The 71317-nt window shown below is 33.2% G+C and overlaps 5 protein-coding genes, 2 long non-coding RNA genes and 1 pseudogene across 24 annotated transcripts; 2 read left to right on the forward strand and 6 right to left on the reverse strand.

Moving 5' to 3' along the window:
- Nucleotides 1–14905: 14905 nt before the first annotated feature.
- LOC107637000 (uncharacterized) lies at nt 14906–17742 on the reverse strand. The gene is made up of 10 exons (XM_021121659.2): nt 17555–17742; nt 17416–17466; nt 17222–17320; nt 17073–17132; nt 16782–16919; nt 16642–16692; nt 16457–16555; nt 16320–16379; nt 16099–16220; nt 14906–15976 (listed from the first exon to the last, which is right to left on the reverse strand). Exons 1-10 carry the CDS (start codon nt 17621–17623, stop codon nt 15397–15399), a joined length of 1329 nt encoding a protein of 442 aa, XP_020977318.1. The 5' UTR covers nt 17624–17742; the 3' UTR covers nt 14906–15396.
- Nucleotides 17743–18385: 643 nt separating this feature from the next.
- LOC107639776 (pentatricopeptide (PPR) repeat-containing protein) lies at nt 18386–25497 on the reverse strand. 3 transcript variants are annotated; one of them, XM_088485333.1, is made up of 7 exons: nt 22976–25484; nt 21862–22102; nt 21721–21771; nt 21532–21630; nt 20867–20926; nt 20588–20709; nt 18386–19787 (listed from the first exon to the last, which is right to left on the reverse strand). In XM_088485333.1, the coding sequence occupies exons 2-7, from the start codon at nt 21967–21969 to the stop codon at nt 18755–18757; spliced, it is 1473 nt and encodes a 490-aa protein (XP_088341459.1). In that variant the 5' UTR covers nt 21970–22102; nt 22976–25484; the 3' UTR covers nt 18386–18754. The 3 variants fall into 3 exon arrangements, with proteins under 3 accessions (XP_088341459.1, XP_088341458.1, XP_020977319.2); XM_088485332.1 differs by having other exon boundaries at nt 18386–19847; XM_021121660.2 differs by lacking the exons at nt 18386–19787; nt 20588–20709; nt 20867–20926; nt 21532–21630; nt 21721–21771 and having other exon boundaries at nt 22058–22102; nt 22976–25497.
- A 2313-nt stretch (nt 25498–27810) lies between these two features.
- On the reverse strand, nt 27811–31972 carry LOC107637002 (uncharacterized; annotated as a pseudogene). The gene is made up of 11 exons (XR_015881007.1): nt 31897–31972; nt 31573–31698; nt 30838–30941; nt 30648–30734; nt 30299–30501; nt 29757–29933; nt 29649–29667; nt 29428–29555; nt 29273–29332; nt 28842–28963; nt 27811–28185 (listed from the first exon to the last, which is right to left on the reverse strand). The product of XR_015881007.1 is annotated as an uncharacterized LOC107637002 (transcript).
- A 534-nt stretch (nt 31973–32506) lies between these two features.
- Nucleotides 32507–33724, forward strand: LOC148569167 (F-box/kelch-repeat protein At3g06240-like). Its single transcript, XM_088484912.1, has one exon. The coding sequence runs from the start codon at nt 32507–32509 to the stop codon at nt 33722–33724; it is 1218 nt and encodes a 405-aa protein (XP_088341038.1).
- An 813-nt stretch (nt 33725–34537) lies between these two features.
- LOC148569168 (uncharacterized) lies at nt 34538–36352 on the reverse strand. Its single transcript, XR_015881110.1, has 2 exons — nt 35528–36352; nt 34538–34934 (listed from the first exon to the last, which is right to left on the reverse strand). It is a non-coding gene; the product is annotated as an uncharacterized LOC148569168 (long non-coding RNA).
- Nucleotides 36353–38621: 2269 nt separating this feature from the next.
- Nucleotides 38622–45431, forward strand: LOC107639777 (uncharacterized). Of its 14 annotated transcripts, none has more exons than XR_015881107.1 (7): nt 38622–39530; nt 39624–39700; nt 40559–40682; nt 40872–41979; nt 42890–43012; nt 43954–44009; nt 45061–45431. XR_015881107.1 is itself a non-coding variant. In XM_088485337.1 (7 exons), the coding sequence occupies exons 4-7, from the start codon at nt 40597–40599 to the stop codon at nt 45080–45082; spliced, it is 306 nt and encodes a 101-aa protein (XP_088341463.1). In that variant the 5' UTR covers nt 38622–39530; nt 39624–39700; nt 39852–40011; nt 40559–40596; the 3' UTR covers nt 45083–45431. The 14 variants fall into 14 exon arrangements, 8 of the variants coding, with proteins under 8 accessions (XP_088341463.1, XP_088341460.1, XP_088341466.1 ...); XM_088485337.1 differs by lacking the exon at nt 43954–44009 and adding an exon at nt 39852–40011 and having other exon boundaries at nt 41905–41979; XM_088485334.1 differs by lacking the exon at nt 43954–44009 and adding an exon at nt 39852–39921 and having other exon boundaries at nt 41905–41979.
- A 472-nt stretch (nt 45432–45903) lies between these two features.
- Nucleotides 45904–51900, reverse strand: LOC107639774 (uncharacterized). 2 transcript variants are annotated; one of them, XM_016343378.3, is made up of 13 exons: nt 51482–51900; nt 50735–50907; nt 50534–50637; nt 50344–50424; nt 49874–49977; nt 49684–49770; nt 49335–49537; nt 48763–48964; nt 48623–48673; nt 48437–48535; nt 48282–48341; nt 47851–47972; nt 45904–47199 (listed from the first exon to the last, which is right to left on the reverse strand). In XM_016343378.3, exons 1-13 carry the CDS (start codon nt 51716–51718, stop codon nt 46080–46082), a joined length of 2643 nt encoding a protein of 880 aa, XP_016198864.1. In that variant the 5' UTR covers nt 51719–51900; the 3' UTR covers nt 45904–46079. The 2 variants fall into 2 exon arrangements, with proteins under 2 accessions (XP_016198864.1, XP_016198863.1); XM_016343377.3 differs by having other exon boundaries at nt 47851–47975.
- Nucleotides 51901–53956: 2056 nt separating this feature from the next.
- LOC110271216 (uncharacterized) lies at nt 53957–58352 on the reverse strand. The gene is made up of 2 exons (XR_002361683.2): nt 58135–58352; nt 53957–57939 (listed from the first exon to the last, which is right to left on the reverse strand). It is a non-coding gene; the product is annotated as an uncharacterized LOC110271216 (long non-coding RNA).
- Between the last annotated feature and the right edge of the window lie 12965 nt (nt 58353–71317).

Here is a 71317-nt window from a genome sequence, read left to right on the forward strand (position 1 = left end):
AGTAGCACTCCCTTGCCTTTCCCTCAAGAGAAAATGGGAAGGCGGTTAACAGGATAGAAGTTTCATCTGCACCATGATGCCTAACAGTAGAATAGGCTGTCTGGAAATCCGAAAGGTGCTTGATAGGCTCTTGAGTAGGTAAGCCATGAAACTTAGGCATCAAGTTGATTAGTGCAGTCTTCAGTTCAAAATCTGCAGCCAGATTTGGATGACGCACTTGATACGGCTGCAGTGTCAAGTCTGGGGCTCCTGCCTCCTGGAGAGTAATTTCCTAGGTTTTGCCATGTCACCTGCACGTGAATAAACTGAATTAGTAGTAAATGAGCTTGTCTTGTTCTCAGATGGCGGTTCAAATTCGCCCTCAGATGAGACTGGTGAATCGATAACAATCACTTCACCACCCTCAGAGGCTAACCGACGTCGAGTTCGTCTAATATGTGAAAGAGTTCTTTCAATTTCAGGGTCAAATGGGACTAAACTCGGATCAGGCAATGAACGCGTCATTCAATGAGAAAGACATGAAGCTCATGGTAACAAAATAAAAATAAAATATGCAATTAAAAATAAAATATGTACACTAATCAATAATTTAGCACACTATTGCAACTCTCCGGCAACGGCGCCAAAAATTGATGCGTGGCAGAAGTTAACCAATTAAGAGATTCCAAATAAGAGAATAGCGTTGCACGTATAGCTCTTAACCAGCTAAGATCTGCCTCACCAATTTAAAAAGGGTTGTCATAAATTTTAGAAATAAAAATACTGGGAGTATGAGTCCCAGGTCGTCTCCCAACGAGTTGCAGGAAAGAGTGCTAATTTATTAATCAGAAAATTCCCAGAAAGTTTGAGTTTTGATAGTGAGTAATTAAAATAATTGTGAATTAAAACAATAAAAATGAACTAAGAATAATTATTGATTTTCCAAATAAAAGGTCTTGACTGGGGGAATAATTAAATGGAAGTCCTATCCTTGTTGGAATCTTCTCAATTGCAGTGTAAAGAGGTTGCTGTTCTCACTTGGTTAACCCTTACTGAGTAAAGGAAAGTATAGTGATTGAACTAACTCTTACTCGCAATTCCTAGTCCTTTCCCTTAGGGAGGTCCAGTATTAGCAGGTACAGAATTAGCTTACAACGTCCAATTTAACTAATCACTTGAGCATTCCAACTCAAGTGTCTCCTCTTAATCAACCCCCATGTCAAGTGAAGAGTCTACTCCATTGACATGGAATTAATAATCATAAAAATATAAGAAGACATAATTAAATAAAATTAAATAGAGAATTAAAATTAATTAAAAATAAAAATAACTCTATATATTAATAAACTCAAAATGTAACATACTCAATTGAATAGAGTCAATAATCAACTGAAGGGAGTAAAGGATAAAGGAACAAACTAAAGTAGTGTCTTCACGGAGGTAATGGATCTTCAACATCCACAATCCAAAACAAAAGCATAAACTATCAATGCAACACTAATCTAGATTCAGATCTAAAACTAAGGTAATCCTAATATGTTGAATCTGAATGTGTGTGGATCCGTGTTGAGTCTCTGCATGTTCTCTCGCTTTATTCTATGTTTCTGGGTCAAAAATTAGGTTAAAACGCGGCCCAAAATTGCCCCCAGCGTATTCTGTAATTTCTGCAGATCGCGCAGGTCATGCGTACGCGTTGTCCATGCGTTCGTGTCATTCAGCGATTTTCCTTGTCACGCGTTCGCGTCAGGCACGCATTCGCGTCATTCGTGCAGATTCCAATCCATGCGTTTGCGTCAGGCACGCGTTCGCGTCACTACGATTTCTCCAATTCGCGCGAGCCATGCGCTCGCGTCATTGTTCGCTAGTAATCTCCTTGGTTTCTTGTGTTTCTTCCATTTTTGCAAGCTTTCTCTCCATTTTCTAAGCCATTCCTGTCCTATGAAGCCTGAAACACTCAACACACAGATCACGACATCGAATGGTATAAAGGAGGATAAAAAATACATAATTAAAAGATCTCTAGGAAGCAAGTTTTCACCTTTGGAACAATTTTGGGAAGGAATTGTAAATACATGCTAATCATGTGAATAAGTGGGTAAAGACTTGATAAAACGACACAATTAAACACAATATAAATCATAAAATAATGGTGTATCGGTGGAGCTCAATGCCAAGGCTATCAACTTTCTCAACTGTGCAATCAGTTTCGAGGAGTATCGATGGGTATCATGATGCACAACGGCAAAGGAAATCTGGGACAAACTTTAAGTCACTCATGAAGGAACCACCATAGTAAAGAAGACCAGGATAGACATGCTGAACAGAGAATATGAAATATTCTCAATGAAGGAAGGAGAATCCATAGATGAAATGTTTTAAAGATTCAACATTATCATTGTTAGCTTAGATGCTATGGGGATTAAGTATCCTGAATCTGTGCTTGTGAGAAGAGTCTTGAGGTGTCTCACAAAAGAGTGGAAAACAAAGGCATTGATAATATCTGAGAGTAGTGGTTTTGATTCCATGACATATGATGATTTGAGAGGAAATTTACTTGCATTTGAAAATACATATTTGAAAAAAGACACAAAAAAGAAAGAAATAGCTCTAACATCTGTTACTAACCCCCCGGATGATGAATCCAGTGATTATTCTTCTGAAAATGAATTTGTTTTGTTTGCCAAAAATTCAGAAAAATGGTGAAACTCAAGGAAAGAAGCAAAGGAAGCAGCTCAAGGAAGCAAAAGAAAGATTTTAGCAAAGTGATCTGTTATAACGGCAAAGAGTCTGGGCATTTCAAATCAGATTGCCCTAAGTTGAAGAAGGAGGAGAAGCCGAAGAAGGGAAAGAAGAAAGGACTGATGGCTTCTTGGGAGGACTTGGAAAATGACTCTGAAGATGATGAAGAATCAGAAACCAAGTCTCAACCATGTTTCATGGCAGATCACGTTGAACAGGTAGTCTTTTATAACCCTGACACTGAAGATCTTTATCTTATGATAAACCACCTTTTTGAAAAAATTAGATGCTTCTTGCTTGATAACCAAGATCTTGAATCACAAATCACCATTCTTAAAACAAAAAATGGTTTTCTCAAAGATAAATTAAGGGAGGCTGAAACTGCTATTAATCTTGTTGAAGAAAACAAGCAGTTAAAAGCTCAACTTAAAAGCTGTGAAAGCAATCATTCTGTGGTGGCATATGTAAATTGTTTTAAAGAAAATGAAGATTTGCTTAAAGAGGTCAAAAAGCTCAAAGAAGACTTAGCCAAGTTCACTCAAAGTTCTGAAAATTTAAATCAAATATTGGCTAGTCAAAAACCTCTTTATGATAAAGCTAGCTTGGGTTTTCACAAAACTTTTAAATCTGTTGAAGAACCTTCTTTTGAAAATATAGCTTCATCTTCTAATGATACAAGGTATCAAAATCCAACAAACTTTAACAAAATAGCAACTCCAAGATTTTGTAGACTATGTAACCGGAATGGTCACTTTCCCATTCAATGTTTCTTTAGTGAAAGAGTGATTGGTAACAAAGTTCACAAAGTTGTTTTTTACTACAATGGATTGGGACAAAGAAGATGGTTTAACATGAAAGGATCCAAGAAGATTTGGATACCTAAGGTCACTTGAGCTTATTTTGTAGGTATGCCTAGCATCCAAGCGGAAGGACAACATGTGGTACATGGATAGTGGATGCTATAGGCATATGACCGGAAAGGCAACCTTTTTCATTAAGCTTGATAAATATAATGGAGGATTTGTCACTTTCGGTAATAATGGCAAAGGGAAGATAGTAGCAATAGGCAAAGTTGGTAAAAGCTTTTCTTCTTTCATAAATGATGTTCTGCTTGTTGATGATTTGAAACACAATTTGCTAAGTATAAGCCAATTATGCGATCTTGGATATGAAGTCATCTCTAGGAAATTGGTTTGTTTAGTAATTTGTGAAAAATCTGGGAATATTTTGTTTGAAGCTAAGAGATGTAACAATGTGTATGGTTTAACTTTTGAAGATTTAAAAGATCAAAATGTAACATGCTTTACCTCTCTTGAATCTGAAAAATGGCTATGGCATAAGAAATTGGGTCATGCAAGCATGTACCAAATTTCTAAGCTTTCTAAGAAAAACTTAGTGAGAGGAATTCCAAACATTAAATTTGATAAGGATATTACTTGTGATGCTTGTTAATTAGGCAAACAAGTAAAAACCTCTTTTAAACCAAAAGATGGAATTTCTACCAAAAGGCCATTAGAAATGTTGCACATTGATCTTTTTGGTCCCACAAGAACTTAAAGCTTAGGAGGTAAACACTATGGCTTAGTAGTGGTAGATGATTACTCTAGATTCGGTTGGGTACTTTTCCTTACTCATAAGAATGATGCTTTCCATACTTTTTCAACCCTTTGCAAAAGAATTCAAAATGAAAAAGATTTGAAAATTGCCCACTTGAGAAGTGATCATGGAAAAGAATTTGAAAATCAAGACTTTGAAAAATTTTGTGATGATTTTGGAATTGTACATAACTTTTCATGTCCTAGAACTCCTCAACAAAATGGGGTAGTTGAAAGAAGGAATAGAAGCCTTCAAGATATGACTAGGGCTATGCTTTGTGAAAATAATGTTCCAAAATTTTTGTGGGCTGAAGCTGTAAATACAACTTGTTATATTTTGAATAGGACAATCATTAGGAAAGGTTTAAAGAAAACACCTTATGAGTTATGGAAAGGAACCCCACCAAATCTTAAGTACTTCCACATTTTTGGATGCAAATGCTTTGTACTTAATAATAAAGAGAATCTTGGTAAATTTGATCCAAAATCCTATGAAGGAATGTTTGTTGGATACTCTACCACTAGCAAAGCATATAGAATTTATCTCAAAGATCATAGGACCATAGAAGAATCCATACACGGTTCTTTTTGTAATACTAATGCAATTCTCAGTGCTTCTTTAGATGATGATACATGTAGTGAAGCAGATACAAGCCATCAACCAAGCAAAGAGAATCCCAATGCTGTCCCAAGTGAAGAATATGTCCGTCCAATTTTGTCTCATCAGGATGGAGGAGACATTTCTATTTTGTCTAAGAGAATCTGGAACAGAACCGCCTGCTGAAGCTCATCAAAACTTAACCTTACTCCGGAAACCAAGAGAATGGAAGTCTATGAGGGGTTATCCTTATGATTATATCATAGGTGACTCTTCCCAAGGAGTAACCACAAGATCCTCATCCAAGAAGTAAGCCGAGACCAGCAATGTTGCATTCTTGTCCCAAATGGAGCCTAATAATGTAAAGCAAGCTCTTGAAGATCCTTCTTGGGTCAAAGCCATGCAAGAAGAGCTAGCTCAATTTGACAAGAATGGGGTTTGAACACTAGTACCTCATCCGAATGGTAAGAAGGTAACGGGTACTAAGTGGGTTTTCAAAAATAAACTAGGTGAGGATGGTAAAGTTATTCGTAACAAGGCTAGATTAGTGGCCCAAAGTTACGATCAAGAAGAGGGTATTGATTTTGATGAGTCTTTTGCACCGGTAGCAAGAATATAAGCGATTAGATTGCTTCTTGCCTATGCTGCCCATAAAGGTTTTAAAATGTTCCAAATGGATGTCAAATGTGCTTTTCTTAATGGCTTTATAGATAGAGAAGTGTTTGTGGCACAACCCCGCAGTTTTGAAGATAAATAATTTTCAAATCATGTTTTCAAACTTTCAAAGGCCTTTTATGGCCTTAGGCAAGCTCCAAGAGCTTGGTATGAAAGGCTTAGTGCCTTCTTATTGGAAAATCACTTTCAAAGGGGTACCACCGATACTACTTTATTTATTAAAGTATCTAATGATGACATTCTTCTTGTTCAAGTTTATGTGGATGATATACTGTTTGGATCGGCCAATGAATCCTTGTGTGAAGAGTTTGGAAAACTCATAACTAGTGAGTTTGAAATGAGTTTAATAGGAGAACTAACTTTCTTCCTTGGTCTTCAAATCAAACAAACTCCTAGTGGCACTTTTATTCACCAAGGAAAGTATGCTAAAGAATTAATCAAGAAATATGGCCTAGAAAATTCCAAACCTATGGAAACTCCAATGCATCCAAATACTAAACTTGAAAAAGATGAAAACGGTAAAGATGTGGATGAAACACGGTATAGAGGAATGATTGGCTCACTCATGTATCTTACCTCCTCTAGACCGGACATTGTTCAAAGTGTGGGTGTATGTTCAAGATTTCAATCTCATCCAAAAGAATCCCATCTTTCAGCCGTAAAAAGAATCATTAGATACATTAAGGGAACAAGTGATTATGGCTTATGGTATCCTAGATCTAATGACTTTTGTGCAGTAGGATTTTGTGATGCAGATTATGCGGGAGACCGGGTAGATAGAAGGAGCACCTCCAAAATGTGTTGCATCCTTGGAAGCTCACTTAACATGTGGTCAAGGAAGAAACAAGCCACAGTTGCTCTATCCACAGCTGAAGCTGAATATATATCTGCCTCTGCATGTTGTTCTCAATTAATTTGGTTAAAAACCTAGTTAGAGGATTACAAATTAAAGATCAATAGTATACCTTTGTTTTGTGATAATATGAGTGCTATTAACATCTCTAAAAATTCTGTTCTGCACTGAAGAACTAAGCACATTGAAATTAAATATCATTTTATTAGAGAACATGTGCAAAAGGGTACTATTGATATTCAATTTGTGAAATCCGAAGATCAACGTGCGGATATTTTCACTAAACCTTTGTGTGAGGATAGATTCTGTTCATTAAGGAACAGCCTGGGAATGATAGATTTAAATTCTGTTGATAATTTGTAATTTTTGATGAATCTATTGGTTTTGTCTCGTAGGAAACCAGGAGACAAAAGTGAGGACGTGATGAATTGGCATTGATACAGGGGAGACTAATTCAGATATTAATAATCATGGGCCCCACCTAATCCTTTTTTACCTCAGTCACAACCCTGGCCCGTTTTGAGTTCCTCAGTTATTAATCAATTTTTTTTGGGAAGTTGTCATATCAAATCTTGTAGGAAGGAGTTGTTGTCAAATCAAATCTTTTCCCTTCCCTCATCCCTTGATTCTAGGAGCTAACCTTTCAGTTTTTAATTTTAAATTCTTTCCTTGTTGATAACTGCGCATAACCCTCTCTCTCCACTCAACTTAATGGTCATTAACCACCTAATCTTCTCTCTCTACTCAGCATTTAATGCTTCCATAACCTCCCACCTCTCTCCACTCTTCGGCCCCTCCTCATCGTCCCTCTCCCTTCTTCATCTTTCATAACATGAAAAAGAAGGTTGCTCCAAGAAAAAGTAGCCGAACCCATACACCAAAAAAATCCTCCATTCTCAACCCCTCAAATACACACACATACATTCATATACACTCCACATCTTCTTCATCCCCCTCACCTTCCTCTAAACAAATAGACACCATGAGAAGAAAGGTGACAGCAAAGAAAACTTCATCCAGAAGAAAGCTGGGAAAAGAAACAGATCCAATTAAAGAAGAAGAGGAGGAATCTCAGTCGTCCTTACCACACTCACCTCCAAAGAAATCTACTCCTCATGCTTCCGGAAGAAGTTCACAGCACACAAAAGGTTACGCTCTACGTGACACCAAGGAACCACCAAATTTGGAATCCCTTGATTTCAAAAACAAATACAACAAAGGTCACTCACATTTTGACCCAGCTAGATTCAATTCCTGTGCCTCTTACGAGTTTCATAAAGAAGTTCTGAAGAAACGTCACTTGTGTGCATCTCACATAGTGAACTTGGAATCTCTTTCTGCTAAAGGCATTAATATTGCTTCCCTCTTTGAAAATCTGAAATGGACTCCACTGTTCAATATTCAGAAACCGGTGTACCCAACTTTGGTTCGTGAATTCTATGCGAACATGAGGCTCATTGATGGTGTAATTCATTCTTATGTCAAACGGGTTCATATGTCTCTAAACAGAGAAACAATCAGTACTGCCCTTGGATATGTTGATGAAGGCGTAGCTGCTTACATGACTGAAAAATGGGACTCGCAAGTAGGGGTTACTTACCAAATTGCTGTGAATCAAACTTGCGAGAACTTCTCTGCTTTGGATGGAACTATTCTGACCCACAAGGCACTTGGCTCTGAGCGAGCACTCATTCACAGAATCATCACTCACATTCTGATGCCTCAAAGTGGTTCTTACCACAGAGTAACCGTTTTTGATACTTTAGTGCTTTTTGCTATTATTACTTCATCCCTTATTTCTTTTGCATATCTCATGGTGAGGCATATGTGGGATTGTGTTAGAAGTAACAAAAAGGCTAATCTTCCCTATGGCATCTTTCTTACATCTATTTTTGAATATTTTAATGTTGATCTAACTAATGAAAATGTAGAGAATAAAGTTTCCACAATAAAGGGAGGATGAGTTTCGGGCTCTAAGAAAAGCAAAGGGAAACGTTCTGTGCCAACTACATATTCTGATAGTGATCTAGAAAGTCGCCCTATCGAGCCAGCAAAGGTTGAGAATCCATTAAAGAGGTCCTCACTGAGTTCTCCAACATGTCAAAATTAATGGTGCAATCTTACAAGGCTACTCGAAAACAGGCATATGAGAATGAAAAGGCGTGGATCAAATGCGAAGAGAGAGTGAATCTAACGATTCAGAATCTTGAAGAGGAAATGGGGGCTGCCGATGCGGATGATGCATCCGGTTCTGAGTACAATTTGTCTGATGATTGATCTATTGGTTTCTTGTTGAACTCTGGTTACTTTTTGTTATTTTGGTATTCTGTATGCTGTTGGATACTCTGGACCACTGTTATTTTTGTTAAACTCTTGGATATTCTGGTTCTGGTTAAATTGCATATCATTGACATTTGTTCTTGCAGGTTCCCCTTTGATGACAAAAGGAGGAGAAAATTAAGAAAATTGAAAAACAGGGACTGAAATCATTTTTAATTCATGATCACCCCTGTGCATAAACTCTATATTCTAATGTTTATGTTTTGATTGAAATGCTTGCTGCTGTATTATGTTTCATTGATTATGATTTGTCTTGGTTAAAATATTTGATGTATTTGGAACTTAGTTAGGTAATGATAATTCTCCTAGACTCTGATATGTTGGATATTTTTGGTGCTCTAATATGATTCTGCTTAGGTGAAAATATTTTTTTTTTTGCTGTAAACTGATAATTTATGCACAGATATGATGGCTGGAAAATGTTGTTCATTTAATCAAATTATTTGGCAGAAAATTGTTTGAAATTATAATTTGTGTTTTTGGTTGCTATGTACTCTGTACTCAAGCATTTTGTTTGTATTGAGCAAAAAATCATTTATATGATAACAAATAAGTTTTGTTTATCACTCTACCTCTGCTCATAAATCAAGCCATTCAACATTTCAAAATACCATATGTTGAATACATGGTGGCTTTAGGCTTGATAAAACATGTTACAGAAAATACTTCCCTTGATAAAATGACATATATTTAGGGGGAGCTATGTAACAGTTGAAAAGGGGGAGGAGTTCAAATCTTCAAAGGGAGTACTCTAAACTCTAAACATTTTCCATTTCAATTTTTAATAATGTTTGTCATCAAAGGGGGAGATTGATGTGTTTGAAAAACTCCAAATTAATTTGATGATGATCAAACATTATTAAATTCATTACTTACAACATTATTAATTTGATTTTAATTAATATTTACTAATTAATAATTTTGTTACTTGCAGATTTTATAATTGGGCCGAAAGAAAGAAAAATTAGCAAGCCCAATATGAAGTCTAAAGTGCAGCCTTGGAACAAAATGATTCAATTATTGTGGCTGAAACAATATTTTGTTAGTTGGGCCAGTATATTGTTGAAACAAGCCCATTTAAATCTTTGCTACTAAGACCAAAGCTTGGTCCGAAACCAATATTGGAAGAAAGCAAAGTCTCATGCTCTCAACGGATCCCACTTTTAATTTGTGATGGATTCCAAATTCAATTAACTTGAATTAACTTGCATTGGAAACATGAGAGAGAAAATTTGAAATTGATGTGATTGCTATTATTTCTTCACACGCTATTATGAAAAAGAAAAGTGGTTTTTAATTAAGTGTAATTGATTCTATTTCCTTCTTTATTTCATTTGGAAGCTATTTTGCTCTCTTCTCTCTCATCTCTCTTCTTGCTTTTGGTCACTTCACAGAGAAAAATAGAAGCTAAGGCAAGTTATCAGAGAGTAGAAGAAGCTAGTAACAAAGCCATTGTGATGATGGCATCAAGAAAAAGTAAATCTGAAGTATGGTGTGGTTGAGATCTTTGCCACTTATGGTAAGAAGTGGTGAGGAAGTCTCAAGCTCTCCATAACCAGAAATGGAGAAGATCCATTCAGTCAAAGGAAGAAGATCCCTTGCAGGGATGGCTCGTCTCTACCTTTGCTCAACCACTACAGGAGGTAGCTACTGTAGCTATATGGAGGATGAGGCAGAAGTTAGAGCAGGAGGAGCTGTCATCATCAAGAACTCATCAAGGGCCAGGAATCCTTCTTGGAGTGCAAGTCAAGATGGAAGGCTCGGATTGATGAAGCTTGGTGTAAAGGGAAGACACAGAGGTAATTGCATGTTGGGTTTTACATTCGGTTTCCTCTCCTCTCTCTCTCTCTGGTCGAACCGATTTTGGTTTGAAGAAGAAGAAGTTTAGCTTGGTTCAACAGTTTCAACCGTGGAGGCTTCCCCTTCTATAAATAAGGGTGAACAGCCAGGGCTTGAAGCAAGGAGTGAGAGTGCAAGGCACAGAGTTCTCATAGCTACCTAAGTTAACAGAAGTTCTTCTCCTTCAATGTTCTTCATTTTGTAATTTTTTTGTTTAGTTTTGTCTGTCTTGAGTCTCATGGAAAAAGGCAAACAGTGAGGTTTGTATGAAAAAGCCATAGAGCGGAAAAAGGCAGAGTATACAAAATTAAAATAAAAAGCCATAGATGTCCTAGAAGTCCTTTGTACATCTGTGTTGTGTTTCATGATTCTGTGGGAATCCCCTTGCAAGTTGGGTTAGCACTTAGCAGTTGAAACCTTGGTAGGTGACCAAGTCAAGTTCAGGGTTGGGGATAGATTTTGGACTTATCCCGGATAGGAAGGGTAGTTCCTAGGGAGAATTGGTGTATGTAATCATGATGATTATAGTGAAATTCTATCATTGTTGTGATGGAGACTGGATGTAGGCTGCATTGCACTTGGTAGCTGAACCAAGATACTTTGTGGTGTGATTCTCTCTCTCTTCTACTCCATTTCTGTTTCTGCTGCATAGGAGATAAAACTGAAAAATATCTCTTGCCTGGTTACGAGATAAAAAGAAAAAGTCTCGTGGCTAGGTACGAGACAAAAAGCAAAAAATCTCCAGAAGTTATTTTAAAGGCCAGCAAGTGTTATTAAGCGAAAAAGGGGCTAAGATTCAACCCCCTTCTCTTAGCCACTGATAAACCATCAATTACTAGGTTCAAACCTATGATGCACGGACACTGACACGGACACGGGACACGACACGGTACGGGACACGTCGACACGCGAATTTTATAATTTTATAAGATACGAGGACACGTATACATATAAAAGATAAAATATTTTTTAGATAAATTGTAATGATATTTTGATATTTTATTGGTATTAAAATATAAATTAAATTTTAATATCTTATTTTAATTATATCAAATATTTAAAATATTTTTTTCTTTTAATAAATAATAGTATATACTACATATAAATTTATTTCAAAAATATATGTTAAGAATAAGACTGGACACGCTGACACGTGATGGTCCGGAGAAGAATTTTTTTATTTTCCATTAAGACATGGTTAGACAGAACAGACACGTATGTCAAACAAATATTAGTAAGTATCGTATTCAAAATATGTTTGACACGCAGACACAATAACTCAGCAAAATGTCCGTACTTTATAAGCTCAAACTAAGAAAGTAAAAAAATAGTTAGCCCATATTGCAACATCATAATACAACAGAAAAAAAATTTCCCAATAGCATCACATATTGCGTTAACAACTTTAATAATTTGTGTATTTTTCAATTAAAACAAACTTCTAATTTATATATTTTTTATTTTGGGTTCAACTAGGCCAGACCGAATAACCCAAATAACCTTGGCCATAACCTAATTGAATAATTTAGTCATGAATCTTCAAGCTGGACCGGCCATGAACAAACCCTACCAAATTTTAGGAGAAATGATTGATAACATTACATAATTTCTTTCATAATGCTATCAAATAACATTTTCTATATAACACACACACCATATATATATATATATATATATATATATATAGAGAGAGAGAGAGAGAGAGAGAGAGAGAGTTTTTGTAGTGTAGAAAAGTTTGTGGAATTGTGGTTAAGTCCTTACACTAATTAGAAGGTTCTATTGAATTGCTGGCTTATTAGGAACTTTAATCATCATTAGAATGAATGGATGAAGTAGTGGGACACAATGATACACAAAAAATAATATTTAGGAGTTACGGAAAAGAAAATTATTTAGCGAACGAATGAACAAATAGAAATATTTGAGGTCTTAAAAAAAATACTATAATTTAAAGTATAATGGAAAGAAGAATCATTATAATTTAAAGTTTAAATTAACGAGTCATATAATAAAATCACAAGAGTGGATGAGAATATTTGTATGAGTAAACGATCGATAAAATATTTTCGAATTAGTAAATGCTAATAGATGTATCATCCAAATTTATTAATGATAAAAATTAAATATCTTTAATAAATTTTAAAATAAATACGATAAAAATAGCAAAAAAAAGTATCATTTATTTTACAAATAATAAATGATTTTTATATTTGACAAACTAGTTATGATTTTGATTTAAAATTTTGTAAAAATATATGAATAATTATTTAAAAAATACATGCAAAAAAAGAATAAATTCGATCTCCAGATTTTCTTTTTATTTTTTAAAACTATTTTTGGTGATTTAAAAACTACAAAATATATCTAATTGTAAAATCACAAACTTTTAAAGATAAAAATGTTATCTTTTAATCCTAATTGTCAAAAATTATATCAAAATTTGACCTTTGAATTTTTTTCGAAAATATATATTAAACTGTTGGGTGCTTTTATTGAATTTTAAAATATTTTAGAAATAATATTTTTGTTGTGAACAAATTTAAATAATACTTTTATCAGTAATTTAATAAATTAAAGACATTTTTAATAGTTTGAATCTAATAATATATAATCTGGTGGTTTTGTTAATAAAACCATAAAAATCATCTACTATATATAAAAGCAAGTGATTTACCGCAATAAAGATTGTTGAGGTGAAAACTGAAAATAGAGCTATTAGCAAGATTTTCACATGGATTTTAATAAAAATAAAATAAAATAAAAACAATAAATAAAAACAAGTATAATTTAAAGTGTGAAAATTTCTAGTGGAGAAATAGCTCGTATATATTAAACATGTGTATGATGAGGTCGCCACTATAACCATAATAATAAGATTGCAAGTCAACTTTAATTTAAGTCCTCATTCTTTTAATTTTTATTTTATTCTTTTACTTTGATCGATCTTATTAGATGTACTTTTTGAACATATCCAAGAGGAGATGCCACAATTATAATAAGTGCCTTGTGTTACAATATCCAATATCGTTTCAATTTAGGAGGACAAACTAGAAGATAAATGAGAAGCCATAATTTTTAAAAATGAAGATTTGCATCAAATATATTCTTAACTATTAAATTTATGTCTATTTTGTTTGGATTCAAGATTCTTCTTATAAAATTATTGCTAAATTTATTTTAAATTAGTAGTAAATTTTTTAAAAATTAGTCGCTATGAATATATTTGATACAAATTAAAAATTTTTGAGACAAAATTAAAATAAAATAAAATTTAAGAATATTTTAAAAACTTTTAATAAATTTCAAGGACAAAAAATATATTTTATTCTAACAAATAATCATAGTCAGTTTTATTAATAGTTAATAGTTTAATACAACTATTTATACCAATAGTAATCTCAAAAAAGAAAAGTAAAGTTAATACAAGTGACTTTACAAATACAAATGATTAGACATAAGGATTACTTTAAAGTTTAAACGATAACAAGAATAAAAATAACGTTGAGTATTTGGAACATTCACTTCAATGAAAATTCTTCATGGCCATAAATCTGCCCCCCCCCCCCCCTCTCTCTATTTCTTCCTAACACTTTCCCTCTTATGTGCAATTTATTTGAATCATGTCCAAAAAACATAAGAGACATCTGTTTTTATAAGTAATGATTAAAAGAAAAACTTCTAATAGTCAACAGAAAAGTATTAAATATAAAGAAAATATAATGCATTTAAAAATTTATAACTACAAAAGTATTCAAGACATTTTGTATATAGTACCTGCAAGAATTATAAAAATTTAAAAGAATGCGTTAAGAGGATATGTAATATTAGCATTAGCATATAAAACCATTATGTCAGCTAAATCTTAGTTCAGATTCGGAATATACGTGACAATTCTAAATTTATATATTCATTTATAATAGTCAAAACATGATTGGAAACTGGAGCTACAAATGAAGTTTTTCCTTAACTTGTGTAATTTTGTTATTAACTAATCATTACACATTATTTGCTTTAAAAAAAATTAATAAAAAGAAACCATCAACAACATGCCAAGGAAAACATGGCATGAAGAACCATATGAATGATACTCCAACCAAAGGAAAAAAAAACATATGAATGATATATAGTATACTATTTAAATACCTTGAATATAATTTTGTTCATATCCTAACTACAATTTAGTCAGAACTAAAATAAATGAAGTCCATTCAATACTCTACAATATCAATGTTTAAATTTACATTACTATCTACTCGATTTCTGTGAGGTCGGACATAGCAACATGAACATATAACCCTATTTATTTAAATAGGCAACTAACCCTTACAATATCTCTTACTCATCTAAAAAGGAGATATCAATAATCTTCCTAACAAAAAGAAGCACAAACCCACCATCAAAAGTAAAATTACTCTAAAGATGATTATTGATTCTATATCTACACTTATAAATACCCTGATATCCTCAGATATTTTTCGAACTCTAATCTACATAAAACCAGCTTAAAATCCTTACTAACTTAAGTATCCACAAGTACCACCTGCATCTTTACTTACAAAGAACTCGAACAACTTCAACTCACCAGAAAAGATGTTGGATACACCCCAAAAAAGAGTTTTGACCTGACATTTAGGCCCAAAATACAATTTCAGAGAACCCATAAAAAATTCCATAGGGTGAGAATAGCAAGAGACTAATCAGAAAATATACATGACAATATCAAATACATTATACCGAGTTTTTTCATCATATATATGCAGACATTCCAAATTACTCCCTCAATTGAGAAGCAACAATACTTGCCGTTCATTGCCTTCGCCGGCAGCAGCACTAGAAGGATTTCTCTGACTCTCAATCTCCGAAACATTCGAATCATTCAATGCGCAGCCACAACCTTGAGAAAATAAAAGATCAGCCGTTCTGATTTTGCGTCCACATTGGCTATCCTCAACAGTTTTTTCGATGCTGCTATAAGATGGCAAGTGAGGTAAGGCTTCATGATCAGGTGTTTGAGCATACTCAGTTTCTTGTGTATTGACATCAATTTCATCATCAAACTGCCTATTGTCACAGTCCGGACAAGATATTTTCTCCAAATCAATATTCTCTTCGTCATGACTTGCGCAACACTCAATCTCAAGACCCTGCTCAGTACCTCTGCCATTTCCCTCCACCATAGCTTCCGCGCCAACATTATCAACTTCTTTTTCTTTGCATGATATTTCTCCATCCATATCTACAAAAGTACTCTCAAAGTTCTCTTCATCTTCAAGAGTACTCTGCATAGTCTTTAATTGATTAGTAAACAACATTTGTATCAACTCAGTAGTGGAATCAAGGGCTTGTAGTTGTGTTTCGCTGCACAAAAGTGAAAAATCTAGAACCTCAATAGAATATTATACAAATAATATTTTCAAATTCCAGATGCACTTTGATCATAATAATAATAATAAAAAAAGCTAATAATAATGAACTCTTACTGAAGCATAAGTCTTTCGTTGACTCCTCTTAACCTCTGCCTCTCAGAATCAAGATCTCTCATTGTCTCACCTTTCTCAAGCTCAAGAACAGAAGCTTTATTCCATACTTCTTCTCGCACTGCCTAGTTAAAATCCAGCACCAAATTTGTTTATAGTCAAATAATTAACATTTTAATGTAATGTAATCTTTGCATTCAATGACATTAACTTCTGATATCTACCTTTTCGCTCTCAAGCTCTTCCCTTAATATTCTTGCTTCATCTTCAAGTTCTTCTATTTTCTGTTCCATAAATTAGCTATATGTGCAGCTTCAGCTAAATATTAACAAAATAAGGTAATGTAAAATTATCTGATTACCTTCATTCCATTTTCTATGGTTAGTTTCTCTTCATGTATTTGCGTTTCCAACTGGCGAACCCTATTATTCGAAGCATCTAATATTTGTTTAGTATGATCCTGCAATCGAAAGAGACAAATGTTGTTACAAACTACATAATTTGTGACCTGTCTTAGAGATTAGCAACTGAAAATCAGAACCATACCAGCTTGGACCTCAAGGTTTCGACGAGCAAACAGTTTTCTCTGTCCAATTCCTACAATATATAAAAGGAAAAACCTGTAAGCTCCAGATTGTAAATATGATTATTAGTTTTGTATTAACTTAGCATTAAAACTTTCAAACCTGAAGCTTTATAGTTGCTTCTTGTAGTTCTTTTTCTCTTGTTACGGCATCATTAGAAAGTTGTCTTATTTCCACTTGTAGCCCCAACAACAAAGTAGCAGTTGAAAGCAGCTGATCGCTCAGTTGCTTTCCGTTCGCCTGCCAAGGACATTCGAATAGAGAAACATAACAAAGGAGGAAGAATATAACATAGAAAAATAAAGAAAGAGAATCAATTAGAAAGTTGAAGTGGCAACATATTATCAATGAATTCCTTTGCAAATCTCACTAGAAGCAAATAAATAACATTACCTTTTCACTCTCAAGTTCTCTCCTTAGTCTTCTTGTTTCTTGTTCAAGTTCTTCTACTTTCTGCTCCACAAATTAGCGATTATAAAAAATAATACAACAAATCAGCTTGCATCAATTAAAAAAATAAAACAAAATATCAGATTGATTGCCTTTGTTCCATTTGCAGCGGTCAGCTTCGTCTTGCTTAACTCGGCTTCCAACTGGCGAACCTTATCATCAGAGAGAGCTAACTGTTGCCTAACATTTCCCTGCAACAGAAAGGAAGGAATGAAGGGACAAATCTCCTTACACGGAGCGTAAGCTGTGGCCTGTGTTATGCTAACAACCAAAAGCAGAACCATACCAGCATGGACTCCAAGGTATTGATCTGCTGAGATCTTTCATTAACTAACCTCTGCAATATATAAGAATGGGAACAACTTGTTAGCTTCTCATACTAGAGAGAAAAGGTTCATACTACTCTAGAATAAAAACTTTCAAACCTGAAGCCAATCTATTCGATTTTGTAGGGCTGCTCCTTGAGCCCTGCAACTACTATGATCATTTCCCATGGCAGGCTTTGTATTTGATCCACAAATTTGCTGCAATTCTTCTAACTGATCAAGGTGAAATTTTTCAATGGACTCTTTAGACTCATGCTAGTTCCATGAATCATACATTATGCATGAGATTTTAGCTTACAAAACAATGCAAACAAGAATTATCTTTAAATTATACATTTGTTTTGGAATCCATCCAATGGTATAGATAGTAGTTAAGGTTAGCATATGCTTTTCTTTTATATTAAGATTACAAAATAATATATGCGAAGAAGAATACGTAAAGGTTAATAGCACATTCTCTGTCTTTCTAAAAGGAAAGGTCATGAACCAGGACCAGATACATTACGAAGTGGTAATAAACTAATAATTAATAACTGCCTGTGCCATTCTTTGCCATGGGTGTGAAGGTTTTCAATCAAATTCCTTCGTCAACATTGCCTCAGCTTCCGTAGCAAGGCTTCTCCACCGGAAGGCTGCTGCCATGACACCTCTGACGGCTGCAGAACACTATTGGGAGCCGTGCTGTTCGGATCCAATTATCATTGGTGTTGCACTTATACAATTAGTTTTTATGTTTATTGGAAAAAGTTTATTAGGTTGATTAAGTTGGCCATCTCACTAGGCTAGGACATTGCTCAAGGACGCTTACAATGATTTTTACTTGATTATCTACTAATATAAGCTCTACAAGTAGCCATGTTTATTGTTACATACTTACATGTATGCCTCATTCAGCATATTACTTGCTTTGATAGAACATTCCTGACAAGGTCATGCAAAGTGATGAAGATCTATATGAATGACAATAACATTCAGTAAAGTGTCTTACATATAATATAATTACAGAGGGAGAGAGAAGAGACTAATCACTTATGTACATGAGATCTCTGAAGTATATACCCACGTATGTATATATGTAGGTATGTATATACATATACACAATCCCCAACTTTAAAAGAGGTCCAGTTTTCTTCTGTTGATTCATCACCTCCGTACATAGCATCCATCCTGGTTATGATTCTTCTCACCATGGGAATTACCCTGGGTTTCCATAAGATATTGATCTAACTTCTGCATTGACTCGATCATTGTTGCCACAAATATTAGTAGTATCATATGCAGAAACTCCAAACTGCTCCCTCAAATCAGATGCAAAAATTCTTGCTGTTCTTTCTGTCCGGCTGCAGCAGCTTCAGGAGTTAAAAGATCAGCTGTTCTAACTGCTTCTTCAGCTTTGTTATCCTTGGTTGTTTTATCAGTTTCTATAGGAGAACATGGTAGCAATAAATGTAAAACTTTGTGATCAGGTATTTGAGCATGCTCCTCAGTTTCTTGTGCATTTATACCCTCATCAAACTGTCTAGTGTCCATATCCAGTGGGCCACTTTCGTTCAAATCAATATTCTGTTCACTACGATCTCTACAACTCTCAGTTTTGAGAACTGGCTCGGTACTTCCGGCATCTCCTTTTATCATGGATGTTTCTGTGCCAACGTCACTATTAGAACCAAAGCCACCTCTAACATCATGGTCATGATCTGCACAGTTGAACTCATGTGTATTTTGGCGTTGTTCTCCTCTTACATCAGAATCATTCTTACTAGTGACACGTCCTTCATTGATTGAACTTTGAATTTGGTCTTCTTCATGTGTATTTTGGCATTCTTCACTTCTAATATCAGAATGACTCTTCTCAGTGCTACTTGCTTCGTTGGTTGAAGTTTTAACTTGATCTGTTTCATGTGTCTTTTGGGATTCTTCACTTCTAATATCAGAGTGATGCTTCTCAGTGACACTATCTTCGTTGGTTGAAGTTTGAACTTGATCTGTTTCATGTGCATTTCGGCATTCTTCACTTGTAATATCAGAAGGATGCTTCTCAGTGACACTTGCTTCATTGGCTGAAGTTTGAACTTGATCCACCTCTTTCATATTTCGGTGTTCTTCACACTTTTTATCAGGGTCATGTTTCTCAAAGACACTTGCTTCATTGCTTGAAACTTGAATTTGATCTCTGTCATCGTGCTTCTGCACAGTAGTAGCCATTCTTGCCTTAACATCATTGTTACTATGTTCCTCAGTAAGCTGTTTTTCTCTGCCTGAGGCTCCACTGACGACTCCATTCTCTTCGTCTTCAAGAGTTCTTTGCATAGACTTTAATTGCTCCTGCTGCCTAGCAAACAGTATTTGTATCACCTCACATGTTGAATGAAATGCCCGAAGTTGTGTTTCCCTACATAACATCGTTGAACAGTAGTGGTCTAAAATTCTAATATCACAATGAAGTAAGATGCAGGTGAAGAAGTTGCATCATGAAGCGGAGGTGTAAATCAGCATGTAAAGTGACTATTATACAGAAGCAATTTATGAATACTGCATTCAGAAATTTTCATTGAAATAACAGAGTAAGAGTAGAGTGTATATATAAAAGAAATGTTTAGTAGTGCATATTCTAATCAAGACAACATAGTTAACATCCAGAAACCTGCATTGTTGTTTAGGCTAAGATCATACCTCTCAAATTAGTAGTCAAGAACTATAGAAATAGAACCTTATAATTTTGTGGTCAATTATTGATAGAGGAAGGGTGTATAAATAGAACAATTATTTTTAAGTAGCAATAACTCTGAAGTTTTCACTAAATAAGGCTCCCCAAACCCTACCCTTTTTTATGTCTATTTCTTTGTCCATTACATTTCATTTCCGTTTTTCAGAGTAGTTCAAGAAAATCCAATCAAAACCTATGAAAGTATACACTATTTATGATGATTCTAGTTAAAATTTCCTATTCTTATCAAATATTACTCATGACGCAAATTGTTAATGCAACGAAAAAGAAACAAAGACGCTGGAAGAAGTATTGCAACTTGAGTCTACATTGGAAAATAAGATGATCGTCTTTACTCATTCAACATAATTTTCAAATCATACGCATCCCATTATTATAATAAATAACAAGAAATAATGCCTTACTGAAGCTTTAGCCTTTCCCTGGCACCTCTTAACCTCCGCCTCTCTGAATCAAGATCTTGCATTGCAGCATTTATCTGAAGCTCAAGAACAGAAACTTTGGAGAGTGCTTCTTCACGAGCTGCCTAATAACAATGGCAATGAAATTTCTTAGATTCAAATAGAGAGGCTTCCTCTGCAGTCTCATTGAAATAAATCAATAATGTTACCAACATGCATGTGCGAAAAGCATACACAATTTAACTAAAATAAACTTTTCTATTAAAACATTCTGATACCTACCTTTTCACTCTCAAGGTCTTTCATTAATCTTCTTTTTTCCTGATCAAGTTCTCCAATTTTCTGCTCCATGAAATACCATGTATGTTCAGCTAAATATTAAACAAAACATGATAAAGGCAACATGATACTCACCATGAATAGGTTTAAGAGTGTGCCATAAAAAAACAACAAAAAGAAAAAGGTTTAATATATCTGGAGATGCCCATAGTTTCCCTCAAGTTTCATTTAGATCCATATAGTTTAAAAGTTTGTAATTAATTCCATATATTATACAATAAATTTTAATCAAGTCCCTATAACTTAAATGTTTTTAGTTAAGTCTCTATATTTGACAAACATTTTTTAACAGGTCTCTTTAGTATAAAACTTTTGAGATCAAGTCGCTGTATTGTACCAATGTTTTCAAGAGAAAAACAGGGATTTATCATCCAGTATAGGAGCTTCATTGCAAATTCGTTTAACCAAAGGGGCTTGATTTAAAAAACATGTCAACAGTATAGGAAATTGACTAGAAATGCTTAAAGTATAGAGACATGACTTGATTAATTATTCTTATATGATATAGAAACTTGATCCCAAACTTTTAAACTGTAAGGATGTAATTCATAATCGAGTACAACTATAGGTGTCTCTGGAGTAACCAAACAAAAGAGTTACCAGACTACCTTTACTCCGTGTGCAGTGGTCAGCCTCTCTTCATGTAATCGGTTTTCCAATTGGCGAACCTTACTATCAGAGACAATTAGCTTCTTCTTGGTATCCTCCTACAACAGGAAAGAACGAAGTGAAAAAAGTCTTTATAAAGTACATAAGTTGTGGATTTCTTATGTCAACAACCAAAATCTAAACCATACAAGATTTGACGTCAACATCTCGATGAGCAAACGCCTTTCTCTCTCAGACTCCTATAATATACCAAAGGGACAGACAGCTTGTAAGCTTCTTAAAATGTAGAGTACAATTTCTTATTCCTTTATTATTAAGAACTATCAAACCTGAAGCTTATTTATTGTTTCTTGTAGCTCTTTTTCTCTTTTAGCAGCAGCATCAGTGAGTCGTCTCCATTCCTCGTGTTCCCGAGAAACACTTGAACCGTTTCCCATGGCAGGTTTCTGTTCTGCGGTTACTCTGTCAACAACCCCTAGCTAGTTTCTTCTGTTTCGGATCCACAGTGTTCTTTATTGCTTTTAATAGTTAAGGTAATATTTTGCAATGGATTCTTTGTGATTTTAATTCCTGTACAATAAATCATAAATTAGGCACCACGCTGTAGCTTGCAAAATAACAAAAAGAATAAGTCATTTCTTTTAGAATCAACAGAATACAGAGAAAGATGTTATGAATCAGATATGCTTTTCTTTTAGATTAAACATTTTTTTAGAATCTATAGCATGCTGAATTAAAGATCACATATGCTTTTCTTCTAGGTGAAGATTACACACTAATAGAAACAAAGAAAGAATAAATTAAGACAGTTGTTGAAGGATTTCATATAAATTTCTTGACAAGACAAGAAAAACCATTTTTATTAGGTTTCTGAATTAATAAAAGATAGATTTGTTACAAAATTTGTTTTGAACTCTAAAACCATTCATCAATATTCAACAACCCAAACAGCACCAACAAAACAACATCGTTCAACAACTTGCTTAACTTCGTCTTGTCTTTTAAGAATAAGCCCATAACATTATAAAACAATGTAAAATTCTAATGACCCTGCAAAAGTTGATATATATATATATATATATATATATATATATATATATATATATATATATATATAGCTTCAAGCATAAGATGCAAACACTATAAATAGGATTTCAACACTGAATTTGGGATTCTCTCCCAAGTGATATTCTTCACTCCTTAGTTTCAGATAGGATGGGAGTGTCAATGAGAGGAACAAAATGCTATTTGTTGTTTAATAAAATTCTGTTGGAGTTTATTTTTACCATAATAAAATTTAAAAGTAACTTAACTAATGATCAGAGAGGAGTATTTTTTAAAAGTACCCATGGAGGACATTGTTAACTTCCACCATATTGCAGGTTTATTCACATCTACCTCGCCATATCTTAATTGAACCATAGCAACTAGCAAGTATAATACCTTTCCTTTATCTCACCAGAAATCCCCACAATTGCATATGCCATTCTTAAAATGATGGAATCGACTTGCATCTCTCACTATTATCTCCCTATTTGTTATGAGTGCCATAAACTTTATTGCAGAATGGCAGTCAACACAAATTCTCAGATTTTTTGTAACTAGAATGGGCTTGGAGGGGCTGATATTAAGAAGTCCAAATGCAATGGCTATTTTTTCACTATGATATAGGAGAATCTGTTCTTTCTCCTCTTCTTCAACATCATGGAGAACAAAATTAGAATCTGCACTGTATCCCAGCCTTTTCATTTGCACTAGCAGCTCCTGTAATTTTTTATTTATGGATGCTGATTGTGGATGAGATTGATCCCCGCCAATAAATCCATGGATTATGCCAGAGACCTCAACCCAACTGCATCCTGGGCTTTTCTTGTAACCTTGATGCTGTTGTATTGTTCTGATTTGTGCTGCATCATCCCATCTCCCAACAGAGCTATAGATGTTTGACATAAGAACAAAGTTTCCTGTACTTTCAGGTCCCAGCTTCTGGATCCTCTTTGACACTTCTTCCCCCATTTCAATATTTCTGTGGGTCCTACATGCAGCAAGCAATGAACTCCATACACGAACATCAGGCTCGAATGGCATCCTTTGAATAAAGATGTATGCTTCATCCAAATTTCCTGCTCGGGCGAGAAGGTCCACCATGCAAATATAATGTGCCATTCTTGGAGTGATGCTGAACTCTTGGTTCATGGCATTAAACCAATATTTCCCTTCCTTGACAAGCCCTGAATGGCTGCAGGCAGATAAAACAGCAACAAAGGTCACATCATCTGGCTTCAAGCCTGAAACCTGAGACTCATGGAATAAAGAAAGTGCCTCTGTGCATTGCCCGTGAATACCATAACCAATTATCATTGTATTCCATGAAACCACATCCCGTTTATGCATCCTATCAAAAACTTTCCTGCTGATATGAATCTTTCCACACTTTGAGTACATGTCAATAATGGCATTACAGATGGACGACTCTGACGTGAAGCCCCGAATGACTGAGTATCCATGGCAACAGGCCCCATGTTGTAGAGCAGCCAAATGTGAACAAGCTGGTAGAAGGGCCATCATGGTTGCCAAATCTGGTTCAAACCCAGACAACTGCATCTGGCGAAAAATAAGTAAAGCCTTCTCAGCATGGCCATTTTGCACACATCCTGACATGATACCACTATATGAAACTGTATCCTTTGAGGTCATTTCCTCAAGAAATCCGACTGCATCCTCCATCATCCCACACTTAGCATACATTGATATGAGTGAGTTTCCTACCGTTGTATCTAAGTCCATCCTTGATTTAATCATGTAACAATGTAAGCTTTGCCCTTTGTTCAAATTAGTAAGCTTAGCACAAGCTCGAAGTATGCTTGCAAGAGTAACTGGTGTAGGGTTTAACTCATAAACATGTACCATCTCATCAAAAAGGGCCAATGCATTTGTCATGAAATCACAAGCAACATATCCTCCAATCATAGCAGTCCAACATATCTCATTCTTTTGCTTCATCCGATCAAAAATCTTCCTGGCATAAGATAAATGATGGCATTTAGCATACATATCCAAAAGACCAGTTCCAACAACAACACTGTCACTGAACATTTTCCTTAAAGAGTAACCATGGATTGCCTTTCCCTGGCTTAATGCATTAGCTTGTCCAACTGTGGGTAGAACTGCTACAATAGTTGAAGAATTGGGAACTATTCCTGCTTGTTGCATTTGTACAAGTAACTCCATAGTTTCATTGTGAAGTGTATGCAGTGAAAACCCAGCAATGATGGCATTCCATGCCACAATATCCCTGCTGGACATACAATTAAATAAGGTTTGTGCTTGAAACAAATCTCCACATTTGGCATACATGTCAACCAAGGCTGTGCAAACATAAACGTCCATTTCGAGACCAAGTTGCTCGGCATGCTTGTGGATTTCTTGCCCAACTTGTATATCTTGCAGAGCCGAACAAGCTTTGAGAATAAAAGGGAAAGTGAATTTATTGGGTGTCACCCCAAGTTGCAACATCTTATAGTACAAATCTATGGCTTGTTGAAAGGGTCCATTCCAGGCATAAGCTCTGATCATCATGTTCCAACAAACAACACTTGGGTTTGGAATTTTCTCAAACACTTGGCGGGCAAGTTCGACTTCATTACATTTAACATAGAGATGAGTAAGCTTGTCAAGGATAATGGAGAAATCTTTGATATTAGAATTGTTCTTAATGATATGTTGATGTATAATCTTCCCTTGAGAAAGAGATTTGGATTGGATGCAGGATTCAAGTAGGGCCACGTACCAATGATTTGACTCAAACTCATCTCTCAACTGGAATCTATTAAAACATAATCCAGGAATTACCTTTTTAAAACCTGGAATCTTCAACTTGTCCCCTACTTTTAATAGAAACATGCTTGCCTTAAGAGATTCACCATTATACAAAGAAACCACAAAGAGGAGTGGGGAAGGAGAGGAAGATTAAACAGACATAGACAAAAATAAGGTTATTTATTTATTTATTTTGGTTCTTAGCTGGGGTGTTTGCGGTGCGGTTTGAATCGGTTTTGAGTCAAAAACTCATCTGATCCGACCACTAATTTTACTTCTGGTGCGGTTTAGATTGGATGCTATTTTTAAAAAAAATCCGATCCGGATCCAATTTCAAGCAGTTTGAATTGGGTTGGATTTGTAGTTTTATAAATTAAAAAAATTAAATATATATAATAAGTCTCAACATCAAATTTTAAATAATCAACAATAACATAACAAATCACAACAATATCTTAAAAAGTCAACAATAACATAACAATAGAAATAAAATTATAAATTAGTTAAAATAAATAAATAAATAATATTTTGAACATAAAATATTTATTAAATAATAATACATAAATAATATAAAATATATAAAAAATTGAACATGTTATAAGTATAATTATAAATATAATAATAAAATAATAATATTATAGTACATTGTGCGGTTTGAATTGAATTGGATCCATTATGAAAATTAGATTCGAAATCCGATCCGATTCAACGATTTGCAAAAATAGAATCAAATCAAATCCGAATTAGTGCGGTTTTAATCAATTTTCAATTTAAATTAGATTAGATAAGCAATTTAATTTAAATCAGTTTGAATTTAAACACCCTCATTTTTAGTACAACACATTTGGAAAGTGTTTGGTTGAGTTTTGACTTTTTGACAGCCGACGCAATTAGATCCTGTTGAAGTCAGGTTACAAAACTTTTCTAGAAAACAACGATCACAAAAACAAAAAGAGTAAAAATAAGAAAAGAGAATCTATTCATTTATAATTTATAATATGTAAAAGATTATAACAAATTATCAGGAAAACTTTTTACATTTTTTTTTGACAAAAGTCATTTACGAGAAGGTAAAGGAATAGTGTGTCCAAATAGGAGATTTTTTTCTAATATAAATTATGTAAAATATTTATTTTTTAAAATTTATTTTTGAGCTTTATTTATTGAAATGTATTTTTTTGTATTTGAACAAGTTTATCGCTTTGCAGTTCGCCTTACTACTGGCGATCGCCTTATATTAAATTGAGTTTGAAAAGTTAACAATAGTAAGTATTATTATTGTCTCCAAAATACATAAGAGTATAGGAATAAGTCATATTTTATTTTTAGAAAATAGTTATTTTTTAATTTATAATTAAAATTTTTTTTGTTAAATATGGTTTATTACGATGTATTTATGTATTTTTTGGAGACGATGATACGTATTTTATTGATTTTTTTATATAATACAACAAAAAATTATAGTTCAATAATTAAAAAATCTATAGCCAATGAGTTATAACTCAAATGGCATAGTCTCTCCATACTCAATTAAGAGGTTGCGGGTTCGAGTTTCCTATTTTTGGTAAAAAAAAAATAATTAAAGAATCTATAAGAAATATAACTTGAATTAACTAATTTTAAATTTTTACCAAAATTGTGTGAGAGACAAAAAAAAATTTATAAGAAAAATAAAAATTTACATAAAATAACCATAATTCTCCTTATCAAAAAATAATTATTTTTGCCCTCACTATTATAGTTTTTTGGATTTGATGGCAACTATTATCATCGTCTAAAAAAATACATAGGTACACCGAAATAAGCTATATTTAACAAAGATTTTTTTAATTATAAATTAAAAAAAACTATTTTCCAAAAGTAAAATACGACTTATTCTTGTGTACTCTATGGATCAGAATAATTAATTGAACGATTATTTAAAAGATTTTTCAAAAATATAAAATTAATTTAAGATTCAAATATCTAATTTAAAAATATTTTTTGTTTATCAATTCTTTAGAGGATCTTAAATGTAGACCAAAATCCCTCTAAAAATATACAGCAAAAAAAAAACAAATATCAGATTTTGTAAAACTAATCTTTTAAACTACCTATCATCACTGTTGATTATATCAACATTGTTTATAAACAATCTAATGTATCTTTAAGTCACCAAAAAAAATCTGATTAATTATGGTGTTCTAGATAATTAAAACACTTTTCAGTTTTTTATCTTTCTTTTTAAATATAATATCTTCCTTTTAAGTTTTTTTTTTTATTTTTTTATATATCTTTCTCTAACCACTCCTACATGATCAGTTTTGGTCAAATATTTTTAAGATAAAATTATAAAATTTAAAATTCAAGTAAAGATATCATTATGACTTGTTCTTAATTAATTTAAATCAAATTTCATCCTAATAAATTTGATATGATATGATTAAATTTAAATCAATCAGACATAATTAATAGGTAGTTCGCTTCCCTTAAAGGCTTAAATTATGTTCCACTCCTCTTTCTCTTCTTGAATATTTTAAGTCTTGGCTTTCAAACAAGTAAGTCATGCCTCTCAGTGACACTAGCTTCATTGCTTGAGGTTTCTACTTGATCTCTATTGCGCTTCTGTGTAGATGCAGTTGAGCCTGCCTTTGCAGTATTTTTGCTATGGTATCCTGCAACTTCTCTCTCTTCCAGGGGTTCCGCTGATAACTCCATCCATATCTACAGAAGTATTCTCGTAATTCTCTTCGTCTTTAAGAGTTCTCTGCATAGCCTTTAATTGCTCCTGTTACTTAGCAAAGAGTACTTGTATCTCCTCAGTAGTGGAATAAAATGCCCGTAGTTGTGTTTCCCTGCATGACATCAATGAGCTTCAGTGGTAAAATCAAAGCATAATGCGGGTGTAGATGTTGCCTCTTAAAGTTAAAGTGCCGATCAGCATTTAATACAAACAGTGCAACGATGCAGCATGTTAACCAACAGGGACTACTAAACAAAGCTGATTAACTTAGCATGAATGACATATCCAACAGATGAATACCAGGATCCACAATTTTTACTGCAATGACATTGTTGAGTAGTCCATTCTAATAAATAAAACAAAAACTATTCAGCCGCGGTCCTACTTTTATTTAGGCTCAATTGTTCTGCTAATTGCTTTCATATTCTTGAAGATGTTTATACATCCTTTATTCTTCAAATTTTCAGGATAGCCAAAATCCATTCAGAATCTATGATAGTAATGTTCACATAACCATAATATACACACTCGTAAATAATTCTAATTAAGAAGTCATAGAATTCCCGTTCCTATCTATTTTAATCACCAATTTAAGAAAAAAAATGTTATATGTAAACTGTAAAGCAAGCCAAAGAATTACAGTATTCAGGTAAAGTAGCCCATGCTAGGATATCCTCTAATATTCTTTTATACATACAGATTCATCTTTACATAATTTTCAAACTACAGTTGTCCAGTGATCATATTAAACAGAAACTTGTTCCTTACCGAAGCATAAGTCTTTCCCTGGCACCTCTTAACCTCCTCCTCTCAAAATCTAGATCCCGTATTGCGGCATTTATCTCAAGCTCAAGAATAGAAACTTTAGCCCATGCTTCTTCTCAAGCTGCCTGCTAACAACAGCAACAAATATTTTCAGTTTCACATAAAGAAACTTCACCACCAAAAGAAAAGAAGTAAGAGCTAAAAAAAATAAATAACAGATAGAATAGAATAAGGGGGGTATTGAATTAGAAAGCTAAAGCAACTTATTAATTAGAATTTATCAGTCTAGCAACATATAAATAAGATACTGTCATACTCTGAAGTCACATAGAAATAAGTCATTAACAGTAACAGCAATCGGTGGAAAGCAGACATCATTTAGACAAACACCTTTATACAAAAACATTCTTGGAACATGAAATTCTGATATCTACCTTTTCACTCTCAAGCTCTTTGCTTAATCTTCTTGTTTCCTCTTCAAGTTCTTCTATTTTCTGCTCCATGAATTTACATTTTCGTTCAGCAAAATAGTAAACAAATCCAAAATATGAAAAGGGGACATAATACACACACAAAACCATATGATTACCTTTGTTTGATTTGCAGTGGTCAGCTTCTCCTCATGCAATTCAGTTTCAAACTGGCGAACTTTATTATCAGACACAACCATCTTTTGCCTAGTATCCTCCTGCAACAAAATGGAAGGAAGGCACAAACCTATTTATGAAATACACAAGTTGTCGCCCATTGTAGGCTAAACATAAGCAGAATCATATCAGTTTGGACCTCAAGGTTTCAACTAGCAAACACCTTTCTCTCTCTCTGACTCCTACAACATACAGAAAGAATGACAGCTTATAAGCTTCAAAAGTAAAGGGAGTACAGTTTCTTACTACTTTAGCGACAAAACCTTCAAACCTGAAGCTTATTTATTGTTTCATGTAGTTCTCTTTCTCTTCTTAAGGCAGCATCAGTGTGTCGTCTTAATTCCTCTTGAGCCTCAGACTATCAGTTGTGGCCTTTTCCCGCTCATATTTTCGCTGAGTCCGCTCGTCATCTAATTGTTCCTTGAGTTCAGCTATATTTACTTTCTGACTGGAGGAGCAAGTGAGAGGGACTCAATTATCAAACATACAGCTAGTGTAACCAGGGTGGGGGCAAAAGGTTTAATACTTAGCATGGTACCAAAAGGTCCATCCTCCTCCAACAGTCAATACTAAAATTCATCCCCAGGATGTTACACACAAGAATATAGACACATGTACATAAGCACTAAATCATTCCACATTGCCAATTCTCATTGCAATATAAAAATCAGTCAATCAAGGATCAGTTCAAGCTCAAACTACATAAAAATGAACAACTTCACTCCTATGACACTTGCATCAACCATTGAGGACTAAAGTAGTGAAGAACTCAACAATCAAGAATTAAATAGCTCAGAATTATATAGATCATACCTGCTTATTATAGCATTTGCTTCAGCACATGACTGCATAGAAGCACTCAGCCTTTCATTGAGGTCTTCGATGGCATATTTCTGTTCAGCAGTTACTCTATTAACATCACCTAGTTCCTTGTATTTTAGATCTACACTTTGTTGTAATTCTTTTAATTGATCAAGGTAACATTTTGCAACAGACTTCTTGGCTGATTGTAATTCCTATAAAATGGATTGTGGATTAGGTAAGACATTGTAGACCATATATTGATATAACAAAGAACAACTTGAGATTGAACATTTTATTTTAAAATCTGCATGCAGAGTTTTAGGAGAGAACATAAATTGAAAATACATCAGCTACATACACTTTCATGACGATCAGCAGCAACACGGTTGTCATTACGCAAAGTATCAATTAATACCACCTGATTCTCCAACTGCTTCCTCAGCTCCTGCCAAGAATAAGATAGGATACAATTAACATGAGGAAAAAGAAGGGAAAGAAAGGAGGAGTTTACAGTGCTTAGGATATTGCATCCTTTTAAATTAACGTACTGTGTTTGATCTTTGAAGGCTTCGAAAATCATCAAGAGAAATGGGACCTTCGGGGGCACCAATGCCTAAGCCTTTCAATCTCTTGCTTTCAGAGGCACAACCCTCTATATATTCAAGATAAGAAAAAGTAAGACAGAAATTTTAAAAGCACCACAAACTCAAATAAAACAAGGATTTGAGTTACACACAAGAATATAGACACATGTACATAAGCACTAAAGTAGCACACCAACAGAACTCTTGGCTTAACTTTGATATCCAGATTTCCGTTGCTTATTTATTTTTGTAGCTTGTATTCCCCTGATTTGACTATACTCTCATTAGCAATAAAGCACCGTCAAATGGATAGTATAATGGAAAATCTCTAAAGCTTCTACTGAAATCAATTTCACAAAGACCTGAAGTTTTAATGTATATCCGAGTATTCAACTTGACTGTATGTACCATGGTCTGTGCAGGAAGAAATTTTTGGCCCAGTTCTTCTTGTGATGGAGGTAGGTCTGTTTGTCACTCTCACCCTTGTTATAGTGAGAAAATAACAAAAATTCAATTCTTGTAAAAGTTTCCCTGATTCAAAGCAATTGACCTCCTAACTTATTATTGATGTTCAAATTGTGGATAATTGTTTCTAATCCAAATTTTGAACAACTTCACTCCTATGACACTTGCATCAACATTAAACACTAAAGAATCAAGAATTAAATAGCTCAGAATTATTATATAGATCATACCTACTTATTATAGCATTTGCTTCAGCATATGACTGCATAGAAGCACTCAGCCTTTCATTGAGGTCTTCGATGGCATGTTTCTGTTGAGCAGTTACTCTATTAACATCGCCTAGTTCCTTGCGTTTTATATCTACATTTTGTTGTAATTCTTTTAATTGATCGAGTAACATTTTCGATTAGCAGCTGCATTATCTGGCATGGGGGAGGACAAAAGCACCTCTCGATATGTAAAATCTGTATAAAAAGATACGAAATATTTTTTGAGGGAACCAGAAAACCTGAAATCCCATTTATTAAAGAAAAATTGATAACTGGAAAGCATTCATACCGTGCTGAGGAGGAGCAGCAAACGATATAATATCACCATTGACAGCAGGACCATTCTTTTTTATAGAATCAACCATTTAATCAAATCAAATCAAAATAAATAGGAGTAATCAATAGTTACAGAAAAAGAACAATTAAATGAAGAAAAGGTGCCAATCCTAATTAAAAGAACAATTAGACGAAAGATTTATGTTTTCCAAACAAATTCTTATTTTCTGATTTTTTTTATATATCTTTCTCTAACAGATTCTTATGTGATCAGTTTGGTCAAATCTTTTCAAGATAAAATTATAAAATTTAAAATTCAACTAAAGATATCATTATAGACTTGATTCTAATTAATTTAAATCAAATTTCAATTAGATATGATATGATATCATTGGATTTAAATCAATCAGAATATAATTAAAGATATCATTATAGACTTGATTCTAATTAATTTAAATCAAATTTCAATTAGATATGATATGATATGATTGGATTTAAATCAATAAGAACATAATTAAATCGGTAGTTCGCTTCCCTTAAATAAAGTTCCACTCCTCTTTCCCTTCTTGAATATTTTCATTCTTGGCTTTCAAACAAGTAAGTCATCGTTGATCTTGATCACAATGGCTACAATGTCTAATGATGAGTTATTAGAGATATTGTCTTGGTTACCTGCAAAAGCAATCCACAAACTCAAATCTTCTTCAAAACTCTTTTCAGAGCTTCCAGAAACTCCATACTTTGTAGCAAAACAAGCAGAAAACTCATTGAAGAAAGATCGTCCTTCATGCTTCTTCATTCAAAGAGATGACACTCTGAATCACAACGACCACGTCGAGTTGCATCCTTTGCCGGGAGAGGAACTTTCCTCCGGCGTCCCTGAAAACATGCTACAATTCATCGCAAGCTCGCGGCTCAAGATTCTAAGCTCAAGCAACGGTTTACTCCTCTGTCTTCATGGAACAGAATTATTTATCATCAATCCAGCAACTTGTTACCTTTTAGACATTCCCCTCCCCAACCACTTGCAGCAGCGAAGGAATTTTCCTAGTGTCTCCATGACACTGGAATGTGACTCTGATGATTACAGGTTGATTCTTTTTGACAATGAAGAGTGGAGTTCACATTTTGATTGCCATGTTTATAGTCATAAACAAGGTGCTTGGAGCTTAAGAAAGAACCGTTTCTTTGCTGGTTCTAGGAATTTGAATTTTGACAAGCCTGTGATTTGCAATGGCGCCATTCACTTCATCTCGGATTGCTACAGGTATCTTGCTAAAGATAGCACTCATTTTAGGCCTTATATCATGTCTTATGAAATCACAACCGGCGATGAAGATGGAAGTGTTGAAACCAAGTTATTAAGGGTTCCTAAAGAAGCAAGAAGGGGCTCCCATGATGACAGTTGCAATATGAATATTTTCAAGTGGGGAGCAGTTGCTGGCCATCAAACTATTTGCTTAGTGAGATTGAGAAAGCGTGTGTTTACGGTTTGGATTCTAACAAACTATGAATCGAGTTCGTGGAGAAGGATCTTGAAGGTGAGAGTGAAAGGAATGGGTTTAGTGGAACAGAATCCTGAGATCAGAGGCTTTACCGTTTTGAATGGTTATCTTGTTTTTGCTACGAAAAAGAAGGTGTACACATATGGTTTAACTAGTGAGAAATATATGGTGCTCTCGAAAATTTGTGACCATGGGTGTGAATCTAGATTTGTTCGTTTTGTTCCTTATTCAGATACTCTTCGTCCATGTGGAATTGGTGCCAAAAGTTTGCGTCCTTATCTTCAATTAAGGAAACATGACCAAGCCGAAAAAGTTAGAATTAGACCCGTTAAATGACTTAATTAGGTTTACGTAATTAGAGGATGAATAAGACTATGAATTTTATTTAATATCAAATATATTTAGATTCTGAATTTTCTTTTGGCCCTGGTTGAATTTATCCCATAATACTTTTCTATGTTACATGCTGTAAAGGATAGGCGAATACGATTTTTATATATATAGAAAATGTTGCAAAATTTGATATAACCATAATTCTGTGCTATTTCATTTTTATTGTGCCATTTTTTTTCAATTAGATTCAATACAATCTAAAGATACGTTATGCTCCTAACTCCTACCGCAAGAGTACCTTTCTTTCTTTTTTCTTTTTTCCTGCTTCATTGGATTTCCAATTTGATCCTGGAAAAGTGAAGGAGGCAAAAGGTTTTGGTATACCAATGGATCTCTACAACCACCGACTATTTCAATTAAATAATTTGCTTCTGCAGTAAAGGAAGCAGATAATCAAAGGTAACATAACAGAAGTTTTTTGTGTTGACGTTATTTATTATTTGAATTTTTCTATAATGTCTCCTACTTTTTCCTTGTCTCCATCTAATATACTCTTCTCTGTCTGAAACGCAGAGTTTAATATATGGTAATGCATGCAGTCAATGAAACCTAGTGCAAAGATGCAGTGGTTTCAAGCACCTTGTGAGTGCTTGGAAACAGCACACACTTCTTTCATTTTAGATGGGTAATTGCAATAGAATTTCTCATCTCAAGTTTAAAAAGTTATAGCATGCAAATTTCAGTTCCCACGCTGTAGTGAAAAACTTAAATTGATTAAATATATGTATATAAACACAATTCTAGCTCCATTGGTTTGGTTGATGCATGCTTTCATCTTTTTCATGAAACAAATGTTCTCTTTTCCAATTTGTCAGCATTAACACAAGTGTCACATTATGATTCTTATGGCAAAACTTGTCTACTTTTGTTCTATACAGGTTTCTCATTATCCAGAAGCTGAAATTCAATATGGCTTTTTTCTCTGGAATTGCTGAATCTATGACTGGGGCCCTTCATTCAAGTTTCATGATGAACCATCTCTGGTTTCCACTTTGGGTTCTTCTCTGCATTTGGCTTGGCTGCTGTCCACTGAAAGCCACTTGTATAGAGCTTTTCATTTGCTGCCTAACTTGATGGAGCTTTGTAGAATGTGAAAAGCTAGTTAGCTTTATGGGTCGTAAACAAGATAACTAATAGCAGCTGATGGTAACACCTGAAACTCATAAACAATGAATATCAAAAGACAAGAATGAAAAAAGCTTGACACACATGGGCTAAGATTCAAAACTCAACTTTCACAGCGAGGTTAACAATTCAAGACCAGAGTGATATTCAGTTATTAACTCTAATTTTTTGCTCAATTTTCCTAATTACTAATTCAATTAAATTTAATGTGCACCATAAGAGATCATACCTGCAATAAGCTGGGAATTAATCCAGCACAAAGTGCAGGAACACCTCCTTGTTCAACAATGAAGACACTGATATATATGAAGACACACTGACACAGATGTATATAAATACATGATAGTCTGTTTGGTTGTTAAGACACTGATAAAGAGCATAAACACATTTGTTACCAATTTTATCTCTAATAAGGAAGAAGTTGTTGGTATAAGTGGCGAGGTGAGGTTAGAAAGTGGAATTTTTAAAATTTTGAAGAGATAAAATTGTAATAAAAATTTATATCTCATGTCTAACATGTATGTCCTATACTCCTATGAAAATTTTGAGGTCTTGGGGACAAAAGCAAGAAAGTTATAAGAAAGGACAGATAAAAGTAACAGAATCTATATCTCGACTCACAGTGTCCATGAGCAAGCAGAGGCAACAAATCTCTCAAAATTTGTGGATTCTTGATGCCCCATCATCCTCATTAGTTTATTTCTGTAAGTATCATAGGCATAAAAATTTATAGCCTTAAAGGGTGCTGTCCGAAGAAGCCGCAATTGCCTGGATGTGCTCGAACTATGTACTCCAGCTTAAGCCTCTCAAGAGGTGCAACACAAACTGTGTATGATCTTCAAATCAAAATCATAATGCACAGGCAAAGAGAAACAGCAATTGGAAATGTATAGTAATATTAATACTACCCCACAAACTCTACCTTCCGACCTGAAGATTTCGAAACCTACCCTTCTTCTAAGATGAGATTGAGAAGGACATGTGCGCGTGTCTTCTTGTTAGGCAATTGAAATGAAATGAAACACTCCACTTTATGTCTTGCAGGTTGGTGGAACATGGTATCATGCTGCTTCGATTGATTATCTCAATAAACACGGTCGTTCTTAAAATTTTAATACAACTCACAGTAGGAAATTTTATCTCAAATAACATTTATAAGTTGTGAATTTAATCACACGCATATCACTGTACTAAGGAAAGGCCTTGTTTATTATCTGTATTCTTACATGGAGGGACTAATTGTAGCAATTTGTGCCCCTCATCAAGTGAAGTGAAGGTTTCCTCGACCAACATTTTTCCATTAAAGTAGTCATCAAGTAAATATTCTGTATTCTATGTAAGAGCAAGAAAGAATAATGCCAGGAAATATGGGGATAACTAATTTTCATCTTCATCTTGAAGCCTGCTTTTGCACTGCTTTCTATAAACATCACTTCTAACTCTCTCCTTCCTCTATAGAAACTTGCCTGCAGGTTAAGTATCAAAATTGCCTTATAAGATTTCTTACGAAAAAATCACATACTTGAATTCTAAACACAAAGTGCAATTGATTAACAATGCTTCCCACCCATTGTTTCTTCTTCTATTAACATATCCAAATTCCACGCCCTTAATAACTAAAACACTTTTTCTGCCCATCCTAAAAATTATACTTATCAATAGTCTACCAGACTTCTTCATATCTAGAATGAAAATTTACAGAAACTCCAATCTAGTAAACATGAACTTTGTGTAAATATATTACTATAATAACGTATCATAATTTGGCAAGAATTAAGAAACACAATTTTGAGTGGCATTTATTAATCTATCTGGTACTGCACTTATATTCTATCATAGTAACCAGAAAGAACATGATAAACTGATAATCATTTGTCGGCCAGGAATTTGGGAATCGAAAGATGCTTTGAGTTCTTGATTTATTAGCTGGAATTGGTTTGAACAAAAAGGATTTGTTTCTGGAAATTCTATAACAGATAATTTTGGAGTAATGAAGATCATTAAGTAATGCAAAAAATAATTCTGTAAGAGAATTTTTTGCTGAAATGTGAACATGAGTTGTGGTGTTGTGCATGTCTTTGGTTCAAGGGAGGCTTCAAAAGCAGTGCGAGCTTAGTTACTTTGAGCATATTTTTGAGTACTGGTAAGTGGTAACTAAGCTTTGTCCCTCTCTTTTGCTTCTATAAGAAAAAAATTAAAGAGAAAAAAAAAGGGTCTATTTTGAGCATACTTTCAGGTAAGATGTTTTTGTTAAAGCTGTTCATCTTGGATTGTTTTTTATGTAACATCATTAATGCTATTAACTATATTTATATTATATGGATTAATTCTGTGGATTACAAGATAAGAGGATTACAATAGGCTAAGGCCATTGAGTTACAAACAAGTTGATGTGTTTCCTTTGTATTTTTCTCTCATCAGCAAGCCCAGTTGTGAGAATGTTTCCAAAAAGGTTCTCTCATCAGTAGGGGTGTGGTCATTAACAAAGGATTATTTATGGGAAACTATATGCATCTGTTACTAATCGGAGAATAACAGGTTGGTTTGGCAAGGCCTTCTTTTTTTACTTCTCTTTTTAAAGAATATAATCTTTTGTCATGTTTTATGCTTGATTATATTTCTTGCATTCTGTTGTTTTATTATATTTAATAGATTAGTAATTACAATTAGTTTCTAGGTGTTTAGTTTTAATTAGTTGTTGGGCCTTAGGCTGTTTAATTTGATGTGTGAGTTGTCTTAATTTCTGTTAAAAATTGCCGTTCATGATATTCACGTCTATCTTTGTTATCTTTCTGATTTTTGTTTGATAGCAAATCGCAACTTTGTTATTATAAACAGAATTGTTTAAAGATCAAGCAAAAGACATTGGTTAATATGGCTGTTGATAGTGGATGTTACATATATCAAAGTCCAAGCTTAAATATTCTCATTGATTATCCCAACTTTAAAAAGATGACTTCATTGCAATTTCATGATTTGCCTAAGGTACCTTCTTTTAGGGAAAAAAATATCTTACAGGAATTTAGATACCAAATTCACATATTTGTATGCACGGTATGCACTATCTTTGGAGGTTTTGGTAGGTGTGTATGTCTATACTTTGGATCTTTCAATATTTTTTTTATGTTTTTGGTAAATCTGTATATAACATAAAAAAAAGGAAAGACAGCGAGAAAAGGAAAAACAAGATAACACTTGAATTTTAAAAAGGAAAGACAATGTTAAAAGGAAAAATAAGATAACACTTGAATTTTATCTTCTTTCTGAAACTATGCTACTTTTGTTGTGGCATATACTACACAAATGTAAGTTGATGTAATGTTCATGGTTGATAATATTTTTGTGTGAATAAAAGAATTTTGGTGCTGGACAACAAATGTTCAGATTTTTTGGAGAAAAAAAAAAGAAATTTACCCAAACTGCTGATGCAAAACTACATAGTAAGTGTAAAATATAACACTTTTTGTATATTTTTTATTTTTAGTATAGAAGATTTTGACAAAAAGTTATGGAAGATAAAAAATTATGAATTTTTTAATAAATCAGCCTCATACTTGGAGTTGCTTAAATTATAAGAAAATGGACTCATAGTTACTTGAAGCCTCTGCTTTCCTTCTTGCTTGAAGTTGACTTATTGATTATGCTCTTAGCTTAATTTCCTTTGACACTTCGTTAGTCAATATGAAATGCAAAAAATTCTTATGACTAGGATGTATAATGATGTAGATATTAAAATAACCAAAGTTTTGTAGGCCTTTTCATCAACCAGTCCCATGATATACTGTCTTCATATGATGGTTACACCCACCTGGAAAGCATATGTCATTAAATCATATGATGTTCTACAATAGCATGGTAGCTAAATTAATAGGGTGAAAGAGTGATTACTTGCTGTATTTTACATTCAAAGATGCTTTTGAAATTTTTAAAGTGATGTTATACATAGGATCAAATATAAGGAAAGGAACTGAATTATACATTGAAATTTTAAACATTTATCAAAAGAAGTCTCTTAAAATTTAGGAAAAAGGATTCAATGTAATATTGCTGGTGGATCAAATAAACTAAATTTTTATCTGAAAATTACACTTTGATAAGTAAGCTTGGATAACGTTTGAGGGCATATACCAAACAAACGAGGGCAAGTGACCCAAAAATTTGATTCATGTGAATTTCTTTCTAACAAATGATTGGTATAATTTATGCACAACAAATTTGTATTGTGCCTTGGTATCTTATTGTATTTTTATCTCTCTCTTCTTTCTATTCTCTCTCTCTGTGAACGAGGCAGAAGTAGAAGGAGTTCACTGGTGTTGGAAGCAGTAATCGGCAGAGAAGATAAAGAATGGCGGTGGTCGGTATTGCAGTTGGGAGAGCGTCTAGCAAAAAAACAGAAGATGGTGGCAGAGGCTCCGAATATGCTTCCATCGAGCAGCAGAGATGAAGAACAATATGCGAAAGGTGATAATGGTTGTTGATGCAGCGGCGAAGAGAAAGAACAGCGGCAGAGGTGAGTTGTGAGTTGTGTTGCTGCTGTCAGTGAAGAAGTAGCTGGCGGCAAGTTGACGATACCGGTGAAAAGAACGCAGAGATCTGAGATCCTGCCATTGGCGGTGTTGCAGAGGTAATTTGCTTCTTACAAGTTAGAATAGTCATCCTGACCTTCTTTTTCTTGGCTTGGCATCCTTCCATTAATCCTTTATCTAATCATGAAAAGCCAATCGATGTGGACGGTGGGAGAAGTCAGGAACAGATCTTAGATCGACGTTAGTCTCCTGCTAACAGGAAATGATGGTGAGTCTTCTTCTATACAACACATTCATCACTTTCTCTTTTTACCCCTTTTGTTTTTTAGTTTTTTCCGCGGTTTTAGTGGATTGTAAAGTGAATTTTGTGTTGAAATAATGAAATGTGAAACCGTGTTGTGGTGTTGTGCATTTCTTAGGTTCAGGTCGGGCTTACCCTTCCGAAGCAGTGCCAGTCATTTTGAGCATACTTTCCAATATTGTTAAGTGGTAACTAAGGGCTTTGTTACACTTCTGCTTATGTAAGAAAAATTAAGGGGGGAAAAATATAGAAGGCTCTATGCAAAATATTGGCTTGAGGTTCAAAAAATTATTTATTTATTTATTTATTATTGTTCAGAATGTAATATTAGACTAGGATTTGTTTGCTTTAACGGATAAGAAAATAAATGAAATTATTGAACTTGAGTGAAATGGTGTTGTTCAAATTCAAACAATGAAATGGGGCAAAATCATTTAAAATGACTAGCTCCTATGGAATTTAAAACAGTGTTGATTCGCTGCTTTTCTGTTTTTGTGATTCTTTTATTAGTCTTTCTCTCTCTCTCTCTCTTTTTTTTTTTTTTTGTATGTTCTCACTGCTTTCCTTATCTTCCCTTTTAGTGTTTTGATAAACCCCAATTAAATTTTGCTAAGAATATATTTTAAATTTAAGTTCAATTTCTAATTGGTTTCCTTGAGATGATTACTACTTCTCATACTTGAATTTCACTTTTCTTAGTTCTTTTGTATGTGGAGTCTCCCTCCTTTTGCATTATCATGATAATTCTCCCCCTTTTACTTATTTGAGTAACATTATGATGAATTTATGGTAATTTGGTCCTTGAAATTTCTGTGTGGATTCCAGATTGTGGTATGTTGGTTACAAAATAATGGCGCCCAAACATGCACAAAGTGGATTACCTGCTAGAAGAGAATGCAAGATTCAAGAGGCTGCAACAACAGACATGCATCTACGTTTATATATCTAGGTAAACCTACATGCATATATTATATTTGTTACTCATTTAGATCAAGTTTTTGTTCTTCGCATTTTCATTACAAGTGATTTTGTTTGTTTATGTTTGCTTTAACAGTCATACTACTATCTCTTTTGCGAATCACTTTTAAGAAAATGTTTTACTAGAGTGATGTTGCAATTGTGTCTATCATTGTTGCAGCTTTCTGAACACGTGTGAATCAACAAAAGAAGAAGAGTATCCTGTACCAAACATTGATGATGGCACCGTTTTGAATATGTATCTAAATTCTTAATCAGGGTGCCATTTATTACTGCTACAATGTAATTGATGATTAAAAAAAACAAAAAAATAAGATCATATTTTAGTTAATCTGTAAGCTAAAGAAATGTAGTATAGGAATGTAAGAAAAATTTTGTGCAGGATAATGCTTTTTGTTTGTATCTTAAAACTAGGAAGATATAGGCATCACTGAGGAATGCAGTTCATGAGTTGTGTTAGTTTTTTCTTAATTCATTTTATTACTCAATATGTTTTTCTTGAATTCTATTGTTTTGCTTTTCGAAAAGATAAAATGGTAATAGAACTTTATGATTTGCTAATAGAACTTTATGATATTGTCTTTATGATGTTAACTATTATACAAATGACAGCATTCTCAATTAATTTTTCAGCATTTCTGTTTTCAAGCTTTTGTAATAGAAAAATGAAAACAAATTGTCATCTTTTAAGATTGTAAGGTTTCTAAGCTGTCATAAGGATGATTCTTGCTTCTACTAATTGTTGAGTGAAAAACTTTCTGTAGAAGGGATCCTGCTCCATCTATTTTCTCTTAATGCTCTCTCTTAATGTGAAAAAATTTTCAGTATAAGAATGTTCTCTGTTGCATGATTAATATATGTTATGTGATTGTTCTTTAAAGTTATTATTTAATTTCCTCCGTCTTTAGCTGTGTCCAGCAATTAAGAATTGCATATCAACATCTGAGAATATCACTGTCAATTTTTTTGGTGAATATATATTTACAAATATAAGACTATAATCAGTTTTGCTTACCTGTGATGTGTTTTGCTAAAACTATAACCAAGATTTTCATTATTATCTCAAATTGCTTGGGTTGTTGACATTCATGTTGCAATTGGGGATTTAGATATATTTTGCTTTTAGCAATGATAGTGATTGTAAGTAGAAGATAGTTACTTGAAGTTTGTCTTAAGGCTTCTCTTATTGATAGTGTCTTAAGGTGGGATGTCAAGGTTTTGGGGCTTAGTTCAAAGGTGGGAGGGAAATTGAGCAGCTCACCAATGAGGTATTTTATTTTATTTTGTTTGCATACTAATAAAATATAAGTGATAGGTAGGTAATGTTCAATGAATGTTGGCATTGTTGTTTTGTCTAGCTTGGATACTAACATTTTCTATTGACATGAAACTTTGTTCATCCTTTTGGCCTTAATGCTTATGTTGATAGATTTTATTTCTGGGTGGCTAATGATGTTTATTTACTTATTTTATCTGTCAGATGGAAATGAGTCATGATATGATTACTACGTGCATTATGTTCAAAACTATCTTGGTGTTTTTTTTTCCAAAAGTTCTGATTAAGTGTTTAGCACTTTAGCTTATCTAGATCTGCGACTTCATGACCAACTATTGTAGTATGAGTTAGTCTGCCACCAGTTTTTAAAATTGTGCTCCCTTTCTCATTAAGCTTCTCTCAGCATCTCAATTTTACAAGAGATACTGAAAAATATTATGTGATCCTTCTGCTGTTTCATTTTAGCGTGATCAAGTATTTATAATGTTCTATTTTAGCGTGATCAATTTTTTGCTCATAAATTAAAAAACTAAAAGACAAAATAGATTTATGAAACAAATTTTTTGCACTAACCCATATACAACATGTGTTTTCCTTTATACAAAAATGCTTTCTACTGAATATTTGCCACCATATTTTTCTTTGCCATTAGGTTAGTGCAAGTTGTAGCCTTTTTCATGGGATCAGAATGTGTATTTTCTGTTTGATACTAATTATATCCAATGGAAGATCAATCTGTAGTTTACTACTTGAAAAGGCAGAAGAAAATTATAAACTGGCTGTTTGGTCTCTGATTTTTATGTTTCTTAGAAGATCAATATGTAGTTTACTTTACTATTTTATATTTGCATTTTGGTGTTTGATACTAACAGAGATATTTATATCACAAATTTCATTTGCAGATTCCATAATACGAATTCCATGTCACTAGTGTTTAGTGTTCTTGAGGATCTTATTGAGCTTTTAGGGAGCAAAAGTAGCCTCATTGAAGAGGCAGGGAGCTCGCAATGTCTCCAATCAAATTGGTAGGTATCAATACTGCTTGCTATATTAGAAAGCAGTATCTAAGACTTATTTTTTCATTTGAGAAACTTATGATCTATGAATGAGAGACCCAACCTGTTGGCATTGGTAATTGAATTGCAGTTTGCATTAGTTTTAATTCAACTTAGTGATGAATATGATGAAATATGCTGTTATCTCTGGATGGCTATATAAGGTTCTAGACCAGTTAAATATTTTTTTAAAAAAAAATAAATAAAATACTTTGTAGAATAGCATATCATAGTTTGAGCTGTTTGGTTAAAAGCATCGTTCACGTATCTCTTGATTTTTTATTTTGATTCTTTTTAAATTGTTTTATAGTTCAACTAGATGTCCTGGAATTGTTTTAAATTGTTTTTTTCTTTCCCTATTCTTTTCTGCCATTAGATATTGTTGTTTTGTTTGATTTCCTTCTTTTTTTATTTTGGTGATATAAGCTTCAGGTGAAGAACAAATAGGCCTATGCCTCAGGTTTTAATAAACTGGAAATTAAAAATTGTAAAGGATATTCATACAAATGGCCGATGTTTGATTAAACTGTATCATCATTGTGATTGTTCATCAGCCACTTATTCAATGTAGCTTTATGCTGATGATTAGGTTATGAATGCAATTCAAATATCATGTAAATATACAATTCCTTTTAATATCATTAGCCTCAAGGAAAAAAATTATTAATTGCTTTCTTTTACTGCAATCCAAAGCCAAAGAACCAACAATGTAATTAGTTTTATTGATAATCTAAGGAGAATATATAATATCTCAAGTAGCTAGAAAAAAATTATTAATTGCTTTCTTTATGTCAATGTTTTTAATTAGTATTATTTCATAAAATATCTCAATAACATTACTTTATATACTTAATATACATATATACATTTTGTGGAGGCTATTAAAACCATTATTTCTTTTAATGCTTCAGAGAAAAAAGTTGACAAGATAAAAGAACTTCTGAACGTTAATTCATGTTACTTAGAGGTAAGAAACTCTTTAATTCAAGTTACTAACAACTTTAATAGCTCTTGGCAGTAAAAGGAGGCTAATTCATGTAAGTGTTGAGTTTAATTCATTTATACTAAATCAACTGATATAAAGATATTTTTCTTGGTAAAAAGAAGCCTTTGGCTAATGCACTATGAGGAAGTTTTAAACATATAATAGGATCTAATAATATAACTAAATACCACTTAGTATTTGTTGTTTGTATAGTGATAATATAAATTATTTTTATTAAAGTTTTAAACACACAAACATAATAGCTTTTACATTTAAGAAAAATTCACTAATATGGACTAAAAAAATGATAAGATTATTCAGTCTTAGAAAAATAAATAATGGAACAGTCTTATACACTGTATAATAAATTTTTATACAGAAAAATTTGTTCAAATTAAAAGTAACAAATATTAATATTAATAATCCAGTACCAACAAATTTTTATAATGGATTAAACATTTGGCCTGCGCGTAGCGCAGGTCTTACACTAGTATAGATGTATGAAAATAGAGAGCTCAGGACTGAGTTAACAACAGAATCATAACTACGTCACAACTAAGCTATACTTTTTTTATCTTCCTTGATCTCACTCTCTTTAACAGTATTATTTATCTCACTCTCTTTAACAGTATTATTTTACTCAATGCTCTCTCTGTTCTGTGCCCTCTTTTATGTATGTCACTGTCTTTTCTCTTTCCACACGAGGAATGTGTCATGTGTGATGTGAAACTTAAAAATTATAACTTTATTAGAAGTTTTATGTTGAAGGATCTTAGAGGAAGTAGACGTAATTTTCTCTTATTTTGTTGGAACAGTAACCATTTGTAAAGTATGTATGGATGAATTTAAAAGAACTCACCCTTGTTAACTGAATGCAAAATTATCACAAGTGCTTAGGAATGTGAATTTTATCTGCATAAGTTGAGTTGTGAAGTCATAAGTAGATTTAGGACTTGTATCTATACAACCCAAGTGTATGTGACTCATTGTGATTATTGTAATTGAACTCATAAAAGTGAACTGATAATCATAGGATTGTAGCAAGCAACAAATAAAGTATAGCGAAGAGAATATTGAAGAATGAGCAGCAGTGGCGGCAAGGTGGAGTGTGTTACCAGAGCTTCTGGTTACATGGCTTCATGGATCGTTAAGTTTCTTCTTAATCACAGTTACATTGTTCGTGGCACAAACCTGTTACTATTCTACCGTCACTTCTTTTTATTTATTTGTTTATCAGTGTAATTATGTATTCTTTAAACATTATTCTTTATTCAGCTTTTATAGGAAAGAGAAAATAAAAAGTAACTAACTTTCCTAATTTTTTGACCAATTGAAATGTGAAAATGGGTATTTAAATTAATTAAATAATAATAAATCTTTAAAAAACGGATTAAAATCTAAAAACAGCTAATATTTTTGTTTAATTATGTATTTATCTCATCAAATGTAATTCTCTTAAAAAGCCTTGAGGGCGCCAAGGAGATACTACAGCTGTTGAAGCTTTGAAGACGGTTCCTACGATTCTGTTGTTCAAGGCTGTCATTGTGTATTTTATATTGCGTCTCTCTTTTATCATGATGTCAATTATCTGTAGGTTCGGTTCCGTTTTGTTCCATTATACATTATTCCATCCAATTCCATTCACACGATGATAATGCGACTGTTAATAAAATAATTAAATTACATAGCTTTTGATATTATTTGGAACAATGTGATTCTTTCACTAAAAAATCCGTGAAACACTAACAGAACTTCATCACCTATATGTAATGAACCAATTATTTAGTAGAAGAAAAAAAAATGATCATAAAAATTAATTTTGCAAAATATTAACAAAAATAAAAAAAAGATATGGAAAGAGATAAAGAAAAATATAAAATAAATGATGACTTATATAATAAATATAAGTTGAAGTAGATATAAAAAATAAATTAGATTATATTAATCAATTTATACATATTTAAAAAAATAATATTAATATTAAAAATATAGAATAACATCAGACGCCTTATAAATATGTACAGTTCCTGACTTATATTTTATACAAGAGATTCAATCTTCTTGAGTAGCTTCATCATCACCTTCATCCATGGCATCATCCTGCTTTTCATTCTCTTCAACATGGTCACAACATTGAGTTTCTTCATCAGACATAGCTCCACCCTCTGCATTGATTCTACCTTCATTGCCACTGTTGCTACAACTCTGCGTGTCCGAGTCAGTTGAACTGCCATCTTTCTCTTGCTTTTCACCACAATTATATGCAGAACCTCCAAACTTCTCCCTCAAATCAGGAGCAACAATGCCAATCATATCCCGGAGTGCTTGCCGCTCATTCCGTTTAGCGGCAGCATCATCGGTGTTCTGACTCTCAGCCACCACAATATTTGAATCATGCAATGGGCCACAACCTTCGTTATTGTCTCTGCTTGGAGATTCATTGTCTCCATGCACAGAAGGGGCTGTACTGCAAGCCCAGCTGCCAGCAACTTCGGATGTTAAAAGGTCTGCTGTTCTGATTGTGCCTCCAACTTCGGTATCCTCAATAACTTTTTCAGTGTCTGTAGGATCATGTAATTGCAACGGATGCGAAACACGATTATCATGGGCTTGCTCCTCAGTTTCTTGTACATTTACATCATCATCACACTGCATAGTGTCCCCATCTAGAGGACCAGATTTATTTAAATCAACATGCTTTATGCCATAATTTGAAGGACTTTCAGTTCCCAGAACACACCCAGTACCGCCAACAACTCCATCCATCATAGCTGCAGCACCATCAATATCAGAACCAAAGCCACCTCTTACATCATGGTCATGATCTGCACTGGTGAACTCTTGTGTATTATGGCATTCTTGACTTCTTACCTCACAGTCATGCTTCTCAGTGACACTAGCTTCATTGCTTGAGGTTTCTACTTGATCTCTGTTGCGCTTCTGTGTAGATGCAGTTGAGCCTGCCTTTGCAGTATTTTTGCTATGGTATCCTGCAACTTCTCCCTCTCTTCCAGGGGTTCCACCGATAACTCCATCCATATCTACAGAAGTATTCTCGTAATTCTCTTCGTCTTCAAGAGTTCTTTGCATAGCCTTTAATTGCTCCTGTTGCTTAGCAAAGAGTACTTGTATCTCCTCAGTAGTGGAATAAAATGCCCTTAGTTGTGTTTCCCTGCATGACATCAATGAGCTTCAGTGGCAAAATCAAAGCATAATGCGGGTGTAGATGTTGCCTCTTAAAGTTAAAGTGCCGATCAGCATTTAATACAAACAGTGCAACGATGCAGCATGTTAACCAACAGGGACTACTAAACAAAGCTGATTAACTTAGCATGAATGACATATCCAACAGATGAATACCAGGATCCACAATTTTTACTGCAATGACATTGTTGAGTAGTCCATTCTAATAAATAAAACAAAAACTATTCAGCCGCAGTCCTACTTTTATTTAGGCTCAATTGCTCTGCTAATTGCTTTCATATTCTTGAAGATGTTTATACATCCTTTATTCTTCAAATTTTCAGGATAGCTAAAATCCATTCAGAATCTATGATAGTAATGTTCACATAACCATAATATACACACTGGTGATAATTCTAATTAAGTCAAAGAATTCTCGTTCCTATCTATTTTAATCACCAATTTAAGAAAAAAAAATATTATATGTAAACTGTAAAGCAAGCCAAACAATTACAGTATTCAAGTAAAGTAGCCCATGCTGCGATGTCCTCTAATATTCTTTTATACATACAGGTTCATCCTTACATAATTTTCACTACAGTTGTCCAGTGATCATATTAAACAGAAACTTGTTCCTTACCGAAGCATAAGTCTTTCCCTGGCACCTCTTAACCTCCTCCTCTCAAAATCTAGATCCCGCATTGCGGCATTTATCTCAAGCTCAAGAATAGAAACTTTAGCCCATGCTTCTTCTCGAGCTGCCTGCTAACAACAGCAACAAATATTTTCAGTTTCACATAAAGAAACTTCACCACCAAAAGAAAAGAAGTAAGAGCTAAAAAAAATGAATAACAGATAGAATAGAATAAGGGGGATATTGAATTAGAAAGCTAAAGCAACTTATTAATTAGAATTTATCAGTCTAGCAACATATAAATAAGATACTGTCATACTCTGAAGTCACACAGAAATAAGTCATCAACAGTAACAGCAATCGGTGGAAAGCAGACATCATTTAGACAAACACCTTTATACAAAAACATTCTTGGAACATGAAATTCCGATATCTACCTTTTCACTCTCAAGGTCTTTGCTTAATCTTCTTGTTTCCTCTTCAAGTTCTTCTATTTTCTGCTCCATGAATTTGCATTTTCGTTCAGCGAAATAGTAAACAAATCCAAAATATGAAAAGGGGACATAATACACACACAAAACCATATGATTACCTTTGTTTGATTTGCAGTGGTCAGCTTCTCCTCATGCAATTCAGTTTCCAACTGGCGAACCTTATTATCAGACACAACCATCTTTTGCCTAGTATCCTCCTGCAACAAAATGGAACGAAGGTACAAACCTATTTATGAAATACACAGTTGTCTCCCATTGTAGGCTAAACATAAGCAGAACCATACCAGTTTGGACCTCAAGGTTTCAACTAGCAAACACCTTTCTCTCTCTGACTCCTACAACATACAGAAAGAATGACAGCTTATAAGCTTCAAAAGTAAAGGGAGTATAGTTTCTTACTACTTTAGTGACAAAACCTTCAAACCTGAAGCTTATTTATTGTTTCATGTAGTTCTCTTTCTCTTCTTAAGGCAGCATCAGTGTGTCGTCTTAATTCCTCTTGAGCCTCAGACTGGGCTCTAAAAACAGCAGCCTTTAGATCAGTTGTGGCCTTTTCCCGCTCATCTTTTCGCTGAGTCCGCTCGTCATCTAATTGTTCCTTGAGTTCAGCTATATTTACTTTCTGACTGCATGCAGAGGAGCAAGTGAGAGGGACTCAATTATAAAACATACAGCTAGCGTAACCAGGGTGGGGGCAAAAAGTTTAATACTAAGCATGGTACCAAAAGGTCCATCCTCCTCCAACAGTCAATACTAAAATTCATCCCAGGATGTTACACACAAGAATATAGACACATGTACATAAGCACTAAATCATTCCACATTGCCAATTCTCATTGCAATATAAAAATCAGTCAATCAACGATCAGTTCAAGCTCAAACTACATAAAAATGAACAACTTCACTCCTATGACACTTGCATCAACCATTGAGGACTAAAGTAGTGAAGAACTCAACAATCAAGAATTAAATAGCTCAGAATTATATAGATCATACCTACTTATTATAGCATTTGCTTCAGCACATGACTGCATAGAAGCACTCAGCCTTTCATTGAGGTCTTCGATGGCATGTTTCTGTTCAGCAGTTACTCTATTAACATCACCTAGTTCCTTGTATTTTAGATCTACACTCTGTTGTAATTCTTTTAATTGATCAAGGTAACATTTTGCAACAGACTTCTTGGCTGATTGTAATTCCTATAAAATGGATTGTGGATTAGGTAAGACATTGTAGACCATATATTGATATAACAAAGAACAACTTGAGATTGAACATTTTATTTTAAAATCTGCATGCAGAGTTTTAGGAGAGAACATAAATTGAAAATGCATCAGCTACATACACTTTCATGACGATCAGCAGCAACACGGTTGTCATTACGCAAAGTATCAATTAATACCACCTGATTCTCCAACTGCTTCCTCAGCTCCTGCCAAGAATAAGATAGGATACAATTAACATGAGGAAAAAGAAGGGTAAGAAAGGAGGAGTTTACAGTGCTTAGGATATTGCATCCTTTTAAATTAACGTACTGTGTTTGATCTTTGAAGGCTTCGAAAATCATCAAGAGAAATGGGACCTTCGGGGGCACCAATGCCTAAGCCTTTCAATCTCTTGCTTTCAAAGGCACAACGCTCTATATATTCAAGATAAGAAAAAGTAAGACAGAAATTTTAAAAGCACCACAAACTCAAATAAAACAAATATCTATATCAACCCTGATGTATCTTTCACATAACTTTCTGATAGAAAATTACATTATATATCATAATTATCAATTAGATGTAATATAAATTTCACAACGAATAGGAAGTAAACAGTTGATCACATGAAGTTATATGAAGAAGCTGCAAATGTCAAAATCAAATGTATAGGAAAATTATGAATATTACAACATGCTATAATATAATTTTCAAGCTTGAATTCTATAATGAACATAATAGGAGTAGAATGCTATAATGACACAAACTAGTAAATTAAATTTGGTTAATCATAACATTACCTGCTTTTCGCTTAGCAGCTGCATTATCTGGCATGGGGGAGGACAAAAGCACCTCTCGATATACAAAAGAAAATGTAAGATCTGTATCAAAAGATACAAAATATTTTTTGAGGGAACCAAAAAACCTGAAATCCCATTTATTAAAGAAAAATGAAAATTCTGACTTCTGATAACTGGAAAGCATTCATACCGTGCTGAGGAGGAGCAGCAAACGATATAATATCACCATGGAAAACTTTGACAGCAGGACCATTCTTTTTTAACTTCTCCCAGTTAAGGTAAGTTCCATTTGTGCTGAACAACACTTTACAAAAATCAGAATATGACAAGGGAGAGAAATTTTTCCACAAGAAGGATAGAAATAGTCAAACTCTGAAAAAGAATCCACAACCTTGTATCTTTCAAGAAAATTGATGTTGTGTCCACCATATTTTCGTTTGTAACCGACATCCTGTATATTCTGCAATGATTTGCACTAATGTTGTTCGAATCAATCTGGAATCGCACATCATCCACCAATCGGCCGATGCAGTGCTCATTGGCAGTTAGTAAAATATTAATTCCCTGGTCAGAATCAACCATTCAACCAAATCAAATCAAATGAAGAGGAGTAACCAATAGTTACAGAAAAAGAACAATTAAATGAAGAAAAGGTGCCAAAACCATTGGTCACACAGCTGCGTTCAACTACCACTGAATGTAATTTCATAATAACTTTGTTGCAAATCCATACATATTTACAGCACAGTTCAATCTTGTTGACATATATTAAGAGTCTGTTTATTTGACCATATTTTGTAATTAAAAAAAGTTTTTTTTCTTAATTGCTTTGAAAAAATTCTCTTCCTTTGCAGACTGTTTGAACAATATATAAATGAATAAACAAACTGAAATATCTAAACGCAAACTAATGCCCAAATTATTGCATGCATGTAATCAGCACAAGTTCATAAGGTCATTACTGTATCCGGTAGGTCGTGGCTTATATCAGAGATCAAGCTGCAAGCTTGTCACTTTTCACTTTCAGAGGCAAAACGGTTCACTTCACTTGCATTTTTCAAATAAAAAAACGCAACTACAAAGAAAACTATGAATTAGAGCAACTGAGATTTTATCTGAGATGAGAGAAAGAACGAACCTGGAGCCTTTTGCGGGCATTGTTGGAGATAGCGGTGAGGACGCCCCAAACTTGAGGATCAGAGAAGTGAAGAGGTTGAGATGCAATGTTTGAAGCAACGGAAACAATGCGATCCCTTGCGGTGGGGCTCGACGCTTGCTTCTGCGGTGAGTTCTCGTTACCAGCAGGAGGAGGAAGAAGCTTCAAAGCTTTGGTGATAGGGGATTCCGATTTCTCGTTCTCCACCGCCATTGACATTACAGAGTGAGGGGTGTGACTGAGAATGAGAAAGGGAAAAGGAGGAAATTTGGCGGGGATTTTGAAACCCTAAATTGATTGATTTTTGGGAGGGAAATGTAGTTAAGTGATGAAAGTGGGGTTGGCGGGTGACTTACTGACTTCTCATGTTGACAATGATTGATTGCTTGTTTCGCTAGCTTGCCTTGCAAGCCTTCCATTTTATTTTATTAAAATATTTATCAATTGGAATTCAACTATTTATTATTTATTGTCAATGAATTACATCATTCCTGCATACTCATCTAAATGTTCAAATCTCTTTATCTTTAGTAAAAAAAAATTATTTATTTTTTATTATTTTATTTGTTAAATATGTTATATCAATTATATGTATAATAGTAATAAAATAAAAAAATTTATTTACACGTCATGATAAAGGTGTTCAAAAATCAGTTCAAATTTAAAACATATTTTGTCCGAATTAGATTTATCATTTTTATTCTATATTATTTTTGGACAGATCATGCTTTGGGTGATCCAACACAAAATTGTATTTTATAATTAAAAAATATATATATTAAAGTGAAATTAAAAATAAAATTATAAAATTATATGCACTAATTTTATATCAAATCAACTTGATTTGTTTTTAGGTCAATTTAGAGACCAGAATTAAACGAGAATATATAACTCAAAAACGTAAGACAACATTTTGTTTATTTACATCAAGTTTTTGGGAGGCTCATTCAAGACTTACTCGAACTATTAGTCAACAGAAAATCAAAGCGTTGGTTTCAGCTAATACCTAATAGGGATAGAGATAGAAAAAAAAAAAAGAAGAGGGTTTCGCGATTTGTGGATCCATCAAATAAATGCAATAATTGGTAAGAATAAAAAAAATAATAGGTATAATAATTTATTGAGTAAAAAATTTTAAATAGACAATAAAATATTAGAATTGAGTCTAAATTTAAATTAACATGACCCATATATACCTCTTATCTTATAGTTTAAATTATTTTTTTTCCTCTGCTATGTTTATATACCATTTTGTTTTTTTTTTTTTGTTTACATGTTAAATTTTTTTTTTTCAAATGAATAGATCAAATTCAAACATAAAAAATTTATTTATAGAATATAAAAGAATATTTTTGTTTATGTCAAGTCTAAAAAAATAAGTATAGTCTACAAAAAAAGAGAAAGATCTAAAAGATCCTTTTAAAATTGTTTAATTTGTGTGGTAAGTGGATCTGATTCGATTTTGACAACGAAAAAGGACTCTTAATTACACTAATGTGTATATCTATAATCTCGCTCCTTATTTGGAATGTGGGATAACAACTCTTCCAAATCAATAGGGAGTAATTACTCACCACTTTAGATGGAGGAATTATATAAAGGTAGTTAATCTATCATCCTAACGGTATAAAAATACCTCATCATATATAGGTATTTTGAAAATTTTAATTAAAATATTTGTCTAAAATTTTTACTAACTTAAATATCAGAATTCTTTGTACGTACCACTTTCATTTTCATTTAAAGAATTTAGACGACTTTACTTTGATGAGAAAGACGTCAAAATCTTCATTAAAAAAAGTTTAAACCTCACATCCAAATCCAAATCATCAGTTTCAAATAATCTTTGAAACAGTTTCTAATAAAATAATTATAAACACAAAAGATTAGTTATTACCAATTAAACTATAACTTTTCAAAAATATTTTATGAACACAAAAGGTTCAATTATTAAAATTTATATATTTATATATGTTATTTAATTTTTTAATAAAATAATTATATTTATTATAATGGAATAACTAATTTGTTTTATAGATTTATCTACCAAGATTGAATTGATGTATTTTTTATTGATATTTTTATATATTTATTATTGAGTAATGTTCATGTTTAGAGTCTCTTTTTTATTCCTATATACTTTAAGTATTAGTATAAGACCCAATAAAAGAAATTAATGGGTCAAATTTGTTTATTAAATAAGAACAAATATATATATTTTTATATATTATATGAAACTTTATAAAAATTTAGTAGGTATTTACCCCCACACCATTTAATGTATATCCGTCCTTGGAAACAACAAATTAAAGCACTTGTAAGATAGCTCGGGAGAGGAGAGGATAATAACTTAATGATGGCATAGTAATTTTAGGATTTGGATTTGTTTTTTGGGTTTAGCTAACATGTGTCTTAAAGACACATGATAAATTTATTATTAATAAAAAATTTTAAATATTTATTTTTTTGTGACTAAATATTTTTATTTTTATTTTTTTGGGTGACTTAAAACACACAAAAAAAAGAAACAAGCTCAAATAGCAGAAGAACAAAAACTAGAAGCAACTATATCTTTCTACAGAATAGAATTCAAGTTGTCTCTAGGCTCGAGCTAAACTGTATGAGAAGCGTTGTTTCTAGCTCCAAAACTTTCACTATCCAATCCGCAACACGGTTCGCATTCCTTCTCACAAATTCAAATTGCACATCCCAATTCTTGGATAAAAGATCATAAAGCTTGAAAATAATGTCTCTGTCCCTAACTGTAAAATGATTATGAATATTCTTCAAAACCAAATATGTCTCTAAAAAATTTGTTTTACAGATCGCCCACTTGCAACCAGCTTCCCAAGCTAGCATGAGACCTTGCCATATTGTCAACAACTCAACAATTTATAGGCTGAGGTGGAATAGCGTTGGAACAACCAAGAAGCCATCTTTCTCTTTCGTCTCTCAAAACGCATTTAAAACCAGCCATCTGCATATCTTGAATTAAGCTTGCATCACAGTTAACCATAAAGCAATTGCTAGAAGGAGGGTTTCACACATATCTCCACTCCGAAATAAAGTTTGTAGATTGGGCGTTTCTTAAAGAAACCAACTCATATTTAGACTTCTAATTAACATTGTCACTTTCATGTCAGACCAAGGTTCGCTAGGATTGAACACATCTTGTTATCTATGCTTCTAAATCCACTAAATTTTCGCCGCTAGTAGTCCTTCTCTACCCTTTAAACTCTATTTGAGCCAAAAGAAAAAATCTGCAGTACTATAATTAACAACATAAGATAGACCAAGACTATGCCAAATAGCATTTACTTTGTCACAATTACGAAAAACAATGCAAGGTAAATGATGATTTCCACAGCGCTGATGACAATTACTTGTGGCCAAGTTTCGAGTGCACCGAAGCTCATTAGTAGGGATGGCATCATGCAAAGTTTGCCACAACAACAACCTAATCTTCTCCGGAATAAACATCTTCCACAACCAATTCCAGTTATCATTGTCATCCTAGTGGTACTTTCTTTTAGCTAACCATTGGTATTCTTAATTTGTGGTGTAATCGGCAGAGGAGGAAGGATTCTAAAACCAACCATAAACGTCATGACAAAGACCAGGGATGGGCAAATTTTTTAAAATGAGTTCTACATTTTCTAGAAGGGAAGAATATAGCTTGCTGAAATTCTAACTTCTATTATGTATCACATCACCAATCGAAAGATGGAGATCAGTTATATGAACATAAGAAATGGTATCTGCCAAATTATCAAAAGGAGACCACGGTTCAAACCATAATGATTGGTCCAAGTTCCCACAACACCACACAAAACCATCTTTTAAGTGTTTATAAGCCTTCATAACACTCTTGTAAACCTGAGATGCTCTATTCGTATTTTTCCAACCTTTGAAAGGAGAAAAATATTTCTTGGTCAGGAGTTCCGTCCAAAGCTTGTCTTTGCTATGGAAAAGTTACCAAACGAGCTTTTCGAGAAGAGCTATGTTAACACACTGCGAATCACGGACACACAAGCCTCCAAATTTTTTAGGAGTTACAACCTTGTCCTACTTTACAAGAGCTAAGCCCTTCTTGTCCGCCTGACCCTTCTAAAAGATTTGTCTCATCATCGAATCAATTCTCTCACAAGCATAGGTTGAAAGATAAAAAATCTGTATTTGATATATTGGTATAGAGGACAGAACCGATTTAACCAAACAAAGTCTACTTGCCTTGTTGAGAAGACGTCCTTTCTAATTAGCCAGTCTGCCATAAACTTTTTCAATTACCTCCTAAGCTATCCTCTTTGTTGTTCTCCCATGGCCAATATTGACACCTAAATACTTTTCCAAAATTTGAGTAAATTAAATATGAGAGACCCCCGACAACGCCTCTTTTCTCCTTTGAAAAATATTCTTTAGAGCAAAAAGCCTTAAACTTGGACAGATTAACTTTCAATCCTAAAACTTTGGTAAACAGATTAAGGGTTTGTATTACCATTGCGACTTGGGATCTGATTGCTTTACGAAAAAGAATAAGGTTGTCAGCAAACATCAAGTATAAAATTCGAGGACCTCCTTTGGAAATAGCAACTGGACTCCAAGATTCATTAGTCACAAGATGAGAGATGAGACAAGCCAATTGCTCCATACACAATACAAACAAATAAAGCGATAACGGATCACCTTGTCAGAGTTCTCTTTTCATATTAAAGTTCTGCAACCTTTCATCATTCCATAAAATCGATAACGAGGAGGAGCAGATACAATTCATGATCAATTTATTTGTACTGCCAGGAAAGCCAAAACTTTGAAGGGAATGATGAAGGAATCTCCAATCCAACCTATCAAAAGCCTTCTCAAGGTCAATTTTGAATGCAACAGTCCCCCTCTTTGATTTGGTCTTTCGCATAAAGTTAAGGATCTCTTAGACAATAATGATGTTCTCACTAGTACTTTTTCCCGAAATAAATCCTGCCAATAGAGGACCAATCACCTCTATTAGAAAGGAACGAAGACAAGTCACCAACACCTTGGTAATAATGTTATAAGTCACATTGTATATGCTGATCGGCCTGAAATCCTTCATTGCAATGAGGCTATCAACCCTCAAAATGAGAACAATAAGAGTCTCAAAAATAGAACCATCCAAAATTTCTCCCGAAAAGGCTCTACAAACAATCCTCCAGACATCTCATCCTAATATTCCTTAAAGAACAAAGCTTGGAACCCATCTAGACCTGGAGCCTTAAAGGCATTCATCTCCATGACAACATGTCTTACTTCCTCAAAGGAGACCGGTTTAGTTAGAGTCTCGCAAGCTTCTTGACTAAGATGCAGAAGGGGAATACCATCCAGAACATTAAACTTTACATTCTTCCGAAAACAATAGAGACACTGGAAGAACTTATTAGCTTCCTCCTTTAAAGAATAAGCATCATTAGACCAAGTACTATTCTCTAACATAAGGTTATAAATTTTATTCCTTTTTCTTCTGACAAGAGTTTGGAGGTAAAAAAAACTCATGTTTCTGTCTCCGAACTTCACTCATTTCTCTCTAGACTTTTGGTACCAAAAGAGTTCTTCTCTTAGAAGAATAGAATTGAGCTCTTTTTGAAGCCTATTTTCTTCATCCTTGAAATGCTGATCATCAAGACTCTTCAACAAAAATTGAACTTTGCTAATTTATCCTTCAAGCTCCCTTTTCTTAACACAAATATTACCAAAAACCTCCAAATTGAATTTCTGAGCATCCTTTGCCACAACAACAAGACTTTTTGAAACATCCAAAGAGCCAAAACCCATGCCTTATGAACTACCTCACAGAACAAGGGGTAGGTGGTCCGTGCAGCTTGGAACCTAAAAGGATGATTTTTAGATTTTTGATTCGCTTCATCTAGTTGACTCTTAACAATGATAGAGGAATGATCGGAATGTAATCTACTAAAAATCTCATAGAAAGCCTCTGAAAATAACAAACGCCATTCTCTATTGATGAAAGCCTTATCCAGCTTTTTTGGAACCTCCAAGCCCCCTTTTACTCTCCTGTGCCAAGAAAATCTTCTCCCTTTAGCTCCCATATCTATAAGCCCACAATTATCTATGGTCGTTGCGAAGGCTTGAGATCTATTGGCATGAAAAGCTCCTCTCTTTACTTCAGATGATACAAGCACTTCATTAAAGTCACCTATGATTAACCAAGGACAAGAAATACCCGCGGCTGTCTTGGTAAGGTAGTTCTAAAAATCTGAATGACGATGAGCTTGTGGGTGGGCATAAATCGTACTGCACATCCAAATACAAGAGCCCTTATTCACCTTAATAGTAACACAGTGATCAGTAATGTCCACGAGTCTGCTCTGATTCCAAGACCTATCTGCTAGAACCCAAATGCCACCATTTTGCCCTCTCTCCGATATATCCACTTCATAATAACCCGACTTCTGCCAACAAATTTTTATTTTATCAAACAAAATATGAGTCTCAATTAAGATAAGAAATAAATGATGAAATTTTTTCAAAATTTCTTTAAGATGAACACGGGCCAAACTTTCTGAAGCCACATTCACATTCCAAGTTAATACACAATTTTTCACTATCCATAATAACAAAATTGAAATAGAGAAAAAACACTCTACCTGATTCAAGTGTTAGAAACCCCCTCTTCCAATACCTCCTTTCCTTTCCATTTTCTACTCTAATTGGCTTCTAACCTCTCTCCATGTTCCCGAATTCTTCCATCTTGCGGTGAATTTCGGAAAGATATCGGCCTTAGACGCTTTCTGGTGAAATAAAGAGATGGTATTTCTTGTTTGCTCCCACTAGGATCTGCTTCTGTGTCACCCTTCAAAGAGTTGTTCTTCATTACATAATTGCTTTTTTTATTAAAGGCTTTAGACATGTGGGTCTTAGAGGGGCCATAAATTTTTGACCTGCTAGAGGAGCTGACCACAAGAATAGGTTTCATGGTAGTGGGCTTTTTGCCTCTTTCTCTTGGCTCAGAGATGTTTTTGGCCGGACCTTTGTTGCTTTGTCCGTTTTTACCTTTTTTTCTTCCTTTGTTTTTAACTACCTTGGTCCACCCATCTGATCCCTCCTCATTTAAATTTGCATGATTCTCGCCTGATTCCCCATGCACCATGTAACACTTCGTTACCCTAACCCTTACATCTAGCCGTAAAGCGAAAGATAACAAGATGTCATGACAGTTCTAAAGCTCATACATTAATAAATATAGGAGATAACAAAACTAGGAGCCCGATGAAGGAATAAAGTTCTTAATCGCATAAAGCGGATAGACAAGCGCGAGGCGTTCACACACGATAACTAAAAGCACAAAGGCATAGAATACGTGAGACTTAATATAATAATAGTCAAGATAGATATATATAAGTATGATAAACAAAAGAACTCTAGTCGTATCCCGCGGAATTTAGACCGACTAGTTACAAGCAGAAAATACAGAGTTTTTGAGTTAAAACAGCTTATACAACTTATCTCTCAAGTAAGCCTCTAAAGCAACAGAGTATAATAACAAAGGAAAAGTATAGGTAACCAATAAGATTTTTTGAACAATGTGTAAACAATATGAATTAATAGGGTTAAAAGAGTAAATTTAATTAGTAGCATTAAATTAAGGTATAATGTATTTTCATTTGATTGGTGGTTGTTCATATTGTTCAAAATTTTCATTGTTCCCCAAGCACTCCCCAATAACAAAAGTGAGAGAATCTACAACATAATAACTAAATGACAAGATAAACAAAGGTCCTCCACTCTGCCACCATCTGCAAATTCACCGAGGTGGGTTGCGACCTGTATCTGAAAAACAACAACAACATATAGTATGAGAACCAGAGGTTCTCAGTATGATAACAGTGTCCAATATATAAGATATAAAGTTCCGGGATGCCAAAGGCAATCCTAGAACTTCACATCACAGATATTCAAGCTTAACCAAAAAATAAATAACCTAAACCAACCATCATAAATAGGGATATCTAAAACTCCGGGGATTTCTAACTAATACTTATCACACCGCTGCATCCCACAGCCTTCACCAACCTAACCTCCGTGCGATCCCATCGCCACCGCCTCCCGATCCTCCTTAACACCAGTCAAACACATTTAATGCAAACAAGTAAAGCACAAATAGTATTCATGCGTAACAGGTAAGTCAATTAGCATTTAGACATATTATTCAATTAGACATAACTCAAGTAATCAAAGTAGGCAAGCATGTAAAAGATGCATATGATGAATGCCTATCCTATTTGGCTCGTGATATCACTTGTCGGTTCAAAATGCCAACCCGACACATCCCTGGGATGTCGCCTTTCTGCCACGACTAGGGTTATAGTGCCCCCTGCTCACTATTTCTAGTACCCAGTACTTTGTCTTGCGCCCTGTGAGTTATAGTGCCTGGCATACTCCTTCGGGTTATAGTGCCCGAGTTCACTTTGGCATCAGAAAGGTTATGTGAGTGGGAGACTGCTACAGCCCTCACATTTCAACGTAGGCAGGAGACTGCCTCAGCCCCTATGCCGGCACCGCTACCTCTAATAAGCGGGAGACTGCCATAACCCTTACCCGAGGCGCATAACGACTTGCCAAAGATACAATTTAGTAATACATTACAGCTCATATTACAATTCCATTTATATTCATTCCATTACTCACCATCCTCCATCAATATATCAAGTTCATTATCAACCCCGCACCCCATTAGTTAACAAGACGAAAACACCCAACAGACATACCAAGTCTAAGTCACAGTATTCTAAAAGCCGTATATAAATCTATTAATCTAAAAAATAAACCTATCTATACTAAATCCTAGGCCTCATTACTAGTCACAAGTCTTAAGGAGAAGTTAAGGGAATTTGGGAAGCTAGAGAGTCTTTAAAAATGAAGAAATCACAATTTCAGCAAAACAGGAGTCACGCGTACGCCTAAGCCACACGTACGCGTGGGAGTGCATTATTGAAAGGTCACGCGTACACATGGATGCGTTTTCCTTTGCTCGTGCACGCATGCACCTTGCTCGCGTACGCGAGATACCAAACCCGAAAGGGTTGGTCGCGTTGCGTGCAGGTGGTCGCGTACGCTTGCTGCATTAAACCCAGAAAAATTTCATGCTGTAGAATTTTAGAATTTTGCACCGAACTTCAAACGTTCATAACTTCTTCCAAAAAACTCCATTTTCATCAAACTATATATCATTTTAAAGCTCTTGAAATCATATTTAATTCCATATCAAAACCAATTAATTTTGAAAACCGAGACTCAAGTTATGATCTGACAAATTTAGTTAAAAACAAGGTTTTACACAAAAGTATCAAAATCTTCTAGTCTCCAAATTCCAAAGCCAAACCAAACCAAGACTTGCTCAATCATTCCAAACTCAACCAAAATCAATACCAAAACATACTAAACTCAAATCCAATGTCATTCAATCATTTCCTAACCATCCCACTTAATATTTCCTCTTCTCCACTCAATAAATTTTATACATCCAATAAATCTCAAATCCAAACATATAACTCTAGCAATTTTCATAATTTCAGGCCCTAACAAGCATTAGTCATGCGTGCACGCACGCACGTCCTCCTCAATACCCATCAAACCCAAATAACATCAACAATTCTCAATAACATCATTAATCAATATCCATCATATAACACAAATCCACATATAATTTAGCATACACCAACATCATTCAATCCTATCTTAGGATCTACTAGCCTAAGTTTCACAAAACATTATAGAAAATCGAAACTATACCTTGGCCGATTATCCTCTACGCACAAAACCACCAAAAAGCCAAGACAACTCCAAAAAACACCAAAGCTCAAACTAACAACACATATATTACCATAATCAAAACCTAAAAACCACAACATACAAAACTACAAGAATATATGAGAGACTTTACGTTGTCCACAGAAATTGGGGATGAAATCCAACAATTTCTCACTAAAGGTTGGTACCTAAACAACCAAACACAAAAATCTACTCAAAACTCAAGCTTCAAATTTTGAATTTCTTAGGGCAGAGAAAAGAAGTAAGAAATTCGAAATCTTACCTACAAGGCTTAGCTAGAACTGATGGATTCGGCAAGAGCTTTGTGTAGCAACTGACGGCACGCGAACCGGAACACTGTAGCTCGAGATACAAGTGAAAGAAGAGGGAGATGAATAGTGTAACACCCAAACTTTTAGCACCTCATGATCGTACTAAAAGTCCGAGCGCTACTAACCTCTATTCCTTTAATTATTTACTATGTTTATTTATATTGAGCCCTCGTGAATACGAAACGAAACTTTAATTAAGAAAATGAAATAGTTTTACTTTCACTTACTTAATCACAAAGATATATATATATATATATATATATATATATATATATATATATATATATATATATATATATATATATTCACATCGCATGATATACATAGACTTATTCAAAGACTCTCAAATACAATTCCTACTCCTCTAAAAAATAAACACAATAAATGACGAGGGGAAAATAAAATCTAAGAACTCAACTTGTAAACAAATTCTTCTATGCTCTTGTAGTTCCGCACTAAGTCTTCGCACCTGTAGCTGAAAGGGGGTGGAAATAGGGGGTAAGAACTGGGAAGTTCTTAGTAGGGTCGAGGTGTCTAGTTATATCCATTATATATATATATACTTCGTCAGCAACAACAGTCAACAAAGTACGAGCCAATTCAACAATTATTGAACACAAAACCCAATTACAAGCACACACAATCATAGAAAACACACTCACAAATAAATATGCGCAAACAAGTATGATGCATATCTATCCCTAGCACAGGTAATGAGCTCATCTGTCGGTTTCGACCCACTCCCGACACAACTCAGCAACCTTTGTCTGAGTTTGGTTTCCAGTGTCATAACCTCTGTAAGCAACCTCTATCTTACAGGTGCGACTCTCTTGAGCCGATGTATGCAAACATAACCTCTGTAAGCAACTTCTGTCTTACAGGTGAGGCTCTCTCTAGCCAATGTATGTAGCAATAACCTCTGTAAGCAACTTCTGTCTTACAGGTGCGACCATCCCCTTAATGGCCGATGTATCTCTGGAAAGCAAATCTCGGTGGACTCACCACCATATCTCTGCTCGTTTTCAGCAGGTAAACAATCATCTCTGCTTCTCTCATTTTCTTTTCGTTCTTTCTTTCTTTTAAAACCTAAATCACTTCCAATTTCATCCTTAAAACTAATTCTTTAACTTTTTCCAAGACATCGCAAAACGAAACCATTCAATCAAAATTCAATTATTTTTAAAGTTCACTAAAACTCCTCCGAATGAAATCGTAAGTCAAATTCAAAACATAAGCTCTTTTCATATTTAAATAAACTTTAAAAATAAAACTCTTTTTTTTAAATAATTTAAAGTCGTAAAATAATTCTTTTCAAAATAAATTGAACTCAAAACATATACTTTTCTTAAATGAATTAAACTCGAAACATTAGTATTTTCTTAATAAATCAAATAATATAGCTTCTCAAATCCAATCTTTTTCTAAATAACATTTCAAACAAAGTCTTAAATTTTATAACAAAATTTCGGTAGTATCTCCCCTAAAACTTGGACTTTTCCACCCTTCTTGGGTCCCATCCTAACTATTTCTCAAACTCTTTCAAATCATTTCCAATAAATCAAAACTATTTCTAATATCAAAACATTTATAAAATCAAACCAATTAAAAATCAAACTGCCTCCAAAATCAAACCATTTTTATATCTTAATCAAATTATCAATTCATCAATTTATTTCTTATTAAATCTCAATGCCATCATCAAATTTCACTAATTCTACTTGATCACCAACAACATTTCAGCTCCGAATTCATCAAAATAATTTGGTTCTTGGCTGCATTTAAACCGACTAAATCCCAAACTAATCACAAATATCAATATATCACAAAAATTCAACATAAATTCAGTCAAATTCAATCAAAAATCAATCACAACATCAATTTAATTGATGATAAATTACCAAAATCCTACCTCCATACGAAATCAAACCAACGGGACTTCCAGAGAAGTTTTCTAACCGAGCTGCTGAAGAAGAAAACGTCAGGAATCGTCTGTGCCTCCTAGAACTCCGATTGACCAAATTCAAGGAAAGAGGAACTACATAATGATAATGATAATGATAATGATAATGATAATAATAATGATAACAATAAAAAATTAATTTAATTTTTATTTTATTAAATTATTTTTTGATAAATAATTTAAATTTAATAGAATAAGTAATAATTTGATTAAACTCTAATATAATATATTAGCTCATAAATAATTAATTATTTAATTTTTTAAAATTCGGGTCTTACATCCTACCCCACTTATAAAAAATTTCGTCTTCAAAAATTGATACATTAAAATAAGTTCAAAACTTTTATCGAGAGATTATATCATTCATGTAGAGGAACACAAAGTTAAGGGTTGTAATATGAGCAGCAAGTGCATAAGTTTCAGGATGCGAAGCAGAAGGATCAATCGCATAATTAGCTTGCTACAAATCGTAACTCTTAAGGTTTCAAATCGCTTAAGAATTAAGGATTTTGCGTTGAATCAGAACAAATTCAATGTCAGATTGAACGGTAAGAATTTATGAAGAAGTGTACAAACAATGATAAAGATGGATAATCAAATCTGGTTTCAAAAAGAATTGAAACAGGGGACAAAAGAGATGAAAAATAAATGAATAATCAGTATGCCTATCACGTGGCACGGTAAAAGTACATATTTTGGTGCAAACTAATCAAGAAAGAACATCTAACGTCTTCAAATACTTAAGAATTATTATTAATAGAAACCAAGTTCAAAGCCAAATCAAAGAACACATGGTTCATAAAGAGGAATATGAGCAATATCAAGGATGAATATACCAAGTGATGAATAGTGGGAATTTCAATTGAGCAGAAATATGCAAAAGCGAAAAAAAATGGTTGAAATATAGTCAAATCATCTACCAAAAGAAAAATCTGAAGCAAAAAACTCCAATGCAAATGATAAAAGAGGAAAATAGAGCACTGAGTTACACAGCACAAACAAAGATCATACTTCGAAATGGCGTACACCCTCAAAAGTAACCTCTAACGTCCCCAAAACTTCGTGATTCAAGTTACCTATTACTTCTGTGTTGTCTATGATAATCCATTAGAGTTTCTGTATACAAAAATCATTAGTATTAAGTTGGCCAGACCCAATACTATGAGAAATGCAACGGTCGACTAACAGCATTAATCAATAGACAGTCATGCATCTAAACTCAAACTCTTGTTATTAAGACAAGTCCTATTGCATGACAGACACTCAGAGTATGTAGTGAAGCATGATCAGTCCATTCCCAAGGCTCTAACAGGAACGAACTGCTCTGATACCATAATGTAACACTCTAACTTTTAGCACCTCATGATCGTAGTACTAAAAGTCCGAGCGCTACTAACATCTATTCCTTTAATTATTTACTATGTTTATTTAATATTGAGCCCTCGTGAATACGAAACGAAACTTTAATTAAGAAAATGAAATAGTTTTACTTTCACTTACTTAATCACAAAGATATATATATATATATATATATATATATATATACACATAGTATGATATACATAGACTTATTCAAAGACTCTCAAATACAATTTCTACCCCTCTAAAAAATAAACACAATAAATGACGAGGAAAAAATAAAATCTAAGAACTCAACTTGTAGACAGATTCTTCTATGCTCTTGTAGTTCCGCACTAAGTCTTTGCACCTGTAGCTGAAAGGGGGTGAAAATAGGGGGTAAGAATTGGGAAGTTCTTAGTAGGGTCGGGGTGTCTAGTTATATCCATTTTATATATACTTCGTCAGCAACAACAGTCAACAAAGTACGAGCCAATTCAACAATTATAGAACACAAAACCCAGTTACAAGCACACACAATCATAGAAAACACATTCACAAACAAATATGCGCAAACAAGTATGATGCATGTCTATCCCTAGCGTAGGTAATGAGCTCATCTGTCGGTTTCGACCTGCTCCCAACGCAACTCAGCAACCTTTGTATGAGTTTGGTTTCCAGTGTCATAACCTCTGTAAACAACCTCTGTTGTGCGACTCTCTTGAGCCGATGTATGCAAACATAACCTCTGTAAGCAACCTCTGTCTTACAGGTGAGATTCTCTCTAGCCAATGTATGTAGCGATAACCTCTGTAAGCAACTTCTGTCTTACAAGTGCGACCATCTCCTTGATTGGCCGATGTATCTCTGAAAAGCAAATCTCGGTGGACTCACTACCATATCTCTGCTCGTTTTCAGCAGGTAAACAATCATCTCTGCTTCTCTTCTTTTCTTTTCGTTCTTTTTTTATTTCATCCTTAAAACTAATTCTTTAACTTTTTCCAAGACGTCGCAAAACAAAACCATTTAATCGAAATTCAATTATTTTTAAAGTTCACTAAAACTCCTCCGAATGAAATTCTTAAGTCAAATTCAAAACATAAGCTCTTTTCATATTTAAATCAACTTTAAAACATAAAACTCTTTTTTTTTTAAATAATTTAAAGTCGTAAAATAATTCTTTTCAAAATAGATCGAACTCAAAACATATACTTTTCTTAAATGAATTAAACTCAAAAGATAAGTATTTTCTTAATAAATCAAACAATATAGCTTCTTAAATCCAATATTTTTCTAAATAACATTTCAAACAAAGTCTTAAATTTTATAACAAAACTTCGACAGCATCTCCCCTAAAACTTGGACTTTGCCACCCTTCTTGGGTTCCATCCTAACTATTTCTCAAACTCTTTCAAATCATTTCCAATAAATCAAAACCATTTCTAATATCAAAACATTTATAAAATCAAACCAATTAAAAATTAAACCGCCTCCAAAATAAAACTATTTTTATATCTTAATCAAATTATCAATTCATCAATTCATTTCTTATTAAATCTCAATGCCATCATCAAATTTCACTAATTCTACTTGATCACCAACAACATTTCAGCTCCAAATTCATCAAAATAATTCGGTTCTTGGCTGCATTTAAACCGACTAAATCCCAAACTAATCACAAATATCAATATATCACAAAAATTCAACATAAATTCAGTCAAATTCAATCAATAATCAATCACAATATCAATTTAACTGATGATAAATTACCAAAATTCTACCTCCGTACGAAATCAAACCAACGGAATTTTCGGAGAAGTTTTATGACCAACCTGCTGAAAAAAAAAACGTTAGGAATCCTCTGTGCCTCCTAGAACCCCGATTGACTGAATTCAAGGGGAATAGGAGTTACGTCACTGTCAACTTCTACTGAACAAAAGTGACACCAACACATAGAGGAGGAAGATACAAATACTTTTATCGGATTAGATTTTTTATTGGAATTACGAATCGCAAGAAATCGAAGATGGAAGTTTGGAGGTTTTACCGTTTTCCTCACCCACACTCTCGGTTTCTCTCTTTTCTTTTCTCCTAAGGCTCGGTTCCAAGAGAGAATGAAGGATAATAATGATGATTAATATGTAAGAAGTGATTTGGTGTCATTGTTTTACATATATGTTTATATATACATATTTAAATTCAAGCCACTTGTTGGCTTTCTTTCTTACTACTTTCTTAATGGCCTTTCGGCCAAAGGAATAATAATAACAACAATAAAAATTAATTTAATTTTTATTTTATTAAATTATTTTTTGATAAATAATTTAAATTTAATAGAATAAATAATAATTTGATTAAACTCTAATATAATATATTAGCTCATAAATAGTTAATTATTTAATTTTTAAAAATTTGGAATCTTATAAATAATAATTTTTCTCTTTTCCTCTTTCTCAATTCAGCTACAAAAAGGTGTGTTATGTTGTGTTATGAAGCTGAATGGCCTTATTTAAGGTGTTTTTATATATTGGGTTTGGGCCCAATTTGGGTCCGGTCAAATTGCGTCGCGTTTTTGGTTCGTTTGGCCCAGTTTTGGGCCAAACCTTTAAAATAAGTGTCCAGTTTGCTATTTCAAAAACTTTTCTAAGGTTTTCTATTGTTTTACGCAAAAATTTTTAAAAGAAAACATTTTTTCACTAAAAAAAATTCACTGAATCCAAATCTCACATTTATATTTTAAGAAAAATATTTTTATATTTTTGAACCTATTCCGAGCAATTCAATTATTCTATTCTACTTATGCAGTTTTACGTGAAAACTCCGGTTCTTACACCAACATAGGTAAAATTTTTTTGCTTTCCTGATTTTTAGTAACAGCAGATTCCTTTCCAAAAACAAATTCTTCCTGCGTCGCTTCTTCTCAGTCGTATCTCTCATCGAAACATCATTTTTCGTTGTCTAGATCACACCCTTCTCCAAATTAGCTGCTGTCTTCCTCATGCAGTCAATAAATATATGGCCATAACACTTGCTAGTGTCATAGATGAGCTCCATATATTCATATTCTACCCTATAAATCATTTCATCGATTTCGATCTCATCAATCACTGGCACACCTAGGTCTATTTGCACACAAGCGCATGCAAATTTTTCTCTTTTCGCCTCTTTAGTAGCAACTTCCACTTTTATCGGATTACCAATTGTTGTCGCAATACATTGCATAACTTTCTTGTGGTAATAAAGAATCTTCAAATAAGTCATATGAGTCCAGACTAGAATGAATTTAAAGATTCTTCAGCAGGATGAAAATCAAATGACTATGGTTTTATGGTTAAATAGAAACCATCAATCATCCAAGGTCTTCTAAGAAGAATTTTCTTGCGATCCTTCTTTAAGTCATACTTTACGAAGAAGTATCCATTTCCAATATCCAAAAGTTTATATCCCCCTTTAACCTCTGTATGAATTTTAATCTATGTGACAAAGCCGTGTAGCTAAGATGTTTGCCAAAGATTTTGACCACAACGGAGTCTTTGTATGTTCCACAAACACCTTTTTTCCTTTGTAGATGAGCTCCCTTGTCTCTCTATCACCACAATCAAGTGATCCCCATCCAAAGACTCATCCATAACCAAGGGTTTCGGTGCCGATTCTCGTACCATATTATCCCGAAAGAGACTTTTGTCATAGAGGCTCCTGACATGTCCGAACCACCCTACCATGATCAACTCCTCCTCTTGCATCCTTCTATATGTCTCTGCTGTGTTCTTGGTCATTATTAATTTACTCTCCCCTTCTCTCGTCCTCTCTCGCCATTAACAACTAATAGTACTAAATGCTTTTATTTAATAAATGTAAAACAAAATGCATTAAAAATTTAAATTTTTTATATTTTTAGTAAAGATTTTTTTAATTTATAAACTTTTAACATGTGCCTTTAGAACACAAGATAAATAAATCCTTATTCTTTTTATATGTTAATCCTAATTTATATTTTTAATGAGCTAACTTCTTATTTACATGTTAATATTTCATAAAGTGGCACTAAACATGGCAAAAAAAAAAAAAAATTGCCATGATAGGTTATTCTTCGTGTTCTTCTTACTTTTTTTTTATACTATGAACAGGTCCAATCTTATTATTTGATTTTTAAATATAGTTATAGGATTCTAAATATAATTATAAGGATAATTTAAAATTAAAATGACTTATTAATAATTATGTTAAATGTGAAATTTTAATGAAACTTTGAGTTGTATTATAACTAAATTATTAATTTTAAATATTTTAAATTTTATATTAATAATTTAAATAATTTTATTAATACAATTAAGATTTAGTTAACATGTATTCTAAGAACACATGATAAACTTTTTATTAATAAAAAATATAAAATAAATATATTAAAAATTTAAGTTTTTTCTATTTCTAATAAAAAAATTTTAATTTATAAATTTAATATGTGTCTTTAGAGTTTAGAGTATAAAATAGATAAATTCGTACAATTATAATTAAACTACTTTTAAATCATTAAATCTTTGAATTAATTCATCGACCGATTTATTGAACTTATTTGGGCGCTATTTTCGAAAAAATATTTTTTTTAAATTATATTTTTTAAAAGATCTTTTATAAAAATAAAAGTGATTTTGTGTTTAAATATCTCATGTAAAAAGATTATTTTATTTATCAATTATGTTTGGATAAAATAGGATAAAAGTACTTTTTTATTCATTTATTATGTAAAAAAAATATTTTTTTTTAAATTTTTTTTTAATAAAAGATGTAAATTATAACTTTTTAAAAAAAAATATTTTTTTTATTTTTTTAATACTTTTACTTTTACTATTAAAAATTTACCAAACATATTAAAAAATAAACACCTTAACCCGTCAGTCCCGTCCAATTTTCAGAAACTAGGTGAAAATTCACCACTGCAGCCTGGAGTCTTGGATTGGAAAACAACAAAGCAATGAATTGAAAAGCACAAATCTGATCCCCAAGAATTGAGAATTGTTCTGCACGTAGCATGTGGGATCTCTCCACTAATCCGGCACTGTTTTCGACCGTTTCAACTTTCAAGAATCAACATTCCTTTGCTAGCTGCTTGTGGGTGGTCACCACTTGAACCACTCTTTCTTTCATTACTCTTGATTTATTTGATAGAAAATGTTATATACCTAATCATGTTTTGTTTAAACAAACACAAACTTTAGAATGATACATTGATACACAATGATATTTAGTTCTTAACTTCTTATAAAAACATTAGGACACGAATATTAAATATAAGATATTTTTTATTTATAATTTCGTTTCTTTAAGATCTTATTATTCTACCTTTTAATTTCGTCACTTTTATTATTAACAACAATAAAAATTAATTTTTAACGATAAATATGTTTATTTTTTGTTAGTCTTAATAAATGAAAGAGATTATATATGGCTAAAAAATTAGAATATTGGTAAGCTTAATGGTGTATTTATTAAAAAGAGAATTAATTACGTGAATTACAAATATATAATAACACATCATTAAAACATATTAATAAATAATGTTAGCTCAAAATTATGCAATGTCCTATTTTAATTTTTCTTATAAATATTTAATTTATATTTTTCAATGTAAATCAAATAAATTGAATTTAACATATATACTAGACAATATATATATATACAATAATTTGATTTATTATTTATAATATATTATTGATATTTACTACTTTATATATATGTTAATAATATGTTATATTTCGATTTATTACAACAATAAATCGAATTAACTAGATTCGGTTTACTATTGATATAGTATACATAATGAATCGAATCCAATTAATTTGATTTACATTAAAAAAATATAAATTAAATTTAATTAATTTGATTTACATAGAATTACATTAAGACATACATATAACCCATTTTATTTTAAAATATTGGTTTAATATTAATTTTCATTTAATTTGTTTGTGTGATGTACCCATCATTTAGTTGGAGTTGGAATACAAGTATATATTTTATGGAAAAAAATATTTTTTTTTCTTTTTATTTGGGACGAAATGTATAGCACTAAATACCTAAAATTTTAAACAGAAAAGAACGTTTTAAAAAGTATTCGAAAATTGAGAAAAGATCTATTTAATTCTAATGAAGAATAATTATTTAGGAGTCATTCTGATAAAAATGTCTAAAATATCTTTTTTTAAAGATATTTTTTTAATAATTAAAATTTAACACATATAATCGATTAAATCGTATTATTTTTGTCAAAATTAGACCTGACAAATTAATTTAACCGAAAAATGGTGAATTAAATTTTGAATTGGTCTAAATTAATATTATTTTTTATAAAAAATTATTACAATACTCCTATTATAGAGAATGACTAAAATA

Source organism: Arachis ipaensis, chromosome B4 (assembly GCF_059453495.1).
Source record: "Arachis ipaensis isolate K30076 ecotype BB chromosome B4, ASM5945349v1, whole genome shotgun sequence".
In the NCBI taxonomy this organism is placed as follows: domain Eukaryota; kingdom Viridiplantae; phylum Streptophyta; class Magnoliopsida; order Fabales; family Fabaceae; genus Arachis; species Arachis ipaensis.

Excerpts from the sequence above, each read along its gene's own strand:
- LOC107637000 (XM_021121659.2), bottom strand. The coding sequence starts at position 17,623 with ATGGGAAATGATCATAGTAGTTGCAGGGCTCAAGGAGCAGCCCTACAA. Across the intron at positions 16,920-17,072 it reads GAGAACTTGAGAGTGAAAAG|GCGAACGGAAAGCAACTGAG; the intron begins GTAATGTTATTT and ends TGTCCTTGGCAG. Across the intron at positions 15,977-16,098 it reads AACGAAAGACTTATGCTTCA|CGAAACACAACTACAAGCCC; the intron begins GTAAGAGTTCAT and ends ACTTTTGTGCAG.
- LOC107639776 (XM_021121660.2), bottom strand. The coding sequence starts at position 25,435 with ATGTTTCTATTAAAAGTAGGGGACAAGTTGAAGATTCCAGGTTTTAAA.
- LOC148569167 (XM_088484912.1), top strand. The coding sequence starts at position 32,507 with ATGGCTACAATGTCTAATGATGAGTTATTAGAGATATTGTCTTGGTTA.
- LOC107639777 (XM_088485335.1), top strand. The coding sequence starts at position 40,597 with ATGCACAAAGTGGATTACCTGCTAGAAGAGAATGCAAGATTCAAGAGG. Across the intron at positions 40,683-41,904 it reads ATCTACGTTTATATATCTAG|TGTCTTAAGGTGGGATGTCA; the intron begins GTAAACCTACAT and ends TCTTATTGATAG. Across the intron at positions 43,013-45,060 it reads CAATGTCTCCAATCAAATTG|GATTGTAGCAAGCAACAAAT; the intron begins GTAGGTATCAAT and ends TGATAATCATAG.
- LOC107639774 (XM_016343377.3), bottom strand. The coding sequence starts at position 51,718 with ATGTCAATGGCGGTGGAGAACGAGAAATCGGAATCCCCTATCACCAAA. Across the intron at positions 48,342-48,436 it reads CCACTGCAAATCAAACAAAG|AAAATAGAAGAACTTGAAGA; the intron begins GTAATCATATGG and ends TTCATGGAGCAG. Across the intron at positions 47,200-47,850 it reads AGGGAAAGACTTATGCTTCG|GGAAACACAACTAAGGGCAT; the intron begins GTAAGGAACAAG and ends GATGTCATGCAG.